Here is a 65,851-nt window from a genome sequence, read left to right as displayed (position 1 = left end):
CATTGCAAGACATTAAGTTGAAATACAATACCATTATCTTGCCGCCTAAAAAAAATCGTATTGCAAATGATCAAAGGACCATCTTTTAAAGGCATTTGATATATATATGTATATATATATATATGGTGAAATTCATGTTGGTTAAATCAAGGTGTTAGAAATTTGGACCATTTATTGGGCTGGGCCATCTGAAGGCCTCGTTGGTGCAACATTTAAGTGGCATGGGTAACATCTAAAGCTTCAAAACGAGTTGAACTGAAATAAAAACGTTTAAATTTGGATTGGGTTTTTACACTACACAATTATATGTCCAACATTTGAAAAATGATAGATATCACATGGTAATTTTTATAATTTTATCACTAATGAGACGTGGCATAATTACCTTTTTTTTTCGGAGTCAAGAGAGAAACCCTTATACACACAAATTTTGTTGTTTGCGAATAAAACCAAAATAGAGAGCAAATATAATATTTTATTAAATTAGGAAAATTGGAGTACAATCCTCTGTAGTATTCTTTACAAAGAATAAAATCCTCTGATTCGATCTCCTTTGTTGGTTGGATTCAAGGGCTGCACAAGCTTAATCTTGAATCACCGTGGAATTTGGATGAAGAACGGCACGATTTGATGTGCTTGTTGTTGATCACCGTGAAATTTGATAAAGAACGGCATGATTTGGTGTGCTTGGTGTTCTTCGCTTTTGGACTGAGTTTTTGTATTTCTCTCTATAATTCTGGATTTCTGGATTAACGTCTGAATTTGTGAGTCTCTGGACTTCTGAATTCTGATTTTGTGTCTAAATTTCTTGACCTTTTAAATTTCTGAATTTGTGTGTCCTGGATTTCTGAGTCTCTGGATTTCTGGACCTCAAAATTCTGAATTTGTCCCCCTTCCTTCTTCCCTCATGCCTCTATTTATAAGCTTCTTGGATTAATAGGATGATGACACGTGTCATCTCCTGATAAGGATAAAATCATAACTGGGCCGGGTCGGTTATATTATGATAATTATCCTTAAATATAATTATTCTAAATATATTTTATTAGGAATAATTATCGTTTTATTTAATCATCTAGACTGGGCTAATTGAATAATTTAAGTGGACCAAGTTTGGGTCAATTAAATAACTTAATTAAACATTAAGCCCATATTTCATGGGTCCATTTGTTAAAACCAAAACTCATTAAAATTTTATTGTCTACAAATTATCCCCACTTCATGTCCCAAGATTGACAGGACTTATCTCCTTTTTCAAGTGGGACTTGAAGTATCCACTTTCTTTCTTTTTTTTCTTGTTCCAAGATTCTTGTTCCAAGATAAGTCCTGTCAATCTTGTTCCATCATGTCCCAAGATTGCAGTTTTTTCATGTTCCAAGATACTTCATGTCCCAAGATTCTTGTTCCATCTGCTCCCAACTGTCAATACCTCTAGCTTTGAGGTTTGTGTACCAATCAAATGCATTCCCATTGAGGGAACGAACGAATTGCTTGACAAGGCGATCTCTATTTGTACCAGCGTTGTCGCAAGTTTCTACAAAGTGTGCGATATGTTGCTTAGGATTGCCTTTTTCGGTCAAATTGTTGAAGCTTTGGAGGTTGATACCCTACCGACATTTTTAAGATGTCAATTCTTTCTGTGTAAGGCTTTGAGTACATGCGATCACTTTGAGGAACGCCACTGTATTGTTCTCTTATGAAATTCATTATCATGTCTTGAAGTTGTTGGACAGAAAGTGAGGTGACGGAGGCAGCTTCAATTGTTGGATTAGCGGACATATCATTTTGATTGTCAATTGGAATAGTCTCTGGCACGGAATTAGAATGAGGAATTCGGCATTTGCTTGACTCAGCATTGTCGTCACACAATTTTAACTTTCTATCAGCGAGGCAATTTTCAGATCTTGCTCCTTGAGAGAGTGTTGTAATCTTTCAATTGCACGGGCCATAGTCGTCAATTGCTCTTCGTACAAGGTAATACTCATCATTATGGTGATGGAGTTAGAAAAAATCTTTAGCCTGGGTGGACCAGCCTTGAACTTGAACTTATGACTGTAGCAACCTTTGAGGTTATAAAAACCTTCCTCCTTGCCCCCAGCGAGGTGGAACTTGAACTTGTGACTGGAGCAACCTTTGAGGTTGTAGAAACCTTTCTCTTTGCCCCCAGCGAGGTGAAGGTGGTATGAGTTTGAGTTGTTACTTTGATAAATTTGGCAGAATTGACTCTCATCGCATCATGCTGTCTTTTGGCAGGAACGGATGATTTGACCATGCTCCACATCATTAAACTTGTAGAGGTGTTTGTACCACTTGACGAAGTTGCAACCTTCTTGCCATCTTTTGTGATGGTATTGATGTTGTCCGTCATGACCGCGATGTCTTTAGTAGTATTCTTGCTCTTCGTCTGAATCTTATTGGAAGTCATAGAATCTAACGATGAATTTGTTGAGGATTTGATGTAGAAGAAAGAGATGAGAGGCAGAGGAGGTCCCACTGGGCGTGCCAGAAATTTATACACACAAATTTTGTTGTCTGCGAATAAAAACAAAACAGGGAACAAATATAATATTTTATTAAATTAGAAAAATTGGAGTACAATCCTCTGTAGTATTCTTTACAAAGAATAAAATCCTCTAATTCGATCTCCTTTGTTGGTTGGATTCAAGGGCTGCACGAGCTTGATCTTAAATCACTGTGAAATTTGGATGAAAAACGACACGATTTGATATACTTGTTGTTGATCACCGTGAAATTTGATAAAGAACGGCACGATTTGATGTGCTTAGTGTTTTTCGCTTTTGGGCAGAGTTTCTGTATTTCTTTCTAGAATTCTGGATTTCTGGATTTGTCTGAATTTCTGAGTCTCTGGATTTCTGGACTTCTGAATTTTGAATTTGTGTCTGAATTTCTGAGCCTCTGGATTTCCAGACTTCTAAATTCTGAATTTGTGTCTGAATTTCTTGACCTTCTAGATTTCTGAATTTGTGTGTCCTGGATTTCTGAGTCTCTGGATTTCTAGACTTCTGGATTCTGAATTTGTCCCCCTTCCTTCTTCCTCCAGGCCTCTATTTATAAGCTTCTTGGATTAATAGGATGATGACACATGTCATCTCCTGATAAGGATAAAATCATAACTGGGCCGGACCGATTATATTATGATAATTATCCTTAAATATAATTATTCCAAATATAATTTATTGGGAATAATTATCTTTTTATTTAATCATCTGGGCTGGGCTAATTGAATAATTTAAGTGGACCAAGTTTGGGCCAATTAAATAACTTAATTAAACATTAAGCCCATATTTCATGGGTCCATTTGTCAAAACCAAAGCTCACTAAAATTTTAGAGTCTACAACCCTCTCTCATATTTTCTTTTGGGAGCTAATTTCCTCTTCTTGAATTATTCTTAGATTTCCTTTTGGAAGTTGTCGTCGGCAACCACATGGTTTAGTTTTAAATTTTTACTTAAACACAATGTGTGTGTGTGTGTGTGTGTGTGTGTTGAACCTATGTATAATTAACCATGGAGAGAAGAATATGTAAAAAATTCTTATGTATTGGTCTGAAACTATAACAGTATAACTCCACAATTTAGAATTATGTTTATATCTCTTCTGCATAGTTAGGGCTTGGGATTATGGATGATTACTCAAAAAAAATTAAGGCATTTATAAATGAAAATTAGTCATGGAATTGTTTGATGCATTGTAGAGGATCAATGTTGACGTATGTGATGACTATGGTAAATGAAGAATATAAATCTTTATATTTTTGGAAAGAGAATATTAAGAGAGTAACTAGCCTAAAAGAAAGTAAATAATGACTTTGGTGGAGAAATATGATATGTATTTACCATTTGTGATACAATCTTGAAAAATGCTAAACTTCATGTATCATTGTATCACGAAAATAACTCCAATTACATGGTTAATGATTTAGCAACTTGCTATTATAGCATCCAAACCTCGTTTAACTTTATAACTTCAATTCAATTATGTCAGTATATATCTTTGTATGGGAAATTCTTTCTATTAAATCTTTAAATAATTAAAACTAGAAAATACAAATTTTTATTATGAATGAGTTCTCTTTCTCGTGAATAAGAACCCTCTTCTATCAAATCGTCATGTAATTAAAACTAAAAGTTACAATTTTTTTACCATAAATGAATGACCTCGAACCCTAATTTACTTAATTCATTTAAAGTTTTTTATAATTGTATTTTGATTTGTTATTTTCTGATTAAGGTTAAATTTGAAAGATTTACCCAACATATATAGAGTAATTGAAAAATATGGAGAGTGCATAAGAGAATATAAATATATATACCTATACATATAATATAAAAAAATATTAGTAGAGAAAAGTAAATTAGAGATAAACAGAGAAACTTAATGTATCGTTCATTCTTTCTTTTTTCTTCAATTGACCATTCGTTTAGTATGTTAAAATAGAAAACACAAATACATAAATGAATAAAGTATAATATGTATTAAAATAAAGGACATTAATGTCTTTTTAGTTATCGTCACATCATATTCTGTTACCCAAGTATTGACTCTAGAGGTGGGTGAATAGAGTCAATGATAAACAATGGACAATTTTCGCAATATAGAAAAGTAATTTCAAGCAAAGTACTGAACACAATTGTGCAATTATAAAGATATGAAATAAGCAATTAAATGGCACAGTTATAATAGAGATAAGGGAAGAGAAATTGCAAACTATAACATGGCGATTTTTACGAAGTTCAGAAATTCCTACTCCTTGACTCAAGACACCTCTTGAGACTTCCCAATCCACTATGGATTTTCTTTACAGGTGGAGAACAAATCTTTACATAAAGCAATTCCTTACTTCACCTTACTAAGAGAACAACCTTCCCTTAGTCTTCCTTTAGGTCATATCAACCCGGTGGGTCAAACCAACCCTTACAATAGATAGTAACAAGAATAATGAAGTATAAGAAATCTCTCAAAGATAGATGTACAAATTTTAGCTCACAACTAGAATATTGATGAATATAAGTAAAGCTCAAACTCTATGAATGATATGAATGAGAAAGGATGATATAAGTGAAGAATTTAAGTTCTTATGAACTCAATAGGATCTCTCAAGTATAGAATAGAGCAAAAGCTCTTTGAATCCTTGATTAAATCTCTCAAGTATAATATATGAATGAATGAGAGAGATGAAGAAAAAAATGTAAGAACAAAAGCTCTCTTTTGATGCATAATGAGGTCTCTCAAGTGTTGGCTCTCTTGTATACCCATAATGTCCAAACATTGTGTATTTATAGCCTCATTGAAGAATAAATCCGTTTGGGGGTAATATAGTAAAGTCCCATAAGGTTCTATGATCAAACTAGCCGTTATTTCAAATTTGACTCAGTGTCGGTTGACTGATGATACACTTTCGGTCAGCTGACAGTGCCTTGTCGGTCGGCTGACAGTCCGTTTCGATCTGCTGAAACGATGACTCTCAGAATTCGAACTCTCTATTTTGTTGTTGGCCACATTTAAGTAAATGTCTTTATAGTATATATATGTCCATTTACATTAAGTTTACAATATAAATAAGGAAGTATCCCCCCATTTGGATTAAATAAAAATCCAACTAAATCAAAATGTAAAAATTCAGTTTTAGTACAAATTTGAATTTCTGACAGTTTTGGTAAAAATGAATCCTTATGTAAACCAATGTAGACTTGGTCATAAATTCTGATAAAATCAGTTTAGGCTATTTGAAGTATAAAGAATAATTATCGGGAAAAATTATTTTGAAATAATCATTATTTCAAAATTTCATTTTTCGCACTTAGCCATTTTTCATACTTGGCCAAAAACACAGTTTTCACAAAGTACATACTGGGGTCCTAACGTCCTTTACCAAGGCAAAGTAACAATGGCTTTATAGATAAATAATTAAATTCTAAGCCTTAACCTTTACTTTCTAGAGACCAAAGTGAATCATGTAATTGATGTGCATGGTCTTAGCATTCTAGCACAAGTGTTGAGTCCTTTCAAAGCTTAAGTAAGCTTGAACTAACTCATTCTTTAGCAATGACTTCATGCGTCAATTATATATATGAATGAAGTGTATAGTCTATTGCTAATGGATATAGGAACATATGAATGATAATGATGATCTGCATGATCCTATAGAGATTAGCTTTAAATGGATTCATAAATATTTTGAAATTGAATCATAAACACTCATCATCCTATCTACCATTTTCTTCATGCTTTGTTCAAGATCGTTTAAGCTTTGAAGTACTCTTGTTTTCTTCCTTTCTTTGAGTTGCTTGCTTGCTCATTGTAATCCAAGCTATCTTTAGATGGATTTTGTATTCTGGTTGCTTGCAACTTCAAGTCTTCTTTGTATCCATTGCTTTACTTGATGTGATCTTGAATAACAGAATACTTGGAATGATCTTTATAGCTTCATTGAGAGGTCATTCTTTGAATATGAATAATCTATAACACTCAATGTAAGTATTAGTCATTAAACACCATTAATAATTTGTTATCATTAAAACATTTGGCTTGTCTTTGGAAGAACCCTTGTGGTTAACAAATTCAGAATCAAATCTCAAATTTTAATTCGAGATGTGTAGCATTGCTCGAGTATGATTTGGTAACTTATGTAAATTTTCTTATTTGTCAACTTATTTGACTGTTTTGTGCATTTTAAAAATACTTTTTTTTTTTTTTTAATATAGAAAAGAGGAAAAATAATAGCACTATCATTATAGAATTCAAACACTACAATTTACAATGAATGAGTGATATATTTCTTGTAAATAAGAACCCTAGTTTACATAATTCACTTAAAGCTTTATATAATTATACTTTGATGTGGTATTTTCTAATTATGGTTTAATTTTAAAGAGATACACAACAAAAATTTACACAAATTGAGAGAGTGAAGAAGAGAATATATATATATATATACACACACACACACTATGATTTGGTATTTTCATATGTTTTTTTTTCAATGGCCACAAATATATAAAAAGAATAAGAACAGTGCTACACATCACGAATTAATATTCAAGATGTGATCCTGAATGTGTTGTAATGATAGTTTAAAAGACATTAATGTTCTCTATTTTAATACATTTTACATTGTATTCTCTTATGCATTTGAATTTCCAATTTTAGCAAACTGAACGAATATATATATATATATATATATATATATATATATATATTCTCTCTTCTACACTCTCTATATTTTTCAGCTACTGGATGTAATCTTGAATCTGTTCTATTTTAATACACTCTCTATATTTTTCAGCTACTGGATGTGATCTTGAATCTGTTCTATTTTAATAGATATTACATTGTATTCTCTTATGGATTTGAATTTCCAATTTTAGCAAACTGAATATATATATATTTATATATTCTCTATATATCTTGTTGTGTATGTCTTTAAAGACATAATTTATTAGAACATATTAAAACACCAAACTTTTCACGGACGTTATTTACAATAATATGGATACCATTTTATCAGCATGTCAATACATTACATTTTTTTTGGGCAGCCTTCCAACTCCCGCATTTGCCACTCGAAATTTTACACTTCCATTCTTGGAATTTATTTTATAAAGATCACACCCTCACCTATTTATACCATCAATGATTTAACAGTTTACTAGAGTGCATCACAATTAATGATTAAGAAGTGTTTAGAACTCCATACATAAATGTCTACCTATTTATAAATTCTACAAAACTCTCTCCTCTTCTATGGCTTCTTCAATCTATCAACTTCTACATGCTCTCCAATGTTCTAAAATCCTTCATTCCTCTATTCAATACTATTTAATCTGTCCACAATTATAGAAAACTCCAAAATTCAACTCTATTTATGCCATGCATACTCACATAAGCTCTATGAGGCATGATACGTAGCAAAAGAAGTGACATACCCAACTCTAAAAAATTCAACTCAAAGTGATCCCTTTAAACGAATGCAATGGTGCTCTCTAAGAAATTAATCATACTCAAAAAAATTTATACGTTTTAGTAGTAGTATTAAATATATATATTAATAGTCATTTTTCTATATAGAAATTAAAATGGCCCCTCCAAATTTTTTGTAAAATCTATTTATGGTACTAAATTATAGTTATTAATGGTAATTTTTCTAAAAATTAAAGTTGGTTCTTCAAATTTTTTGTAAAACCCTATTTATGATACTAAATTATAGTTACTGATGGTCATTTTTATATAAAAATTAAAGCTTGTCTCTCCAATTTTTTTTTTTTTTTTAAAAAAAAAATCTATTTATGGTTTACCTTAAGATTATTGAATGGTTTGTGAATGAAATTACTTATAACCCTTCAAATTCGAATAAACATCTTGCTTCAAAAAAATTCCAAAAAAAAAAAAAAAACATTATTATAGTTACTAATAGTATTTTTTTATATAAAAATTAAATCTTTCCTTTTCCAAATTCTAAAAAACAATTCTATTTATGGTTTTCCTTATGATTATTGAATGTGGTTTGTGAATGAACTTTATTTATTTATTTATTTTTTATAGATATGGTTTGTGTATGAAATTACTTATAACCTTCACATTTGAATAAACCTTTTGCTTTAATAAATTCAAAATATAGTAAATAATAATAATAATAATAATAATAACAACTATTATTCTAATAATCCTTATTGTAATATATTTTATTTATACACACACAGTCACACACATATTATTTGTTATGAATTAGAGAAAAGAAAAAAAATATAGTTAACACTTGAAAATCTTAACTGTTCTTAATTTGCTCTATTTTTCTTTTCATATATTAATAAACACATACTATTAATGTTAAAAATAAACTAAAAAAATTACAAATATTTTATTTTATTTTTGAAATTTAATTTTATATTAATTAATTTAGCCCCACATATATTTTTTCCTGGCTCCGCCCTTGATGCAACCCCATCTTCTTGTACAAATCACTCAATTTGTAATGAAGTGTGCAGTTGTATTTGTTTTGATTCCATTCCATTATTTGTTCCATGTTTAGATGCATGAAGAATTATATATACAAACTTATATAAACATCACGATCTATATAATTTACACGTGTGCATATAATAAATACAAAGATACGTACACACATATATGAATCTGACTATATGAGGATGAAACCAAAATATCAAACATAAACAATTATTACCCACTAGCAATAGAACACCTAGCATTGGACTCCAAATTAATGGAGATTCAAACGATTCGTTACAATATAATATATATATTTCATGCCCACGAAAGAAAGTTTCACCATATCCAACAATTGATCAATGAAGTATTGCATAAGGAGTTCTACATCCACACCATTTAAAGGACGACACACGTATGCAATATTCGAATACAGACATATATGTATTAAATCTAACAACCATATGGAATACTGGATGGAGTTAAGCAACCAAATCATTTAAATATAATTATAGAAGAGTGTTTCCACAATGATCGACATAATATATATATATATATATGAAACGTCATCTTTATTTATATAAATACAGCTGAATACGTTCGAATGTTTACATTTAGGGTCGAACCTAGGAAATTATGTGAAATAAGGGAGATAAAAATAATTTTTTTTATAATTTTAAGGGGGCAATATAAAAAATTTATAAGTATATAATTGAAAAAAGAAAAAAGAATATATATATATATATATATAGGTTAGATTTGACATATAAATGATAAATAGAAATTAGAACAAGTGAATTAAAGTAGGTAATGAATTGGTAAAAAGATGAAGATAGAGAAATTAGTGAGGATGTCCAGAAGGAGAGAGAAAAGATGAAGATAAATTAATTATTCTTTGTCGTATGTGCGTGCTAGACTAGGATCATATATAAAGCATTAATTTGCAATTTACATGTATACAAATCTTCATCTACATTTCATATTATAAAAAATAAAATAAAAAATATAATTGCCTTAGCCTTGGTATTGGTAATTGGACTTGTTACTAATTTTCATATCAAAGTTTATTTTAAACACTAATTAATCATTTTTGTTGGACTTGTTCATAGTTTCTGTTCGCAATTTATATGTTGTATACAAATCTTCATCTACATTTCATATTATAAAAAATATGCCATACCTAATGGTATTTTTGAACCATAGGTTTGCTAGCTATGCCTCCTTTGATTAATAGTTGATGAGACAGGATGATTTATTAAAAAAATAAATGATAAGTATTTCAAGAGTTGGACACATATTATAATAATAATAATTATTATTATTTATGTGAATAGGACTAGTCACATAATTCACAACTCTTTATTAAACAAAAATAACTGCCTTTATTTTGTCATTAGAAGTGGAGGAGTATCATTAGAGGGTCATTGTTACCGACAATCCCTTATTTATGTTTGGTCCCTTGTATGATATTCTCTCTCTCTCTCTCTCTCTCTCACACACACACACACAAAAGAGCAATGATATACATATAAGACTTTAGAGCTAGTTTATAGAAGAAATTCAGTAAAATAAGTAGACAATATATATATATATATATATATATATATATATATATGACAACACACTTTTTTCATACCCCCTAAGCTTATGTTTAGTCCCATTAAACCAACAATCCAATGTACTCATAGGAACTTCTTTCTTCCTCTTCTTCTTCTTTTTATTTTTTTATTTTTTTATCTTATTGTATTGGAAGTTTTTAATCTAAAATTATATAAAAATATATATTTTAAAAAGAAAACTTATCTCTTAGGTCCTAACATTGTAAAATAGAATTGAGTAAAAACCGATTTTCTATTTTAGAAAAAAATATATATTATACAATAGTAAATATTATATGGTATTTAGTGACAATCACTCCACAATTTATCTCAAAGGCAATAATACTAAAAGAAACAGACAAAAACCTTCACTTCTAGTGGTAAAAAGCACGTTTCTATTATCCATGTCCTAGGTGGGCGTTGGTGTACCAGATGGATCGTGTTCACACTCTAAAATACAATACTTTTTTAAAAGTGGCATTTAGTGTTAGTCATGATGTGGTCACTGTTGATGTAATATGATCTACGAAAAATTATTAAATGGTTTTGGATTATTAATGCTTAGTTAATTAGTTAAATTCAGTTTAAAAAAATAATCGTATAAGAGTGTATTAATACATAATGTATTACAAAGAAATCTCAACATTAATATTAATTGAATTAGTTAATCAAGTGTCATATGAACCAGAACCATTTAATAATTTCTCATACCCCACAATGTCATTTCCTTCCACAGCTTCAAAAATTATTAGATGCCGAACTAATCAATCACTAGTGGATTCATAATTAAAAAATTAAATAAAACATAAGAGTGACATATTTGCATGTGTGTGACAGTTAAAGCATAAAAGACTCGATAATCTCGGTCAATTGCAACCTGTCACGTAAGCGCAAAATTTTTTTTTTTAAAAACAAATCTATCATATTTGGGTGCGATGTGATTATTAAGAGCCATATAATACCTGTTCATGTAAAAAAAAAAAATCAACAAGTCATGTAGTTTTTATAACCTTTTATAATCAAATCAGGCAATTAATTTTCCATTATCACTTTCTTGTAAATTTTCTGTGCCAGAAGCTATAACGAGCTGAGAAAATAATTTTTTATGTGCCAAAAACTAAAAAGGCAAAGAACAATGTTTTATATATATATATATATTTACAGTTTTAAGTCACTTTTTTTTTTTTTTGGTTGAATTTTAAGTCACAATTTTCCCTCATGAATGATATACAAGAAGATGGACATATATGATCAAGAAGATGTAATATTTTTGTAAAGAAAATGATAATAATTTGAATTTTCAGACAATCTCTCGTGTGTATCTCTAAATTTGATAATAATTTTAGGTTCTATGGTCAAACTAGCCGTTATTTCAAATTTGTCTCAGTGTCGGCCAGATGATGGTACACTTTTGGTCGGCTAACAGTGCCTTGTCGATCGGCTGACAGTCCGCTTCAATCGGCTGAAATGATGACTCTCAGAATCCGAACTCTCTGTTTTGCTGTCGGCCACATTTAAGTAAATATCTTTACAGTATTTATATGTCCATTTACTTTAAGTTTGCAACGTAAATAAGGAAATATCCCCCCATTTGGATTCAATAAAAAATATAAGAAAATTGAAATCCAACTAAATCAAAATGTAAAAATTCAATTTTAGTACAAATTTGAATTTCCGACAGTTTTGGTAAAAATGAATCCTTATGTAAACCAATGTAGACTTGGTCATAAATTTTGATAAAATCAGTTTATGCTATTTGAAGTATAAAAAGTAATTATCAGGAAAAATTATTTTGAAATAATCATTATTTCAAAAATTCATTTTTCGTACTTAGCCATTTTTCATACTTGGCCAAAAACACAGTTTTTCACAAGGTGCATACTGGGGTCCTAATGTCCTTTACCAAGGCATGGTAACAATGGCTTTATAGATGAATAATTAAATTCTAAGCCTTAACCTTTACTTTTTAGAGACTAAAGTGAATCATGTAATTGATGTGCATGGTCTTAACATTCTAGCACAAGTGTTGAGTCATTTTAAAGCTTAAGCAAGCTTGAACTAACTTATTCTTTAGCAATGACTTCATACTAATGGATATAGTCTATTGCTAATGGATATAGGAACATATGATATGCATAATCCTATAGAGATGAGTTTCAAATGGATTGACAAATATTTTGAAAGTGAATCCTAAACACTCACCATCCTATCTACCATTTTCTTCATGCTTTGTCTAAGATCGTTTAAGCTTTGAGGTACTCTTATTTTCTTCCTTTCTTTGAGTTGCTTGCTTACTCATTGTAATCCAAGCTATCTTTAGATGTATTTTGCATTTTGGTTGCTTGCAACTTCAAGTCCTCCTTGTATCCATTGTTTTACTTGATGTGATCTTGAATAATGGAATACTTGGAATAATCTTTATAACTTCATTGAGGTCATTCTTTGAATGTGAATAATCTATAACACTTAATATAAATATTAATCCTTAAACACCATTAATGATTTGTTATCATCAAAACATCTAAATTGTTTTTGGATGAACCCTTATGGTCAACAGATTCAAAATCAAATCTCAAATTTTAATTCGAGATGTGTAGCATTGCTCTAGTATGATTTGGTAACTTATGTAAATTTTCTTATTTGTCAACTTATTTAACTGTTTTGTGCATTTTAAAAATTATTATTTTTTTAATATAGAAAAGAGGAAAAATAACAGCACTATCATTATAGAATTCAAACACTGCAATTTACAATGAATGAGTGATATATTTCTTGTAAATAAGAACCATAGTTTACATAATTCACTTAAAGCTTTATATAATTATACTTTGATGTGGTATTTTCTAATTATGGTTAAATTTTAAAGAAATCCACAACAAAAATTTACAGAAATTGAGGGAGTGAAGAAGTGAATATATATACACACACACGCACACAATGATTTGGTATTTTCATATGTTTTTTTTCAATGGTCACAATATATAAAAAGAATAAGAACACTGCTACACATCACGAATTAATATTCAAGATGTGATCCTGAATGTGTTGTAATGATAGTTTAAAAGACATTAATGTCCTCTATTTTAATACATATTACATTGTAATTCTCTTATGCATTTGAATTTCCAATTTTAGCAAACCGAACGAATATATATATATATATATATATATATATATATATATATATATTCTCTCTTCTACACTCTCTATATTTTTGAAGTACTAGATGGGATCTTGAATCTGTTCTATTTACATTGTATCGCATTTGAATTTCCAATTTTAGGAAACTGAATATGTATATATATATATAGTTGGGTATGTCTTTAAAATTAATTGTAAGCAGAAAATACAAGTAAAAATTTATAATTTGTTTTATAATTTTTAGTATTCTTTTAAAAACTACACAATCAAGAAATAGGCATATTATTAACCAAAAACTCAACTTAGATTTAATCGATGTGGGACATAACTTAATCGATGTGGGAGTGGATATGTGGATTAAAATTCCGAACTTACTAAACATGTCAATAATATGGATACCATTTTATCAACATGTCAATACATTAGATTTCTTTGGGCAGCCTTCCAACTCCAGCTTTTGCCACTCGGAATTTTACACTTTCATTCTTTGGAATTTATTTTATAAAGATCACACCCTCACCTATTTATACCATCAAGGATTTAACAGTTTACTGAAGTGCATCACAATTAATGATTAAGAAGTGTTTAGAACTCTATACATAAATGTCTACCTATTTATAAATTCTACAAAACTCTCTCCTCTTCTATGGCTTCTTCAATCTATCAACCTCTACATGCTCTCCAATGTTCTAAAATCCTTCATTCCTCTATTCAATACTCTTTAATCTGTTCTATTTATGCATGCATACTCACATAGGCTCTATGAGGCATGATAAATAGCAAAAGAAGTGACATACCCAACTCTAAATAATTCAACTCAAAGTGATCCCTTTACACGAATGCAATCGTGATCTCTAAAAAACTTAATCGTACTCAAAAAAAATTTAAACCTAAAACCTAATGCGAGGGGGGAGTGGGGCCAGGGGAGTCGATGGCCCCCAAAATTTTAGTAGTAGTATTAAATATATATTAATAGTCATTTTTCTATATAGAAATTAAATTGGCCCCTCCAATTTTTTTGTAAAATCTATTTATGGTGCTAAATTATAGTTATTAATGGTAATTTTTCTAAAAATTAAAGTTGGTTCTTCAAAATTTTTGTAAAACCATAAATATTTATGGTACTAAATTATAGTTACTAATGGTCATTTTTATATAAAAATTAAAGCTTGTCTCTCCAAATTTTAAAAAAAAATCTATTTATGGTTTATCTTTTGATTATTGAATGGTTTGTGCCTTATGATTATTGAATGGTTTGTGAATGAAATTACTTATAACCCTTCAAATTTGAATAAACATCTTGCTTCAAAAAATTCAAAAAAAAAAAAAAATACATTATTATAGTTACTAATAGTGATTTTTTATATAAAAATTAAATCTTGCCCTTTCCAAATTCTAAAAAAATTTCTATTTATGGCTTACCTTATGATTATTGAATGTGGTTTATGAATGAACTTTATTTATTTATTTATTTATTGATAGATATGGTTTGTGAATGAAATTACTTATCACATTTGAATAAACCTATTGCTTTAATAAATTCAAAATATAGTAAAATAATAACAATAATAATAATCATTATTGTGATACTCCTTGTTGTAACATACTTTATTTATACACACATAGTCTCTCTCTCTCACACACACACACACATATATATTATTTGTTATGAATTAGAGAAAAGAAAAAAAAAAAACGATTGACACTTGAAAATCTCAACTATTCTTAATTTGCTCTATTATATATATATATATATATAAACACATACTATTAACGTTAAAAGTAAACTAAAAAAGTTACAATTAATTTGCCCTTGACGCAACCCTATCTTCTTGTACAAATCACTCAATTTGTAATGAAGTGTGTAGTTGTGTTTGTTTTGATTCCATTTCATTATTTGTTTCATGTTTAGATGCATGAAGAATAATATATACAAACTTATATAAACATCACCATCTATATAACTTACACGCGTGCATATAATAAATACAAAGATACGTACACACATATATGAATATGACTATATGAGGATGAAACCAAAATATCAAACATAAACAATTATTACCCACCAGCAATAGAACACCTAGCATTGGACTCCAAATTAATGGAGATTCAAACGATTCGTTACAATATAATATATATATTTCATGCCAACGAAACAAAGTTTCACCATATCCAACAATTGATCAATGAAGTATTGCATAAGGAGTTCTACATCTACACCATTTAAAGGACCACTTTGACACACGTATGCAATATTCGAAGACAGAGCTAACACCATATGGAATACTGGATGGAGTTAAGCAACCAAATCATTTAAATAGAATTATAGAAGAGTGTTTCCACAATGGTCGACATAATATATATATATATATATATATAGATATGAAACGCCATCTTTATTTATATAAATACAGTTGAATACGTCTCTGATTTTGGAATGTTCACATTCAAGGTCGAACCTAAGAAGTTGTGTGAAATGAGGTAGACAAAAACAATTTTTTTTATAATTTTAAGGGGGCAATATAAAAAATTTATAACTATATAATTGAAAAAAGAAAAAAGAAAAATATATATGTATAGGTTAGATTTGACATATAAATGATAAATAGAGATTAGAACAAGTGAATTAAAGTAGGTAATGAATTGGTAAAAAGAGAACAGAAGAAAGAGAAATTAGTGAGGATGTCCAGAAGGAGAGAGAAAAGATGAAGATAAATTAATTATTCTTTGTACGTTGTATGTGCGTGTTAGACTAGGATTATATATAAAGCATTAATTTGCAATTTACATGTATACAAATCTTCATCCACATTTCATATTGTAAAAAATAATAAAAAAATTAATTGCCTTAGACTTGGTAATGGTAATTGGACTTGTTACAATTTTCATATCAAGGTTTATTTTAAACACTAATTAATCATTTTTGTTGGACTTGTTCATAGTTTCTTTTTGCAATTTATATGTTGTATACAAATCTTCATCTACATTTCATATTATAAAAAATAAAAAAATAAAAAAATTAATTGCCTTAGACTTGGTAATGGTAATTGGACTTGTTACTAATTTTCATATCAAACTTTATTTTAAAGACTAATTAATCATTTTTGTTGGACTTGTTCATAATTTCTGTTTTCCAAGTAAGAGACCTTGCATATTTTTCAATATGGATCAACAAATTTAATTTGACTGAATTATTCTATATTGAGCTAAGCTGGAATTCTCTAATATTGACAAAAATTATATACATTACATAGGAAAAAAATTGGGTTGATTTTTTCTATTTCTAGGGTTACTATAAAATTAATTCCAAACCTTGTAACTATATTGCCATACCTAATGGTATTTTTGAACCATAGGTTTGCTAGCTATGCCTCCTTTGATTAATAGTTGATGAAAGGTGATTTATTAAAAAAATAAATGATAAGTATTTCAAGAGTTGGACACATATTATAATAATAATAATTATTATTATTTATGTGAATAGGACTAGTCACATAATTCACAACTCTTTATTAAACAAAAATAACTGCCTTTATTTTGTCATTATAAGTGGAGGAGTATCATTAGAGGGTCATTGTTACCGACCATCCCTTATTTATGTTTGGTACCTTGTATGATATTCTCTCTCTCTCTCTCTCTCTCACACACACGCACACACGCACAAAAGAGCAATGATATACATATAAGACTTTAGAGCTAGTTTATAGAAGAAATTCAGTAAAATAAGTAGACAATATATATATATATGACAACACACTTTTTTCAAATTTATATATATATATGACAACACACTTTTTTCATACCCCCTAAGCTTATGTTTAGTCCCATTAAACCAACAATCCGATGTACTCATAGGAACTTCTTTCTTCCTCTTCTTCTTCTTTTTATTTTTTTATTTTTTTATCTTATTGTATTGGAAGTTTTTAATCTAAAATTATATAAAAATATATATTTTAAAAAGAAAACTTATCTCTTCGGTCCTAACATTGTAAAATAGAATTGAATAAAAACTGATTTTCTATTTTAGAAAAATATATATATTATACAATAGTAAATATTATATGGTATTTAGTGACAATCACTCCACAATTTATCTCAAAGGCAATAATACTAAAAGAAACAGACAAAAACCATCACTTCTAGTGGTAAAAAGCACGTTTCTATTATCCATTTCGTAGGTGGGCGTTGGTGTACCAGATGGATCGTGTTCACACTCTAAAATACAATACTTTTTTAAAAGTGGCATTTAGTGTTAGTCATGATGTGGTCACTGTTGATGTAATATGATGTACAAAAAATTATTAGATGGTTTTGGATTATTAATGCTTAGTTAATTAGTTAAATTCAATTTAAAAAAATAATCGTATAAGAGTGTATTAATACGGAGTGTATTACAAAAAAATCTCAACATTAATATTAATTGAATTAGTTAATCAAGTGTCATATGAGTCAGAACCATTTAATAATTTCTCATACCCCATAGTGTCATTTCCTTCCACAGCTTCAAAAATTATTAGATGCCGAACTAATCAATCACTAGTGGATTCGTAATTAAAAAATTAAATAAAACATAAGAGTGACATATTTGCATGTGTGTGACAGTTAAAGCATAAAAGACTCTATAATCTGGGTCAATCTCAACCTGTCACATAAGCGCAAAATTTTTTTTATTTAAAACAAATCTATCATATTTGGGTGCGATGTGATTATTAAGAGCCATATAATACCGGTTCATGTAAAAAAAAAAAAAAAATCAACAAGTCATGTAGTTTTTATAACCTTTTATAATCAAATCAGGCAATTAATTTTCCATTATCACTTTCTTGTAAATTTTCTGTGCCAGAACCTATAAAGAGCTGAGAAAATAATTTTTTATGTGCCAAAAACTAAAAAGGCAAAGAACAATGTTTTATATATATATATATATATATATATATATATATATATATATATATATACAGTTTTAAGTCACTTTTTTTTTTTTTGGTTGAATTTTAAGTCACAATTTTCCCTCATGAATGATATACAAGAAGATGGACATAGATGATCAAGAAGATGTAATATTTTTGTAAAGAAAATGATAATAATTTGAATTTTCAGACAATCTCTCATGTGTATCTCTAAATTTGATAATAATTTTAGGGAGAGGAAAAATTTGTGTTTAAAGAATTAAACGTTTTATCAGCTAGACTACTAAATAATGTCCTTTAATTTCTTAACTTGAGGTAGGAAGATAACAATAAAATAATTTATCACATTATCACAATACACTAAGTAGACAAAATCTTAGTCAAGTCAGTCAATCACAAATGTTTGTCAAGTCTACTTAATTTAATTTAATCTTAGTTAAACATGAACTTAATTTAATTATTAAGTTTGGTGGACTTTAATAATTAAAAATAGTATCTCTTTCCACCCATGATATTTTAGAAGAATTCATTCACATCTCTTTGGCCTAGCTCATGTTTAAGGTGTTGGGATACGGTGCAATAGAGCACAAATGTTATATTGTTACAAATGTTGTATTGTATTAAATGGCTCGTAACTCACACGCGTGAAAATTGTGAGTTATTTGAACTATGAACAGGGTCCAATATAATACTGTACATGAGCTCTATCTTACAGGATCCGGGCTCATGTTTAAAATATATACATATAATTATATATTGAGATGGAAAATAAGGAAGAATATTATAGCAGAACCACTTATTTTGAAAAGTGGTGTGAATGTCTACTTTGTTAACTATATGTTCCAACCCTTGCAGTTTGTTAATATTATTATTTTAATTCAATATTTTCAGATCCAGTTAATGTTTAGTCTGTTATTATTTTTAAGGTTTATAATTATAGATAATTTTTTTTTGAAGAAATAAAAGGAAAAAAATTATCGTGTCTAGCTAGCTGTATGGAACTATAACTCAACTTTTACTATGTTATAAAATACTGAACATACTTATAAGTATAAAAGTTTTTTGGTTTTTATTTATAAAAAAATAAAAACAATTTTATACATTTTCGTCTAAAAACTGCAAAATATAAAGAAAATAGATTAATTGGTTCTCTAAAAAGTTTGATAAAAATCCAAATGCTACAACTTTTCTTCTTTACCAAGGGTCACTATCTGTCCCTTGTCAACCATTCATATTTGATGTTTCTGTCAAAAAAACATAAAAATTATACATTTTTGTATGCACTCGAAGTGTGTGCGTCTGACTTTTGAGGATATACAACGACCAAGTCAATGCCCCTTCTATATATATATTATCAATACGATGGCTTCTTGTGATCATCAACATTAGTTGTTTTTTTTTTTTTTCTTTTTTTTTTACTTGTTGTGTTGGATGGTAGTGTCAGTCTAAGTCACGTAAAACAGGAGGGAGTAGGAATAAGAGTAAATTCAAAAGCGAGAGAGTGAGAACGACGTAATTAAATTATAAGTAATGAAAATTTAAACAAGAGCGTGTGCGAAGGGCGAGAGTTGAAACATGTTCGAAACGTGAAAGTAACACCTGTTAAGAAAAATTGTGTGATTTATCGGTCTTTTAAAATATCTCAAAATTTATTACTGAATACATACTTAGTCCGACTCACATACATTGGACAAACTAATGTATTGGAAGAGTATAGTTTATTAATTAATTTATAAAGACAATTAAATTAGGAAGACATATGATAACTCTTAACCAATACATGCCAACTTATTTAAGGATAATAAAAACATAAAAGAATTTTAAATCAATCTATGAATCCTTTTAAATTTAAAATCAAAATTGTTAAATTTGATTTTAACTAACATTTCTTCTGTAATTCAACATAAATCGATTCATTTAACATTTCTCCACCTACAAAAAAAAAATTAAAAAAATTAAAAAAAGTCCATTAATGAAAAATGGACTCTATTAATATCGAGCAACTATGCTTAAAATAAATAAATAAATAATAATATCGAGCAACCGAGTACTTGGCTCGAAATTTACGATTCTACTTTATTTATTTATTTTATTTTATTACTATATGGCCAATGGATGACTTGGCACTAAAAAGAAAGAATAACGTGAATGAAAGAAAGAATAGTGTGAATCATGTGATTTGAAAATGAGTGGATGAAAAAGCTTAATTGGAACATTATACTTGGCTCTATTAAAGTGGATAGTCCCTTCCTTTATTGTCTTTTCATATGTTTTATGATTTTCAAATAATTGATTATCCTATATACAGTATGTTTTTATGATTTTCATCTTAATGAGCAATGATCAAAACTAATTGGATAAAAATAATCAATGCGATTATGGAAGACAATCAATTGAAATAGCAACTCTGATTAATTTTCGCTTTTGTTATTTTAGTTAAATAATAAATAATAGACTACAAATGAGTCGTACTATTAATTATTTATATTAAGTAAAAATTGGAAGTTAATAAAAAAAGACATTATTATGGCAAGTCGTACTATTAATTATTTATATTAAGTAAAAATTGAAAGTTAATAAAAAAAGACATTATTATGGCAAGCTAATTTACATGATTTGTGAATATAATCATAAATGATTTTGTTAAAAAAAAAAAAAAAACTATAGATAATAACTTTATATTGCATCGTGTATCTCGTGATTGTTACTATAATTTATGATTTGAAATCTCTTTTTAACTGGTGATATATTTTTTTTGACGTCAAATACCTTTTCTGCCACCAGTGGAGGTGGCGCGGCCAAGTGGCTAGAGGAGAAGGGGGCGGAATAAATATCTTCTCTCTTCCAGGAGGAGAAAGAATGGAGGATAAAAAGATGGCGCGAGTGAGATTTTTGGAGCAACCCGAAGGTGTGACAGAAAGTGCAGGTGGATTTGCAAGTTGCCATAAAGAATATGGAAGATGGGTCCGAGGCTGTAGGCCCTGTATATATTGTCATCAAAAAGTACAGTTGCCTTGAGGAATATAAACTACATTGTACTAGTGTAACAATTCGTCGGATCGGATAAAAAAAATAAATGTGATATATATTGGTTAGATGTTAGTCGCGCCCGATAAGTTAAATTTTTTAAATCGGATTGTAAAGAACTCACATATTTACAGTTAGTATCATAATCAGATTCAGTTTTTGATCCGGTGTCATGCCAAACGCCCGATTCGAAGATGTCTGGGTGAGCCGCAACGAGGGCATTGCTAATTTGGGTCGGAGAGAATATAATAAGGGGAGTTTGTTCCCACCTAATAGCTTTAAGCTTTTGAATTGGATTGTGAAATATCTACCCATTGTAACTAGTCATTTTATAAAGTATTGGTTAAAGTTAAGTCACATAATTCTTCTACTCTTTTTTATGTTTCCATTTTCAATCCAATTCCGTGTAACTTAAGTTAGAAGGGTAGAGTGAGGGTGCATTGGGTGGTTAAGACTTGCTATTTAATGATATCTCTTAGTGAATGGTAAAAGATTCAACCATATAATCACTCCAGGAATATTTTGGGATTTCTTGGCCAAGATTTTTATTAAAAAAAAAATAAAAAAAAACCTCAATCTAAAACTTAATTATCAATCTATGATTACTTCATTTTATTCATGGATAAATATTAGTAATGCCTAATGAAACATAAATAAATTATTACTCCTAGTTAACCATTTATTAACATATATACCTTAAGGGCATAATGGTCCACTGATAAATGGCATTCTTAATATTTTACTAAATAAGACTATTAACGTTTTTTTCACACAACAGAAGATCAATTCGTGCATCATATATATATATATATATATATATATGACCAATCTAACAGCACTTGAGACGAAGGATATATAGTTGAGCATACTCATTAAACCTCATAAGTTTACTTAGTGTTAAAGTCATTCTTGATATTTTCTCACTTCTTATATCAAAATAGGGTATTATCATCATCATTTTTGCTTTTACCTATTATCATTATCATTCTTGCATTTATCTTGTATGAATGAATTCAGAAGCATGAATTCTCTTTTCTCATTCTTTTCTACTGTAAATTTTGCAAGTTATTTTTAATTACTTCATCCAATGTAGACTCTCGTCGGTCTATTTGTCACTCACGACTCACTTTTTAAATAAACAACTCTTCCCCTTTCAATAAGTGCATTATGAAATCTATATTTGATATAGTCATACCATCTAAGTATATTTTTCTAAGTTTATCATTTATATGTACTATACCTAATATTCTCCTTACATGTTCATTATTTTATTTTATCTCTTCTAGTGATTCCTATTATCTTACATAACATCTTCATTTTTGGTACATAAATGTATTATGTTTGTGTCTTTTTCAATTCCATACAATATTACTAGCCTAATAATCGTTATACTGTATAATTTATTTTAAAGATAAATTATTTGATATTAGTTTATTACAAAAGATACTACTAACTTGGCTCCAATTTCAATTTTCCACGTCGATGTCACCATCTACTCATCTTTTTGTAATATTCATCATGGGTAACAGAAACAACTCTTAGTAAACTCTTGGTCTTAAAGTAATATTTAATTATTTATTTTGTTATCATTTTTTACTTTATCAAATTTACATGCCATACATGCCATACATGCCATACAAGTACCTATTGAGATTTAAGACATACCGTACATGCCTTACAAGTACCTATCATGAAACGTTTTCTTCACGAAAGAAACTCTTCCCATTTAAGTGGAGGATATAAAGGTACATTCGATATAATAAAAATATGATCACACCAAAAAATAAATAAATAAATAAATTTTCTTCTACTTCAATTTTCAATTTACTGTGATAAGTGCCCCCACCCTATGACCTATCCCATCTCCTTTCCGTCTATTTACCCAATGCCCAAAAAAAAAAAAATTTATTTTGGGCCTGTTTGGTATTAATTTTTTTTTTAACTAAAACAAATATAGTGTTTTGGAAAAAAAATTTCAAAGCATGTTTGATAACGATATTTTGCTGTGAAAATGTCATAAACAGAAACATACATAGTTATGATTTTGAGTCATGAACAATTATCAAAACAATAAAAAAAATATATTTTCGGTATTTTGGTTTTAGGTCACTGTTCACGAAGTGTTTTAACACTTTGTAAAATAAAATAAGGCCCCACTAAACATACTTTTGTTGCCAAAATTGACACTATAACAGTTCAAAAACAAAAACAACAGAAACAAAACGCATACCAAACGGGTATAGTGTGATAACACTTCTCTATCTTATTGGGTTTACATGCCACTACAGTATCTAGAATCTAAAAACACTACCCATTTGACATACAATAATATGACAACTGTTTTATGTAGAGGTATTTTGGATAGAAATCTAAACCATATTTCGTAATGAAAATTTATTTTGAAAAATTAAAAAATTTGATTTACTTCATCCACTACAATATAAAAGTACCCAATATTACTAATTGAGTGATAAGCGTTTGTGTCCAAAAATACCTATTATGTTATGAATTATTTCAAATCAATATCATCCGTTCAAGACATGATACGAGATCAATTTTTAAAAAAAAAAATAGTATCTTTCATACATTCCAAAAAGACGCTTAACATTAATGATTACCCAATTTCCATTCAACAGCCTGTAATTCACGCGGCAAACGAACTTCCCAAATCCAAATCGGAAACGAAGTAAAATAACAAACAAAAATTACAAAAAAATTTGCCAATTCTTTAATTTATTTTTATACTAATAATAATAATTAAATTAAAAAATTATAAAAATTATAATAGGGAAATTATTACATAACCGGACTCTTGCCAATCACTATTTGACTCTTAAATAAATAAATAAACTGAATATAATTTACACATTTAGGTGTTAAATAATTATTAATCTAACTAATCACTATTTGACACCTAGATGAAAAATTGAATAAAATTTATATACATATGATAAATTTATTTAGATGTATATTGGTTGGACCAATGATCTGAAATTTATATAATAATTTTTTTTATAATACAAGCCTTAGCAATTTCTATTGTTTTATGGTGAGTTATTATTACCTCATGCTTAAATAGTCTTTTTTTTTAGACTTTCGAACTTGGATAATTTTTTACTGTAATTCACAAATCGGTTTATATATAAATATATATATATATATTTTCCGGAAACTTATATATTTTCGTTTTTTCCATCCAAATGAAAGATAAACGGGCGATCTTCTAAAACCCGTTTCCGTTTCCGTTTCCGTTTCCCAACCCCCTTCTCTCTCTCTCTCCATCTTCTTCGAAAGTTTGTTTTGACCATCACCACCACCGTCCTCCTCTCTTTCGTCCCTTCTTCCTTTTCCCTGTAATGTCATTGCATTTCTCTCTCCTCTCTATCTCTTCATATGATCACTGGTAACCCAAAACCTTTGAGAAGCTCAACATAAGATGGGTATTTGCTTCTCGAGAACCAGAGTCGGTGGCTCAAACAGCAACAACAACGTCAAACACAACCGCAAAGACAACACCAAACCAGCAACAACAACTACATCAAAGAAACGAGACAGAAAATCGCGTCAGAAATCGAAAAATACCCAAGAGACCAATAAAAATCATCAACAGAAACAGAGGAATCCTCAGCAGGTTAGGCCGAGAGAAAAGGGGAATTCGAGGCTGCGAAGTGGGGTCATACCCTGTGGAAAGCGAACCGATTTTGGGTTCGCCAAAGATTTCGATAGAAAGTACTCGATTGGGAAACTATTGGGTCATGGCCAATTTGGGTATACCTATGTTGCCATCGACAAGTCTAATGGAGATCGTGTTGCAGTCAAGAGAATCGAGAAGAATAAGGTAATTTTTGTAATTTTTATCAATAATTTTATATTGGGTTTTGCATTTTTGCTATGTTTTTTGAAAATTTTCCTGCTTTATATGGCAATTCAAATGTGTGAAATTGGGTTCATTATAATTTTTGATTTTCCATATTTGTGGGGAGTTAATTTGGATTTGAAATATAGCTTTGTGGGTGTTTGGTCAAACCAGGAATATGTTATTTTGATTGGTTGGTGGTATTGATGATAAAGTATCCAACCTTTCCAAAAATGGGTAATTGATCCAGAGATTCTTTGTTTTCTGGATTTTCAATGAATATTTAGCAACTTTCTGATTGAGATTGTATATACACCTTGTTTGATGGAGTATGTGTTCGTTGGGTCACATCATTCATAGTTTTCTCTATTTTCTGATGAGTTCTTTGAGTGGGTCTTGAAAATTAGTTCTCATGAGAGCAATCTAGCATAGATGGGGGAGGATCTCGTTGGCACTAATATTTTTGCCACTTTTATTAGATTAAGCGAAATTGAGCTATTTCTTCAATTCGCAACTTCATTCTGCCTTCGTGTCTGCGTCACTAAAGAACAGATCTTTGTCCAATTTGAGTATAGTGGGGATCAATAGAGAATTTACTTTCTATCTTATCATTGACAGTGATGGTTAAATATTGCCTTTGTGTCTGCGCGACTCTGCGCTAACAAAAGAACGGAGCTTTGTCTAATTAGAGTACACTAGTGGGGATTAATGGAGAATTTACTTTCTATATTATCATGATTGTTAAATATAATCTCTAACATCAACAAACATTATTTTTCTCAAGATAATTAAAGTTCCTGTTTTCAGGATTTTTCTTTTTTTTTTTTTTTTTAATTTTTTTTTACTAAATGTGGAGCTGCCCCCTTTTGTTTTTCCTTTTTTGGTTGGTCCTTCCCGCATTCCACAAAATAAACTGTGGTTGATCTTTCTGCTACAACATTACAAGGGATACAATAATATATATTCTGCTGAAACTAAACTGTAGTTGACCGGCTTTAAGAAGGAGCTCCTGTCTGGAGCATTAGCATTACTGATGTGGCTTGGACTGTCTATTGTATTCCATCCACAACCTTGCAAATCAGGATGTATATTGATGCATACCATGTTCCAAATTCCAAGTATGTCTCTGTTAGCTTGCTTCTACAACTGTTTCTTCCTTTAATGTTGCTTTAGAAAGAGAACAATGTGGTTATTTGCTGGCTTATTTTGTTGGGTACTAGTTCTTGTGGTTAATATGACTGTTGGGATCATAGACACAATCAAAATGGAGAGTGCAGTTGAATGCGTAAGAGGCTTGAAACTTTTGAGAAAAAATTACCATTTTGATGTGTTGGTTGTTTGCTAAAGTTTATTTGGTTTTTATTGTTGTAATTCATTTGAATAAATTCTTGCCTTTGGTGACAGATGGTTCTTCCTGTTGCCGTTGAGGATGTTAAGAGAGAGGTCAAGATACTGCATGCCTTAGCTGGCCATGAAAACGTGGTTCATTTTTACAATGCATTTGAGGACGATTCTTATGTGTATATAGTCATGGAGTAAGTTTTGTTATTTGTACAATCTCTTTGATTTTGCCATTCATATTCTACATGTCCTTTTTTTTTTTAAGCTCTTTGGATTTCATATTTTCACCTTTTTATTTCTGTAGTGCATCAAAGTCCATGTCCTACAGAGAGCCCAAATATGTCACGTGCTCTATTATTTAGTTACTTTTTCCCAAAAAAAGAACAGTCATCTCAATTCACTGTGATTTAATTAGGTGGTTTCTTCACTTCTCTTATTAGGTTATGTGAGGGTGGTGAATTGCTGGATAGGATTTTGGGCAAGTAAGAATCTCAACTTTTTAATATGATGTAGCATCTATGGTCTGAAGTGTTTGCTGTTTGATATATGCTTCTGGTCTAAAAGCATGATTTACTTACTTTTGATGTTCTCTGATCAGAAAGGACAGCCGTTATACTGAGAAAGATGCCGCAATAGTTGTGCGGCAGATGCTCAAGGTTGCAGCTGAGTGCCATTTACATGGTTTGGTGCATCGTGACATGAAACCAGAGGTATTGTCAAAGTTAACTAGCAAACATGATATTTAGATTATGTTTCCTGGAGTCATGGTGCTTGATGGTGCTTCACTTATATTTTCTCTCTTTCTTGTAGAATTTTCTTTTCAAGTCACCAAAAGTGGATTCACCTTTAAAGGCTACAGATTTTGGTCTATCAGACTTCATAAGACCAGGTGAGTATAAGTTCTGGTACACTGAGGATTTCATTTGTCCTGACAAGGCATCATTTCGTTTTACATTTCTTATTATAATGATATGTCCTTGCTGTCCGATTCTTGTCAATTCTGTTATTCAACAATTATACTATACAATCTTTTTAAATTTCTTATATTTTTTCCTCTTATGTTCAGAGATTTCCATGGCTTTTGCCAAAAATATTTTGAGATAAGTCTTGGCTGTTTTAGTTATAGACCTCTGAAACCTTGCTTGCATGATTTTATAACTGATGCAGGGAAGAAGTTTCGAGATATTGTTGGCAGTGCCTACTATGTTGCTCCTGAAGTATTGAAACGTAAATCAGGGCCCGAATCAGATGTTTGGAGTATTGGTGTAATCACTTACATTTTGCTCTGTGGCAGGCGTCCTTTTTGGGATAAAACCGAGGATGGTATATTCAAGGAGGTGCAATACATTCTTAGCTTGGAAGTTAACATTTTCTTCCTGCTTTTAGTGGGATGAATTGTTTTTGCTTTAATTTTCTTTGGATTCAGTATAAGTATCATTATCACTGTTGTCCTTGCTTTAATCCCATATAAATAGATAGGGTCAGCTACTTGAATTATCTTTGCGCTTTCTTTTCAATTACAAGCCATTTCTCCAATTCTCCAATTATATTTAACTTTTAAAAATATTTCATCCCATAATCATGTTAGTTTCAGTTGGCCTTTCCATCTCTTACCTTCTATGCAAACTAAAGTTCCTCGTCATACTGGTGCATCTATATAATATAGGTCTTTGTTATATATGCTCATACAATCTAAGTCTACTTTGTCTTATTTTGTCACTACTAGGCTTCAAACATTTCTAATATTTCATTCGGGTTAGTCTTGGCTGGCCTCTTTGTTTCTTACCTTCTATGAAAACTAAACGTCCTCGTCATACTGGTGCATATGTAGTATCATATAGGTCTTTGCTATATATTTTCATACCATCTAAGTCTACTTTATAATGTTTTGTCATCAATAGGCTTCACTATTAAGAACTCCTTTACCCATATCTTTTCTAGTCACTCATACCATTTGTATTATTTCTGTTCAATTAATAGTGTGCTTTGCATGTCATTTAGTGACCTTATTTCCATTTCATGTTTATCCTTGAATTTTTATCAGTGAATTTTTCCCCCTAAATAACTTGATTACTTTTTACAGAGGAGGAAATTTGAACATTCTTCTTGTTTTGCTTCTGTAATTAGTATCCATATTAAGTTTTCAAATATTTCAGGTATTAAGGAACAAGCCTGATTTTCGTCGCAAACCATGGCCAAACATAAGCAGCAGCGCCAAAGATTTTGTAACAAAGTTACTGGTGAAGGATCCTCGTGCAAGACTTACTGCTGCTCAGGCCTTATGTATGTTTCTGATTGTTTTCTGAAAGAAGCAAATATTGTTTTAATGGTGTAGCATAAATTTGGATTTTAAAGAATTATCGATTCTTAACTGCTATTTGGACCGTGCTTTATTGATCGCATAGTGATTTATCAAAGTTTTAAATTATTATAGCTACCTCTCAGTGTGACATCAACCCTCTATGGATTGATGCCAAGGCCTGGGTTGCTGGGAGGAGATAGGCCTGCCATGAATCTTAGCAATACCAGTTGGCAGGTAGGGAAAGCTGCACAATAGGTGATGCAGTTTTAAACCCATGTAGCCAATGGAAAAAGCCAAACAAAGAGGTAGAAGGCCCTGTTTGGTACAAAGACCTAGATTTGTCTCTTAAGCATTTAACCATTAATAGAATCAAATGTGATTTCTATGACAATGTAGAATATTTTATATTAAGGATTTTTCTAGTGACTGGCACTTAAAATGTTTTGCCATTGCCGATATTATCTTACATTTGTCTTTTGTTGATAGTCAAACCATGTCTGTTGTACACTTTCTTACCCGTATACGATTGTAGTGTTCTAACATGCTCCAACTTTTCCAGCACACGCATGGGTTAGAGAAGGGGGAAATGCCTCAGAAATTCCTCTAGATATTTCAGTCCTATCCAATATGCGGCAATTTGTGAAGTACAGTCGTCTGAAACAGTTTGCTCTGCGGGTAAGAATTTTTTTTCCTTTGGTTGGCAAGTTCCATGGTACATCTTCAACAATGCTTTCCCTTTGTCATATTTATTTCAAGGACAATCTATTATCTTGCAGGCATTGGCTACCACACTTGATGACGAGGAGCTGGCTGATCTTCATGATCAGTTTGATGCAATTGATGTGGATAAAAGTGGCACTATTAGTCTTGAAGAAATGAGACAGGTATGCTTTCTTCACATTTTAATCGTGGAAGATCTCGAGTCGAAGAATTTACTTTCTTTGTTATTTCTAAATGTTGGGCATAATTAATCTAATCATGGAGTTTTACACTTTGATATTTGACACTTCATAAAGTTTATGAATTTGTCATAACATGTCTGGTTTTAATGTAGGCCCTTGCTAAAGATCTTCCTTGGAAGTTGAAAGACTCGCGTGTTTTAGAGATTCTTCAAGCTGTAAGTCAAAGAAGTGTCCAAATTTCAGCTCTTATTCGACACTATCTTTTTCCCATTGCAAACCCTTACGGTTCTAGACTTCTAGTCCCCCTACCCACAAAAATAAAATAAAATAAAATAAAATAATAAATAAGTACATTTTTCATTGCAGAATGACCACCCATTTTTATGTAGAAAGTCTAGATGTTCGATCATTGCAGTTCATGATTTTTTTTAAATTTTTTTCAATTGGCAAGAAACTCACACACCCGTTTGCCCCTACTGGGGACTTGAACCCTCACCATCCACTTTGGGAGGTAGAGGAGGTACCCTACGCTACAAGGCCCTTGGTATTGCAGTTCATGATTGTTCCTACCTATTATTTCCCTCTAGAAGTCCCAAAACAGCACTAATTCTTGACAGCATGATGTCTTATCTTCTTGTGAATGGTGTTTCTTTCTACAAATGGGATCCTGATGGGCTTTATTTGTTTGCTTGAGACAGATCGACAGTAATACTGATGGTCTTGTGGATTTCCCAGAGTTTGTTGCAGCGACCCTACATGTTAATCAATTAGAGGAGCATGACACAGAGAAGTGGCTGCAGAGGTCACAGGCTGCTTTTGAGAAATTTGATGTGGATAGAGATGGATATATAACCCCAGAAGAACTTAGAATGGTGAGGACTTAGTCTTGGCATTTCTGCACACATAACCAATGTTTTCATTTCATTTTCTTGCCTCACTAAACACAAATGAGGTTGGGATTTGGGTTGGCAGTAATACTGCAAGCCAAATCTATTATTTTAGGAACCTAGAAATATATATATATATATATATATATATATATATATCTATATATATATATTGCGGTCCTTCAACTCTAGTTTAATGTTTCTTTCTTGCCAATTGAAATTATATAGCATGAGGTCTTGTATAGATTTGATACATTGCATCTGGCAGCTAAGCCATAAAATTTGAAGGTTGGAACATCTAGCAGCTAAGCCATAAAATTTGAAGATTGTAATTGTTTAACCTGGGACACTGGTTTTAGGTCAAATCTTTCTTTGGGTCTAAATAGATTAATAGCAAATCTATTAATAAAACCTCATTGTATTCCATTTATTACAGTCTGAATCACATCCTTTTCCAGTTCAAAAATGCATGGGAACAACTCTAGCCTCGTAAATCATAATGTTTGTCCTCTTAACATTTTGCTATTGCCTTGCAGCATACCGGATTAAAAGGCTCATTAGACCCACTTCTAGAGGAGGCTGATATCGACAGAGATGGGAAGATAAGCTTACCAGAATTCCGGAGACTTTTAAGAACTGCGAGCTTGAATTCTCCACGAAAGGTGCCTAGCCCACATGCCCACCAAGCTTTCAGGTGAGGCAGAAAAGGTGTTCCAGAATTTTGTGACGGAAATGAGAGTAGGGTAAGAGAGGTGGAGTTCCTTTTAAAAAATCTGGTACTTGAAGATCATCAAGCTTACAGATGATGAATTCTCATCTGCTTCAGTCTCTTCTGCCATCTTGCGGGCGCGTCTTAAAAAAAAAAAGAAAAAAGAAAAAAAAAAGGGCAATCAGTGCCAGAAATCCGCAACGGCTCAAGAGGTGCTTGGGCTAAGAAGGGTTTAATGTAGAGTTGCCTGGGCTAAGAGGTGTTTAATGTAAAGAGTTGCTCTGGCTGTGTGTGGAAAATGGCTACATGTAGCATGGTCATATTAGTGTACATGATTCGTAGTGTTGGGGTTTCCTTGCAAAGTATAGCACGTGTTTATGATGTGTTACATGAGTAAATTATTAATGAAAATTGTTTGCTCTAGAATTCATTTATGTTATTTATTCTTTATACTATAGAAAAAGATAAATATGTTCATACTTGTAAAAGCCAGCAGTGTGAAAACTGTTCGAGACATTCTCACTATCTCATACCATTCAAGACAGTTGAATATGGCACTTGCTCAACTGTCATTATCTTTTCTCTATAAAGATGACACCTTTTGTCTGTCTAGATGATCATTTTTTATTTTCATGTCATGTTCAATCACATTAACCCATGATTTTGAAAATTATTTCTTTTATGTCGAAGTCAAAACCGAGTCACCAAAGACATTGTAGTCCAGCAGTATCTCGTCTACCTCCCAAAGTGAAAGAAAAAGGTTAGACTTAAGTCCTCGTAGGAAGAAATGAGTGTCTGATTGCTAAGGGGGTAAAAAAAAAAAAAATATTCACCCCAATCCGTGTCCACAGTGACTGTTCAATGAAGTCATGCAATTCATAGGTACAGAGGTGCACAGAGCTACAAGCGATTTACAGGAAGATAGATTTCACCCAAAACTATTCTATTCCAACTTGCAACTGTTATTCCAACTTGCAACTGTTACAACTTCGATTTCAAAGTTGCACTTTCATGTTTTAAACTTAAAATTATCATAGATTATCTAGACAGAATTGAATGGTAGAGTCCAACCAGCCTCTGCCTGGCCCTCCAGGAGGCTGCGGCAGCAATCAATACTTCTCCTCGACCTTCATCAGCACAGCTGCACAAGGACGACCATTGTTTTCATTCTTCCCCTCAAGTCGACTTTGGAGAGACCATAGCTTTGGTGAGCCGAAGCTCAAAGTTAGTACTGTATCATAGCAAACAGATGCTACCATAGAGACGTTAGCATATGGAGGCAGTCAGATATCACGAGCAACCAGAAGCTTCTCATTTATTGAACTTCAATGTGTTATCCACACTGTTGGATGCGCGATCCTGAAAACCTTGAGAGGATGAATACCTGCTCGAAGAGCTGCCATCTGTAATATTTTTCTCTTTCCTATGTGGTTGCTTGCCCTTCTTTTCTCCTGGTGACGAGTCCTGCAAAAACCTATAAACAGTTATGATTCCATCGTTAATCTGGTCAACATTTTTGTAAAGGTTCCTTCTCTAAATCAATCTTAAACCAACCTGCTGTGCTCTAGATCCTGGTGTTTTGAGTTCCAGCTGTGTCGCCACATTGTTAATATCATCACTTATTTCATCGTTACTGTCCCTACTACAACCCAATGACTTGATTTTCGAATCTTGTTTGCTTGTAACGTGAGAAGTGGGTGCATATTGTCTAGATGGCTGTTCCGTGTGGGGATTAGCAGAAGTCGGATATGGGATGAAAGTTGTACAGGGGTTAGGAATGGCACCAGGATTCTGATTTCCAAAGAAAGGGAATGGCTGCAGAGATGGGTGCATAGGAACTGGACCTGGAGGAACAGAGAGAGGGACTGGATACGAATAAGACGGTGCCATGACAACTGAAGGATCAATACCACCCCACGGAAACATAACCCTGTGTCTTTGCTGATATTGTACATTGAGATTGTTGATATCAGATTTTAGAGCTGTCTTCTCCTCTCTAAGCTCGTTCTTCTCCTGTGTCAGCTGTTTAAAAAACAAAATCAACTAATGCGATAAGCAATCAAAAGGGGCCCGAAACCTTTAAGAACTACCATGAAAGGACCATCACCTCACGCGATTCCTCAGAAAGTGCTTTACACTCAGTTTTCAGTCTGTTGACTTCAGCAGTCAGATCCTTCAGCAATTGGACTGTATCAGTAAGGATGGTTGCCTTGTCATTCTTGGGTCTATCTGGGTCTGCACGTCGAATGAACGATGTAGTCTTCGAAAAATATCAACCGCTTTTAATATAGCAGTGAAATAAGAGCTATATACATAAGACTAAAAGCAACAATCATATAAATGTTCATTTTCCATGTTAATATTAGGGGCAGCGGAACAAGTTTTAAAGAGAACCAATCAAAAGATTAGCCCATGCAAGAGGTCAGCCATAGAAATCCAAGTTGTCTACCTAGTCTAAGAATTATTGAAATCTTAATTAAAAATCTTAAATCAATTTGCAATATAGTGAATTGAATTTGGAACTGCAGAAGCAGTTATATTCCAAGATGTAACGCAACAATAAATTAAAAGAGTGATAATACAAACCAGTAGACAAACCTAAGACCTCAAATGGTTGACATCTGAACTGAAACAAAGATGGCAAACACTAGTCTTTTGTTGGCCGCAGAGGGAGGGGGGTTAAGTTTGATCAAATATAAATATTAAAAATGTTAATTCCCAAAGGAGAAAATCAGGAGTTAGAGTAATAATAGGAGCATGGATAGAAAGCTCAGGAAAAAAACGACAAGAACAACAACAACAGGGCCTGATCCAATTTCAGAGGAGAGATAAGTAGGTTCTTCCTACAGATCTACTGGCAATAATGTTTGTTTATATCCACTCATCTTCATGTATTCACATTTTCAATATGACAAGCTACAATGCTACAATTGGGAAGCACCCAAACATGTTTCGTGACAATGACAAAATTTAGCATTATACACCAATTTAAAGAAGTGTAAGTGAAACATTTGATATTCTCTTCACAATCTATATGTTTTGCAGTGATTTTAATAATATAGAACACTGTCAAAGGCTAAGGACGAGTATATTCAACTTCATTTCCAACCACTCAAAGGAAGTATAATGTGGTTCTAAGATTGCTTCCGTAATTTGTCCACTTAAATCACATTTATTTTTATTTTTAATACCGTTGCCTAAAAAGGATTCTATTAAGCCTAGCATTGGCTTTGGTCTTATTCATTATGAAGGTTAAACCAACCAAACACTACTAGGTGTCCAGGTTCATTAGTTACTGTTGAGGCATTGAAAGGCATAATATCGAGGCAGGGAAAGATTAGGGTTTAAGTGTTTACAACCTTTCTGAAAACTGCCTTCCCATAAACATCAATTGATACAGGCATTGGATAGATTGATCAATCCCAGTCCACTAAGATTCAATTGATCCTTCGATCGATCAAACTCCACTGTCATTGTTCAACCGGTATTTTGTTTCTAAAACAGTTTAATCCATTTCAAAACATTATAAGATCAAATCATGCAAATTGAAACCCCAATTATACTTTAACCATTTGAATGCACGTACATGAACAATAATACGGTGAGTGCAAAATTTTGAGAGTTGAATTTACCTTTTTCTGCCCTTTTTCGCAGTGCCTAATACACCTTCCTCGTAGATAATTTAGATTCATGTTTTATGGAACTCAAATGTGTAACTTCATTATTCCATCTATAAGGGCAACTAGCAATTTCTACATTCGTGATACAAAATTTTCTCTGCAGTTACGTAATGTATCTGATCTACGATGAGGGTATATCATAATCACATGCTAGTACTGGCATACTCTAGCATTTCTCCTATTTGGCATACCATTGAAAAACAAGAGAATAGTAACAAGTATTAGCTAAATGAGAAGCTAAATATAAGAGTTTTTATTGGGAAAAAAAAATGGTATTCAAAGGTTGCAATACATTACCAAGTGCTTTTCCCAATTCTAGAAAGTGTTCATTTAGCTTATCCCTCCTCAATTTTTCTCGGTCTGCCTTTTGAACTCTTCTTGCAGCAGTTGAATCTTTTACTTCCACTTCGGGCCTTTGCCTAGAGAGAAAGGAATGGAAATTAAATACATTTAAAGCTAAAATGAACTAAATTTCTTCCAATTCCAAATCTAAGACGCAGATTCAGTGTTTCCAAACCCAACATTAATAGCAAGCAACTAAAGAATTCCTTCAATATATTTCTAAAAAAATTCATGTCCAAGTAAAAGATCTGTTCATCCGAAGGATTGAGGTCAGGTCTCTGGCATGACCTCATAGATACTTTAACAACCAATTAACATCTTCAAAGCTAATCAACACCTATTACATCCAAGTTCAACTACAAACAATTTTTTTTTTTTCTTTCTTTCTTGCGGTTTTTACATAACAATTTAATATTACACTTGCAATTGAGTTAATTCTGCAGAAATTGACATCACCAAGTAATATATATCTATATATATGTGTGTGTGTGTGTGAATACTACAAAGAACTATGAGTATGGAGGAAAAGGAAAAAAATCAGCAAATTAACCTTGGTTCGAGATGATGCGAATTGGGGAATCGATTGATAGTGTTGTTTGTGGGGATTGAATTGGGATTTAGGGTTCGAGAGAAATCATCTGTTTTCCATTGATCCATTGCTTGGCAATGGAGATTCTGCGAAAATATGCAAAGCCAATGCTCAAACTCTAGAGAGAGGGAGAGAGAGAGAGATAGAGTACAGTAAAAATAAGCTTGTGCTTTCCACGAGCCACGAGGATATAGCACCAACGACATGTGCACTGGCCGATCTGTCTCCACGTGGGGTCCATTGTGAGTCAACTGATTTAATTTGGGGAATCATCTCTAATATTCCTTCATAGTCTCCTCCTAATAATATGCTTAACCGAATTTTCCTCCAATTTTTAATATTTTTTTTATTCTTTTATACACCATATATTTTATTCTTCTATACTTGAGTGGTTGTCCAATGTCCACTTCTCTTTTTTATTTATTGTCTATGAATATTTCAGTTAACAAGTCTTTTTCAATGTCGGCATTTGCAAGGAATCTTAAAACAATACTAAATAGAATAACATAAGTTTATTTCTAATCTTTTTTATTTATTTTGTGTGTGTGTGATACTTATATCTTTGTCACATTAGAAGGCAACAATTGCTGATCCAAGTTTGAGTAATGCTACTAAGACATCTATCTTACGAGACTTTTCATGAGTTTTTTTTTTTTTTTTTTTTTGTAAGATTATGTGCAAATATTGAAGTACGAATTCAACTACTTGAAAGAGAATTAAACGATGATTATATAGTTAAAATTTTGTTTAAAATTCATTAACAGTAAATCACGCGGATCGATCAAAATTTTACACTCTTTTTTTTTTTTGTTTAAATTACATCATTAACTTTGACCGATTAGTGTAATTTATTGTCAATGAAATTTTGAACGAAATTTTAATTATATAATTGAAAAAAGAGAGTTCATGAGAGACCTCATGGTAGCATTACTCTCCAAGTTCAAAAATATGATCAAGTTGTGTATTCTTTAAATTAGTTAAAGAGTTTTAATGAGTGGCAGCGATATTCGCACTCATGTTTCTCTTATTGCACTTTACAATACTTTCTTCAATTTTTTTTTTTAATAAGAAATGACAAGAAAACCTGTGAACTCTTTAATGAATAGTTCCTTATATTATAATATCATAATTACCCATTAAACAATTTTTACTTTTTTTTACCTCCTTTATTTTTACTAGTATTTTTTCCCGCGCTGGTCCTATCAAAAAAATAATTTATTCAATAAGGATAAATTTATTTTTGATAGTAAAAAAATATAATTTATTCAACAGTGACTTTTTTTGGTCCAATCAAAACATATAATTTATTCAACAAAATTAATTTTTCTCAGTCTCGTAAAAAGTGGTAACTTTTTTTTTTTTTGGGATAATTTTGTATGGGTCTTGTAAAAAAAAAAGATAATTTATTCAATAAAAATAATTGGTTTTTTTTTTTTTTTTTTTTTTTTTTTTTTTTTTTTTTTGCGGTCTTATAAAAAGAAATAATTTTTTTAATAGAGATAATTTATTTATTTATTTTATCTTGACAAAAGAGATAATTTCTTAAATAAAGATATTTTTTTGAAACTTTTTTTTTCCTATCAAAAGAGATAATATTTTTTAATGAATCAACAGAAATAATATTTTTTTTAATATTTTTTTTTGGTCGTGTAAAAAAAAATTTGTACAACATAGTCACTCATCGTCATATTTTGGCCAAACAAATAAGTGGTCGACAAAAGAAAAATAAAAAAAGGGTAAAGTGCAATAAACCCCCTTATACTTTACTCTCTTTCCCAAAAAACCTCCCCAAACTATTTTTTTAACAGAAAACTCCCTATACTATCCAAATTTTTCCAAAAACAACCAGATGACACTATTCCGTTAGTTTTTTACCGTAAAGTAGTCACCTGACCTATGCTATAAATTGAAAATGACAAACCTACCCTTTCTAATTGGCCCAAATCGAACCATCAACCCCCAACTCCACTCTCTCTCCATGCTCTGCAAATTGCAATCTCTTTCTATGCTCTGCAACTTTTCAACAATCACAGACGAAACTCACCACTCTCTCTCTCTCTCTCTACTCACTTTCCTTATATTTAATCAACTTAATTTCCAAATAGTACCTCATAAGCCAAACATCAAAATATCAAAGCCAAATAAGTATTTGAATCTCTGTTTCTGCTACTGATTTTTAGATAGAGTAAGTAATCCCGAAACCCAGGTAAGCTATGAATATATCTAGAAGAGATTATATACAGTATGCAAAATACATGAATTTCAATTACATTTGTATTTGATTTGGTTTTGGGTTCTTAGGGACCAAGGTAAATAATCCATACAGTGCTGGTTGGTGGTCGGCGGTGATGGGGGTGGTGGCGACGCCACCGCCTGCTGTGGTTGTCTGTGTATGGATCACCATAGGAGATGGGTTTGCAGCTGGTTATCGGTGGGTGGTGGTGGTCGTCGGCTGGTGGGTGGTGGTGGGTCGGTATACGTATGTGGATAGGCTTGCATGAATGTTATTGATAAGGATGAAGATGGGGATGTTGGTGATTAACAATATAGTAACCTTTGTAAAAAACATTGGTGACAATTTGGCAGATAATAGATGTTCAGCCAATGCAAAAAGGCAAGTGCAGGAGTGTCCTTGTATCCTGCGCCTTTCATTTTCAGTCCAAGTCCTCTAAGATATTAAGATCAGACGGAATAAATAACACCCAACCATTTTTGGTGATTGATTTGGGCTAACAGCCGTTGCCAGAAAAAATGACTTCAAATGTTAGTGTGCCAAGAACTCTGTTTTTCTAATTTCATCCAAACACATACATTTGTTCCTTTTAATAAAATGAAGATAAGCACTATATTTATATATATATTTACAAAGATAATAGATAGATACCGAAGATTCCGATTCCAATTAAGCAGACAAATAAATTTATCAACGCATCTCTCTCTTGATCACATGTGAGATAAAATATGAGATAAAATATGAGATAAAATATTGCAATATTGCAAAAGGGTCCAATAATGGTGAGATAAAATATGATTAAGATGTGGTAAGTTGAAAAATAAGATAATAAATATGTTTTAATTTTGGTTTTTCTTATCATCAATATGGATGAACTCAATGGCTGAAGGAGCTGTGGTTTCTTGGATAGATTTCTAGTTAATTGGGTAGTGGTCTGGTTGGTATTTGGCACTAAAATAAAATGTGGACCGTAAGGTGGTGTTTGGCCCTAAAATAATAAGGGCAATTTTGTAATCTAATATTTCCGACGAGCTCCGGTGCCCATGAATTTGAATTTTGTCCTTAAATTGTATTTTTTAAATAGTTTAGGGGGTACTAATTAGTTCAGGGGGGTTTCTTGATATAGAGAGAGTAGTATAGGGGTGTTTATTGCTATTTACCCTAAAAAAAATACAAACATAAATTGATGATCAAACAAAAACGACACCAGACCTAGGCGGTTGCTTCGGTGTCGCTGTATGTGCTCTCATTCAGCGATCGGAGACTGACTACACAATCTTCTGCAAATGTGAAATGCGTTCAGATATATACACCCAGAGAGAGAAGAAGAAAGACCCATATATATATATATATATGAATGAAGATTGTAACGTATAACATCAACGGCCTCAATTCTCGCATCTCGCAGTTCGGTTCCCTCCTCAAATTACTCGACTCACTAGATGCCGACATCATATGCTTTCAGGTAAATATTTTTTTATTTATTTATTTTTTTTTCTCTCCTCCGCCCACCCACCAAAACACACACATATATACACATGTAGATGGTACTTTTCCATTTGGGTGCTTTAGATTCGCGTTGATAAATCGTTTGTTGTTCATACAGGAGACAAAATTGACGAGGCAGCAGCTAACGGCTGATTTGGTGATCGCCGACGGCTACGAATGCTTCTTTTCTTGCACGCGAACATCGAATAAAGGACGCGTAGGATACTCCGGTAAGGTGTTTGAGTAAATGCCTCACCCACAAGTAATGGGCTTACTTAGAAGTAATGGGGTATGTAATTTGGTCCTTGTGATTAAATTAGGTGCCAGGCTTTCTATATAGTTGCATTTGATATATGTGTGTGTATATATATTTGGTCAGATAAATACTCGTACACAGCCTTTCCCGCATGTGGAGAGGTGAGGCTGCGTCTGTCTAACCCTTCCCAAATCCCCCAATGACGGACACTGGGTTTTAAAGAAGAAAAAAAATACTCGCACACATCCACAAGTGCCCACTATGGGGCTTTGAACCCGTCCCCTATCGTTTTGAGGAAGGAGAGGATATAGTAGCTGGGCTAATGGTATAGTGGTTAGTTGCATTTGATTTCATTTGCAAGAGTTTGTGCATTGATATATTGAGCGTACCTGAAATAGTATAAGATGAGAAATGAATGCATTATTCAGAAGACTAAAGATAACGTCTTTCCATGGATAGATAGACTTAGCTGATGAAGGTAACACCAATTAAGGACGATAGCAACAGATGAATTATGAATATGTAATTGAGAAGATTAAATTCATATCAATTGTGGCCTTGATGAAGAGAGAGTGAACAATTAACATGGTTTGATTATTTGCAATTACTGCATTATATTTTATTTTTACCTATTTTTCCTTTTGGTCAAGTCATAGAAGTAGATAACTGAAATTCCTTAACCCTATGCACTGAGATTTGAAGCTCTTTTAACCTTTGAAGCGATGCTTGTCTTTACCCACCTCCTATTATTGAATTAATAGGTTCTTGTTGGAACTGCTCCCTATTGAGGGTAATACTAGGGGAAGAGGAAGACCAAAGTTAACGTGGGCAGAGTTGTACAGAAGGATATGATAGCATGTGGATTGATTGAGGCTATGGCCTTAAATAGAGTGGAATGGAAATATAGGATTCTTGTAGCCGACCCCAAGTAGTTGGGAAAAAGGCTTGGTTGTTGGTGGTGCTGGAACTGTTTGTGTTTCATTCTATACTAATTGTACGTTTTAAGCGAAAAGTTATTTTATTTTATTTTTTGGTGAGGTTGTTAATGACTATATTGGTTGATGATCATAAACTGGGGATTGTCAATGTGGGTCTTTACAGAATTGGAGATGTGAACTTGGTCTCCTTTTTAATTAAAACATAAAAAGTTGGTGACTTTGGTACAGGTGTTGCAACATTTTGTCGTGTAAAGTCAGCATTTTCAAGCAATGAAGTACCTTTGCCACTTGCAGCTGAAGAAGGCTTTACTGGTGTTCTTGAAACTTTGCAAGGATCAAGAGCTAGAAAAGATAGAATGCCTGCAAAAGTGGAGGGCCTTGAGGAGTTTCCGAAGGATGAGCTTCTGAAGATTGACAGTGAGGGTCGTTGTATCGTCACAGACCACAGCCATTTTGGTGAGTTAACATTTTGATAAGCATCAATTTGGACAGACTGTACGTAGAAGATGTGTATTCTATTTTCTGGGGTTTACTTCCCCTCATGTAATTTCAATTCCATTTCTACCATCAGACTCAGAGGTTCACTAGTATCAGCCATGATGTGATATGTATGGTATTCCATTCCCATTTTCATTTTGTTTCATTCAGTGGCCTTGTGCAGTTGCTTCAAAATTTTCTTTCTGGTAAATTGTCATATAATTCTGCAATAGAACTAATGTGAGGATTTGAACAGTGCTTTTCAATATATATGGGCCTCGAGCACATGATGATGCAGAAAGGGTCCAGTTTAAGCTCACATTTTTCAAGATTCTACAGGTACTCTTTTTTTTCTTTTTTTTTGGTGTTCCTTATTGATTGACCAAGTGCATTTTTAGCAGAGAGTTTTGGTGTGACGAAATATTTTATTTTTGTGGTTTCTGAATTATGACTTCATTTGTTGCATTTATGCCTCAAGAAATATGTTACATTACATGTGTTGCAAATTTTCCTTTTGGCTAACTTTGGAGAAATGATATGAAAGGTGGATTGGGGCATAATTTTATTTATTTATTTTTTAAGGTTGCACGTTACATTATTTCGCTCTGAAAAGATCTGAATTTTCTAGAAATGAAAATCATATTAGTGGATGTGAAATACAAAGAAGCATGCTAATTCTTCACCCAGAGAAAGGTGGGGAAGGCCAGTTTTTTATTTCCAATGCATTTTTGTTGATTACTACCCATCCTGATGGGATTGGTGCCTGAGAATTAATCTTGTCTTTTTTTGAAGTAGTAGTTGCCTTTTATTTTCAATTTCCACTCATATTGACAGTATTGACAGCAAGAGAAGTTTCTAATGCTGCAAAACTAAAGATTGTGATCCAACTCACTTGTTTATATAAACCTTTGCGTAAATGGTGTTTGGCTCTAGAAGTCTGTTTCTTTTATTTTGAGCATGTATCTCCTAGTTTCTTTTGCAGCCTCAGAGAGCGAAGCTATTATTTAGATTCACTAAGCGTTTAATAATCTTCATGCTGTTTGGTTGATATCAGTAATCTTTGTTGTAGAAAAGATGGGAGTGTCTCCTGCGTCAAGGAAGAAATATAATTGTTGTTGGTGATCTCAACATTGCTCCTGCTGCTATAGATAGCTGTAATCCAGGGCCTGATTTTGAGAAGAATGAGTGAGCTGCTAGCAAATTTATAAAGTGCTTGTTTGATACACCTGCATATTTATGTGTGCTGCATTTTGTTTCTTTAGTTTTAATTTCTAATGTTACTAGAATTCCTTTCATATCTAATTTATCAAAATAAATTGTCTTGTAGGTTCAGGGCATGGTTCAGATCTCTACTAGTGGATAATGGCGGTCCTTTCTTTGATGTTTTTAGAGCAAAACATCCTGACAGGTTTTATACCTTACTTGATTTATGATTTATGTTAATTGATGAAAGACATGTTGTGAGCATTGTGCAGTTTTCATTTTGTATATTTCTTTGAGTTATATTCCACCTTGTACAATGATAATGAGCGCCTGCATTTATGTTACTTTTGAATTTACCTTATTGTTGATCACCAGAATTTCCTGTCACATTTAATAATATTTACTTAATGACATCAGTGAATAAAGCTGTTGCTTCAACTCAATTCATGATCTTGTTGCACTGTTTGTTCATTTATTTATTTGTAAATATTTATTATCCTTTGTTTATTTTTATTCTCCAGAAGAGAAGCATATACACATTGGCGACAGGACACAGGAGCTGAAGAATTCAATTATGGGACTAGGATTGATCATATTCTCAGTGCTGGATCATGTTTACACGAAGAGCATGACCAGCAATGCCACAGCTTTGTAAAATGCCATGTTAAGGAGTGTGACATGTTGATGCAGTTTAAGCGAAGGAGGCCTGAAAATTCACCTAGGTAGAAGTTAGAACTATGTAGTTTTATGAAGTCCTAATGCATCACAATAATTGAAATGTTGCAGATAACCAGTATTTGTAATAATTATGCTGTGTGTGTGTGTGTGTGTGTGTGTGTAGGTATATGTATGTCCATAAGCCCCTAACTTTGCATGCTTGAAGGTGCAGATAGGCACGTATATACTTCTTTTTCCTTTTTTTTTTACCTCAACTCTTTCTTGATATTGCTCAATATATGGTTATATTATTGTTTTAGAAGAAAGATGTGTGAGGCACTGAGCTCCTATATGTTTTAAATTGAAATTAATTAATAGCAAAAACAGTTGAAGATAAAGGTTTCATTTAAGCTCCATGCATGTAGATGCAAGTTTGTGTTTGTGCTTGTGCGTGCATGCCTGCACGTGCACGTGCACTAATCTTTTACTATGTTAAGGACAAAACTGGTGTCTCTCTCATTTTTAAGCTAAGATATACGCAAGGGAAGGCTGCGTACATCTAACCCTCCCCGGACCCTGCATTGGCGGGAACCTCACGCACTGGGTTTGCCCTTTAAAATGGATCCTGTTTTACCTGTATTTCAGACTGATTAGAACTTTTTCCCCCTTCATCTTCAGAGTTGTTTAGGGTTCTCCAGTTGATTGAATTATATGGTTTGGGTGATTGATATACATTGTACCTGTTTGATGGGCACTTGGATTGTGATAATCATGCGCTAAATGCATATCACTAACCCAGATAGTACAAGGGTAATTTTATGGTAATTATAAAGTAAAGGATCTGCATGCATTTTAATGTACATAGATTCACAAATCTGCTCATTTTTACTTGTGCATGTGAAGGAGAAAATGTAATTTTTCTTTCTTTGCCTCATCCACAGGTGGAAGGACGGGAGAAGCATCAAACTGGAAGGTTCAGATCACATTCCTGTTTACATGAGTTTGGTGGAAATCCCAGATATTCTGCAGCATAGCACTCCCTCTTTATCAGCTAGATATGCTCCTGAGGTTCGTGGGATCCAACAAACTATTGGTGCGAGAACCTAACTCATTCTTTGAATTATCTGCACTTATATAGCATTTTTGGTGTCTATTATGTTATGATGTCTTTGTTTAAATCCAACAGCTCTTTTATTCGGACGGTATTGGATTTGGATACGTTACACTGAATATCTTGCATTTTTTAATTTCCTGATTGATTGGAAGTTTGTTATGTTTGACTTATGGGAACAAGTTTTCTGTAGACGATTTTGTATATATGTAACTGGAACTTTGAGCCCATTGTTGTTCTTTAGTGGATATAAAGCTAGAAATTTGCTATAGAAGTCGGTGGCAATTCGTGTTCGCGGGTCGTAATCATGTCGTGTCGATGTAAGGGTATTCTACTCCCGAACACGACTCGTTTAATAATCGTGTCAGTAACTCTCAATACTAACCCGACCTGTTTATTAAACGGGTTACACGTCTAACCCGTTTAACGACCTGTTTAATTAAATTAAATATTTTATTATTTAAATTATTAATAATACTCGATAAAACATTAAATACTAGAAAAATATAATTATCAATCCAACCAAATTACTAAATAATCTCTAATCTACAAAAGAATAAATTATAAGATACAAGTTTAGATAGTTATTTTAGAACTTAAATAGAAATTTGCTTATGACACGTATAGTTAAACGAGTATAAACGGGTTATGCAGGTTGAACTCTTCAACCCAAACACGACACGATTAATTAAACGGGTTAATCGTATCGACCCGTTTACGACCCGAACCCGTTTAAGGTCAACACAAACCCGTTTAACTCGTATCGTGTTCGAGGGTCATGTCAAACTTTGTCACCCCTATATAGAACTTATAAATTTGTATCATTATGGTTCAATATTTTGACATATATTTTCTTAGAGCTTACATGTAGAAAAATCATTATAATGAAGAATTTCATCAAGATTATTAGTTGAGCGAATGTTGGTGGTTAAAATAATGAATTTGTGGGTTATTTCATAAAGTGGCAAATTAATTGGTGCAAAGAATCATTGACGAATGCAATTCCTATAGTCTGAGGATGTAGCCACATGCACAATGCATCTTTATCTAATGGGTTAATTTCACAGACACCTCCTCAGGTTTGGCTAAATATCACATAGAAGCATCTTTTGAAAATTACTATCACTTAGGTCCAATTTTACTTTTTCATCACTGGCACTGTTAAAATTGAGTGAGAAGACTATTTTACCCCTAATTTTTTAATACTTTTTATTTTAAAATATCAACAGTCTAAAATGTCAATTTTGCCCTCATTAGTTACCCTCACTATACCCACTTCTCTCTCTCTCTCTCGTATCTGGATCTTCCAATTTGAAGACTTACAAAATTCTCAAGTCGGTTCACTGATTTTTTTTTTTTTTTTTCCTTCTTCTTCTTCTTCTTAATTTTGTGTATGTTTTTTTTTTTTTTGAAAATTTGGAGGAACCAAAGTGGATTTTAAGCATAGATTCTTGACCGATCCAGAGGTACTTTCTTGAAAGCTGACATGCTTATACATACATATATATATATATATATATATATTCTCCTAATTATTCTTGGTGTGACCAATTAGTTGTAATCTTGAAATGCATGAATCAGGAGTGATTCTGGAGAAATTGATATTTATATTCCAAATCTAAGCATCCCACTCCAAACATCTTTAAAAAATGAACAAAAATCACATGCGTGTCCATGTGTTCGTTCATATATGTATCTATGAATATATATATATATGTATATGTGTATGTGTATGTATGGTTGCAGAGGTGATGCAAAAGCTATATTAGGGTTAGTGTATTGAAAACAAGAATATTTCTAATTTGGGAACTTGGTTTCTTTAATTTTAGAGAAAGAAGACAATAATCAAACTATTGGGTCAGTTTGATTAAAAAAAAAAAATTATTGGGTGAGTCAAAATTTGCTCTATCAACTGCTCATGCCTTAATTGGCCTTATTTATGTGCTTGAGTCCATTGAGCTCGCGAAGTGCCTTGTTGATTTTGAAATAATGAATAAAAAAATGCTTGATTGATTGATGCTACATGCTCTCTATGAACCCTATAGTGGCCATTCATCCGAAAGAGATGAAGAAAAATATGTTTGGGTGCAACAATCCTCTTTGCTAGATTTAAGCAATCCAGATAGTAAATGTCACAGGCTCTTTGGAGCAATTGAGAGGGATGAAGAAAAATTCTTTGTTAAGACACAATTTGAGCAATGTTACAGGCTCTTTGCAGCATATAAGGCACGGTTGGTGTTAACTGTGGTTGTAAATTGGGGCTAGATGGTGGTGGATCGCTAATATGGGTCTCTAGGTCGCTGGCGGAACTAGTGGTGGCAAGTGAGAGGAGAGGGATATATATATATATATATATATATATATATATTATTGTAAATTTATAAAATATTTAGGGATATTTTGGTCTTTTATCTAATTCTTTATGGTTAGTGAGTTCTTTTGACAAAGTCAAAGGGTATTTATGTCATTTTACATGGTGTCATAGCTCAGACGTCATGTGTAGATAACGGTTGGGGGTGTGAGTGAAAGATGGAACAAACGATTGTAGCTTAACTGATATTAATTTTCGAAAGATATTTCAATGTGATATTTGGCCAAACTTGAAGGGGTGCCAATGAAATTAACCCTTATTTAATTGGAGGGGTGAAGTCAATAGCCACAGTTGCAGGTTGCCACAAGCTGCTAGAGTCTGATATAACATCCCTGAAAGTTGACACGCCACATGGCTACATCTTTGTGACTATCCAAAAATGTAAGAAGATTAGAAAGGTCATCAACTAGCATTGATCCTACCTACCTGGGGTATTTGGAGGGTTCAACTGGAGAAAGAACTAACATTTGACATTGTTTTTCATCAAGTGGCTGCACAAAGTGGTGGCATTTATAAATATTTTGTTTTCTAATTTTACTTGACGTCTTGGACTTCCATTTTATTGAATGTTTGTGTTTTGTTAGTTTATATATATTTTCTTTATTACTTTTATTCTTTTCAGTTGTCTTTGTTAGCATTGGTCCTGCCTACCTGGGGTATTTGGAGGGTTGAACTGGAGAAAGAACTAACATTTGACATTGTTTTTCATCAAGTGGCTGCACAAAGTGGTGACATTTATAAATATTTTTTTTTCTAATTTTACTTGACGTCTTGGACTTGCATTCTATTGAATGTTTGTGTTTTGGTAGTTTATGTATATTTTCTTTATTACTTATATTCTTTTCAGTTGTCTTTGTCTACAACAGAGATGAAATCTTTCCATTAAGTTGTCCTTGTAATTGTCTTGCCATATCTTGTTGGAAATTTACCAACCCAATAACCTTTTACAGTCTCAATGTTGATCAAAAGACAAGTAGCTGAGCAAGTTGAGACCTGTGGAGTGTCAAGTTCCTTTCCAGAAGAAAATAGTACTGGAGGGAGTTGCAGTGAGAATCTGAAAAGGTCATCTGATGGTTGCATTGGTTTGGGCATATCCTCAGAAGCAATATCTTATTCTTCGAACCTTGAATCTGAAGTTGCCAGTCCAAGAACAGATGAATACTCTGGAGTTTCCTCTAATGGCACTCATAAGAATTTGATTAAAGTGGGATCTGACCGCGATATTTCAAAACCTGGCACAAAAATTAGGAAAAAACCAAGACAAGGTGATTGTTCACAACTCACACTGAAATCCTTTTTCCAGAAAAGTTCAAGATTTAGCGATGGTGCCGACAACTCTGGCACTGACCTCTCACTTAGTCAGACAGGTGTTTCAAGTTCTAATCAGTCACCCATTGGAACCTTTCTGGGTGATCATGCAAGCAGTAGTCCCAAACAATGTGAATTGAATGATTGTGCATCTACTCAAGATCAGGGCGAGCTAAATTCCTGTTGCAATTCAGAAAAAGAGAAGACTAATGTTGCTATATTAGAGTGGCAAAGGATTCAACAACTCATGCAGAACAGCATTCCTCTTTGCAAGGGCCATGGTGAAGCCTGTGTTGTTCGGGTTGTGAAGAAACCAGGTCCTACTTTTGGACACAGATTTTTTGTCTGTGCTCGTTCTGAGGTACAATGTACTCAAGAGTTACATTCATTTTTGTTTTTGCAGATTGTATGCCCACAATTACTTATTATATAATCATATTAATCATTTGCAGCTGCTACTTCTTTGGAGGTGAGTCCATGGTTTTTAAAAAGTGAAAAAGAAAAACTAGTAGCTCTAGGATCTGTGAAGCTAGATATATAGTATTAAGATGTGTACAATTTTTACTTGATGGGCATGGCATTAAAATTAAATACAAAGAACAAAAGGTCATGCTATTCCCCATATAGTCCTTTTTTCGTAAATTCTGAGTTTGTAGTTTAAATAGTTGTTTTTCTTGTTACTTTAGCATGATCGGGCTTGGTTATTTCATAAATGTGAGACCAGAGTAAACAGGGGTGGACCCAATAACTTCAAAATGTGAGGTTTCAAAAGTTAGGGGGACAGCTTTTAAATATTCTAAAACTTGCTATTCTCGAGTACCTATTTGCTAGAAAATTTTAATAAAATTCTGGGGGGTGTTTATGGATTTATTATACGTCCTTTGGCCTGCTTTAGTTACTCTTGTTTTTTTATTTTTTTTATGGTCACGGCCTTTGTTTAAGTTACATTGGTGTTTCTTAGTTCCCACCCTTCCAGGTCTTTTCACATATTAGCTCTTAGCATGTGTAAAGTGGCAATTGGGAAAGGTGGAGCATGTACAAACTAACCAGAACCATTTTCTTCTTTGAACTTCTTATAGGGGCCTGCTTCTAATCCTGAAACAAATTGTGGTTACTTCAAGTGGGCTACTACGAAACCTAAGCGCAAAGGGTGACAGGCTGAAGTTTTCTTATAAGATGTGAAGCCATCCATCCATTGCCAGCCTTGTAATATCTTCTATCTTATGGTGCAGATAATTAAATTTCTTCAAAATCTACGACTCTAATCGTTTTCATACCTTTTTTTTTTTTTTTTTCCTAGTTTATACCTCTTATTAATTTATTTTCCTTTCATGTATTGACTTTTGAGCAGTTGCCCTGCATGGGTCGCGGAAACCAGCCATTTTTGCTAGCGCGCCTTCTGGTCATCCTTTGAGGAGCATCAATGTAATATATATTTAATACTATTTGGCTAAATTACAGTAAGTCCTATTTTGTTTTCCTCAAGAGGAGCAGGGGAAGGTTTGTTGGGTAGGGTTTCGCACGACCTTGGCACTGGCTTCTCCATGGCAACTCGTAACCTATTTTGTATCATGTATAACTTGGAGTAGAGATGGTATTCTATCAATACAAATGTTGGTGTTTCCATTGTTGGGAGGCACGTACATGGTTTCAATAGTGACTTTTTTTTTTTCTGGGTCAGAATCAATCTTCTGCCTTGCTATGCTATTTGCTTTATTATTATTCACAGCAGCCCCCACTGATTGAAAGATTGATTCTGTGCTTGGTGGGCATCATTGTTGCCCCTGATACCGAACTTCTCATCCGTTTGAAGAATGGCTGCAACTTCTTTCGACCATCAAAGTCTCTCTTTTACCGGGTCCGCGAGTGCCTTCTGTTCAACGGCAAGAAATGGTATGTGCTCATTGTCATGCTCGTCGTCGCTCGTCAGTGATGGGTTGAATGTCAATTGCAACATTTGGAGGGCTGTGAATGACCGGTGACCAATTCAGGTGTTTTTGACAAACGTTGTTGGACAGAAAAACTAGGATCTATGTGACTCAGGAAGCCAACTGTAATCATTTGTGGTTCTTCCTTTGGAGCAAATCTTTGCCCTTGAACATTATTGCATCAAGGTGAAGAAGAACAAGAACAAGATGAGGAACAAAGGCTAAACACAGAGAAAGGTAAAAGTCCTATCCTGTGTCCTTTTCTGTCCAGTGTGGGAAAATATCCAATACTTTTTTGTAAAGTACATCCCAAATTGGACCGAGCATGATGCATCCTGTTCTACGGAAACGATCCGAGTTGGATTTTTACATGCTTAGTTATGCTGGGTTTTTATTCATCTGTTATGATTAATATTTCTTCCTAAAATTGAGGTTAGTAGGTTCCTTGTGTGGGATAAGGATCCTCTCCAACGCACGAGAGGTCTTGTGCAAAATTCAGTGGTTGAGATTGAATTATCACTGGTGAATCCTATTTATTAATTCAATTTCAATCACTGAATTATGTGCAAGACCTTTCCTGCACTAGAGAGAATCCCTCGTGTGAGTTTTCCCCTAATCTCATTTCCCAGTCTTCTCGAAGGAAAAAAATAAAAATATGAGCAACTAACACCTCTAGATCATGATAGGTGCTCTAATATGCTTTAAAATGATGCAAGTTGAAACTAGGACATTTATATTACATTTTCACATAAACAATGAGTGGTAATCATACCAACTTGAAAATTTTATTCAAATTGAATACATTTTCTCTCATAAAAACTTGATGACATGGATACCCTCCTGTCATATATATCTATATGTGTACACATATATAATAGTATCATTGTATTTAGTTAAGGATTTATTCAGAGTGCTGTCGTGACTTACCATGACACAACTCTTTAGACTTCGAATCAAATTCGTTTTATGGTGTTGCTGAATTTCACCACTACACAAATTTTGTTGCAGATGAACTTGGTATTTGTAATAAAGCAGATGGGACATCATATATCAACGTAATAAAGATTTTGTAATGTCGTGTTGTGCGTGTATCCGTTTATATGTGTGTGTCTATATATATATATATATATATATATATATATATATATATATCACTGCGATTTGTGAATCACGAGTGCCACTCCAATATGGAGGGAATGTATTATATCAGGAAAAAGCTAAACAAAATTACAAGCACGCTCTGATGTCGCGTTGTACACCTAATATATATATATATTTATCACTGCGATTTGTGAATCACGAGTGCCACTCCAATATGGAGGGAATGTATTACATCAGGAAAAAGCTAAACAAAATTACAAGCACGCTCTGATGTCGCGTTGTACACCTAATTCCTCACTATTTCATGTTCTTAGATCAAGTTATGGTATAAAAAATAAATAATAATAAAAATAATAAACTTGCTTCATAAATTTTTTTTTTTTTTTTTTTTTTTTTTTTTTCCTAGTTGGCTAATATGTGCGTACATCTCTTTTGAGACATAAAGTCCTACTCTCTCTTTGAAAGGTGAGGGGCTGATATTGCTAGGCTACTGGCCCCTTGGTGATTCATAATTCTTCCAAAATGATATAAGTTTTATATGAGAGTGAGACAACTATTAGAAATGTTTTAATAAAAAGATAATAAATATTATTTTTAATGAAGCTTCTATGATAGAATTATTTACCTCATACATGGGAGTCGGTAGCCTGTAATTGTAAAACTTATATATATACTCTAATCTAATATTTTTAATTTTTTTTTATCGTGTATGAATGAAATAAATATTACTTTATAAGGTCAAAATTAATTGAAAACTCCATCATTTTCTTATATACATATTACTAATTATTATTTTTAATTATTTTACCATTTCTATAAAATAAGAACAATTTAGATATCTAAACTATAACATGATATTTTCTTGGATAAATTTTCATCTTAACTAAATACATATTAGAAAATTACTTTTCTTTTCATTCACTTCACTTTTCTTTTCATTTCCTTTCCTTTCTTACTATTTTCATCCAAACGGAGCCTTAGAATAATTCTTACAACACTTCAGTCATGGCCCATTAACCGCTCAGCCGGTGCAAACGCCCCCACTACCCAAAAAAAAATAAAAAATAATATTTTTAAAATTACTTGAATTTTTTTAAAATATACTTATATTTTTGTAAAAATCTTTAAAATACTCCCACTCAATTTCAATTGACATTTCACTATATATTATTGTTATTTAAAATCGTCTCTTCTTATACAATTCTATGAGCTTATAATACTTTTTACGGTTGATTTTCCTTAAAAAGTTTTTTTTTTTTTTTTCCTCAATGAAGCAATGATGATACAAAATGCCGACAGTTGGGTGTGTGGCACAATCAATGCATCAAACTAAACCTCCAAAATAGGCTTCATAGGGTACATTGTAATAAGGAATTCATCAAATTGTGTCTAGGAGTAAATATTCGTTGATATGTCGGTGCACTAGACACAAGAAACATTTATTAATAGTTGTCATTAAAGTTTATAATTTTTGTCCACTGATTCCATTGGGTGGGTCTAATTGGCAAGTCTTATTCAACCAATTGAATCTAGTCATCCAATCTACATTCATTTGTAAGCCTTTTATTTTATTTTATTCTTATCTTCAAAATTCAATGAAAACTCCATTCCAATTAGAAAGCCCTTGCCTCTTATCCATTCCATGCACAATTGTGGTCCAAATGCCAAATTTAATTTATCCTTCTTTTGACTTTACGATGTGTCGTAATAGAATAACATTATCGTCAAATACAGCTCGTTATTAGTACTTCACTTAGATTTTGATTTTTCTAATGTCCGCCACATTTTCTTCCTATCTCATTTTTGGAATACTCAGGTATGTTTGGTTCGATTTTTTGAGAATAATTTTATGTACAAAAACATGCTTATTAATCAGATTTTGAAAATTATTTTTGAGAGTCCATGTGAAGGTGAAAATGACCGGCCAATAAAATTAAAGCTTCAATTATGGTGATGAAGATTGTAGATCCTTTCAGTGAGTAAATACATTAACTTCGGATATAATCCAGCGATTTACTCACTGAACTTTGGAATTTAGTAAACGTAAGGTTTGGGATTCGAGTTTCGCTGAGTATTCTTTGTAACTAGCCTTCACTATCTCTGCAATAACTTACTTGACCCGCGTGGGAAGGTGCCCTTCCCGAATACCTCAGGAATTAGTCGGATTGTTGAGAGGCCTTAACGATTCATGCCATCCCGAATACCCCATATTAACTAAAAAAAGTAATAAATAAAAATCATGCAGAAAAACAACCACATGAATTCATCTGAGCAAGAAGATAATAATATTAATAATAATAAAAATTATCCCACTCCTGGTCTAGGGGAAAATTATATAACACATTGACACACACACACATATATGATCAAGTCAGTTTATGTCGGGGATAAAAGTTTATAATAATGGGAAGATAATACTAGTTAGGATTAAAATTAAAAAATACTTAGAAGCTAAATGGTGATTGTGAAATGTTTTGGAAGTATATCGTTCGAATCATATAACATTAATCAAATAACAATCACAAATTTGACAACGTGGAAAGTGATATATATGCATAGTCGAATAGATTATTATTTTCGTTTCAAATTAAATGCCTTATTTAGAGAATTGTGATTTACAAAAACAAAGAACCAATTATAAATCACGATTCCCTAAGTATGATATCTTGTTTTTTTGAACAGAGAGTAATCTGTGACTATGTGTTGAACAAATGACAGCCACTCGATTCCAATTTTCTATCAAATGACGACATATATATATATATATATATATATATATGCCATGAACACATACATTATGAACCTTAATTTTATATTATACTAGTATTGACGATGTTTGTGGAAACCAACACACCGTGGAAAAGTCTTATCATGTGTCGCTTTGCCTCGTCAATTCATTGTACTATCTTGGTGCTAGTATTTATAATTTTCTATACATGAAGAGTGTTTGAGTTTGACATATATTTATATATATATATATTAAATAACTAAATTAAACCTGCATTTTCGAGTTTTTACTGTTTAAAAATTTTACTAGTGTATCGACCAATAATTCGTTTAGATTAACGTTATCTTTTAAGTCTACCGGTGAAATAGGGTTTTTGTGTCGTGATTATATTACGAAAATTATATAATAAAAATTTTGTATCAAAATTCATTAACAATGGATTACACAAACTGTCACTTTTTTATATTCTATTTCTTTTGACTTCATTTGAATAAATTAAAATATCATCTTTGATCGTTCTATATAATTTAATTTTATGATAATTTGAGTTTTATTTATTTATTTATTAGATCACTTTAATATTAATTATGTGATGATATAATTTTTATAGTAACTATTTAGTGCAAAAAATATATTTATTAATTTTAGAAAGACTTCATAACAACTGTGACTCAATTCATGTCTGCATTACTCCTCGATTTATTTGGTTTTAGTTAGTTGTTTTTTAGTTTGAAGATGAATATGGTAATTGTTAAATATATATATGGTGTTCCGATATATATATATATATGTGTGTGTGTGTGTGTGTGTGTGTGGTGTCTGAAGTTGCAACATCAACTTGCCATTTGTCATATCATGTTTTTTTGACTTTTAATCCTCTCAAGACTGACATGCCTGATGATGACACAACAGTGATAGTTACTTAGCTCGTTGGGTTTTTTTTTTTTTTAATGATATTTTGAGGTTTTATTTTTTATTTTTTATTTTTTAGGGTAAAGTACACGAACACCCTGAGGTTTGGGGAAAGGCCATACAGGTGAAAGTTCGTCAATTTTTGAACAATGACATCCCTTCAAGTTTAAAAAATGGACATGGTGAATTGACCTTATTACCCTTTGATATAAAATTTACATTTTAATTACCTTAAATACCCTTGGATTAAACCCAAACCCAAACCCATCTCAAATCCTAACCCAAACCCGACTGTGAAGAGAACCTCTCCCCTTTTCTCTCTGTATGTGTGTGTGTATGTATAGACACACACACTACATCTTCATCACCCCTCAGCCGCCGCCGCCGCCGCCTCCGCATCATCATCATTCTCAATTTCATTAACACTTGCACAGGCGAGGTCTACAATTAGCTACCCTTTGTATTAATTGTGAATTTGTGAGTATGCAGTGGATGATGTTGGTTCTCTTCTACTGCAACTTTGCTTTTGCTGTTTGGTACTTGTTCATTCAACTTCTTAATTGGTCATGGCATTTCTCAGATCTCAGTTGCAAGCTTGCTGATGTAACTGGTCATGCCTTACTTTGGTCAAAAACTTTACCAATTCACAGTCTCTTTGCTGATGTAAATATGCATCGTTTTCGGTATACGACCTTATCCATGGCTTCCTCAATCCAAACCCATTTCACACACTACAATATCATCAATTTACCAACCACCCAAATTCAATTTTCCAACAAATTTTTGACCTTTTTTTCATCAGCAACAATGCCACCAAAAACATAGAAGAACACAAAATACATATACACACACAGTTGTAAACACACACGCATAGATACATGTAGAGAGAGAAAGTACTCGAAGTAGAAGAACTAACTTCTCTGTTTTAGAGAGAGAAGCAAAACCCATCAGACATAGCTCTAGCAGGGGCACCTTTAAGAAGTGGCTGGCGAGAATCAGATTTTCGCTCTTGAACTGCTTTATGGCCCATGTCTTTGCTGCCTTAACCAGGCACCAGTTTTAAATCAAAATTGCAGGCTTTGAGCCAAAGAGTATTCAATCTAAGGTTTAGCAGCATCAATATCCTCAGTAAGAACGAAAAGATAAAGTATACATCTTAATTCTTTGAATTTTAGATATTTTCAACTGTAACAAAGCACCAAGAGGAGAGAAGAAAAACCCAGAATCAATATATATATATATATATATATATATATACACACACGATTCAGAAAAGGGAAGAACTCGAGCTTTGGAGAGAGAAGCTCCAAATAGAAGTCAAACGCCGAACGGTGAGATCTCTGGTAGCGAAGCTGAGCTCAGCATCGGAATAAACTCGAACCGAAGCTTTCTGCGACCTTAGTCTCATCTCCAAACACGATCCGGAAAAGTCGATCTCTGATCGCTGACGAGGGCACAATACCCTACATCGCCGAAACCCTCTACTCTCTCTCTCCAATCTCCCAAGAAAATGCCACCACCACCCTCTTCAACCTCTCCATCTCCAGCGCCGAAGCCCTAATGTCCACCCGCGGTGCTTGTGTTGTTATATAATATATATATAAAAAGATGAAAAAGGGTAATTTGGTTATTTAATTATTTTGATATTTTATAATTAAATTAATAAAATAGTGAGGGGTAAAATTGATTTTTCACATGTTTTAAGGCTCTGTTTGGCTTGCAAATTTTATAAGGGGGTGTCGTTGTTTCAAAATTGGGTAACTTTCATCTGGGTGTCCTTTAAGCAAACCTCATGAGGTGTATGTGTACTTTACCCTATTTTTTATTAGATCACTTTAATATTAATTATGTGATGATTTGATTTTTATAGTAACTTTTTAGTACAAAAAATATATTTAATAATTTTAGAAAGACTTCATAACAACTGTGGCAAAATTTATGTCTGCATTACTCCTCGATGTATTTGGTTTTAGTTAGTTGTTTTTTAGTTTGAAGATGAATATGGTAATTGTTATATATATATATATATATATATATATATATATATATGGTGTTCCAACATATATATATATATGTTGCGGTGTCTGAAGTTGCAACATCAACTTGCCAATTGTCAAATCATGTTTTTTTGACTTTTAATCACAACACTGATAGTTACTTAGCCCGTTGGGTTTTTTTTTTTTTTTTTTTTTTTAAAAAAATAAAAATTCATGTATTGTTGTTTCATCATGAAAATAAATAAATAAAGAGAGACCAATAATTATATAAATTAAACAAAATTTTTTGTATAAAATATTTATTCAGAAAGATAAGGTAGTGATATTTTTGTAATTATAAAATGGATTAATAAATTGTTTTATTTTGGAGTGATAGGAAACGAATAGGTTACATCACTTTGCACCAAAAATTTTGTAAAAAATTTATGTCTAGCATTACTTTTTGAAAAAATTAAAAATAAAAATAAATAAAGAAAGGCCAACCTATAAGTTATTCATTGCATAAAAATACTCGTGTTTGAGAGTATAAATCCGTGCTCTAAATTTAAAATTAATTAAATTTTAAATTCAAACTATTGATCCGATATATTTAAACATAACATCAAATTTATGATATAAATTTTAAATATTCACAATCACACACGACTAGAGCCCAATGTAGTACAAATAAATCGAGGCTAAGAATTGGATTGATAGGGAATATTATTTACAGAGATGGAAACATACATCACACACATGCATATATATATATATATATAAAGAAATTGGCCAATAGATGCCTTAGTTGTGCATTCACATTCTTGGCTATATCCGGATACAATTATACGCTTGCTGGGATATTATTAAAATGAGAGAGAGAGAGAGAGAGCGACTACTGACTGATTTAGAAAACAAAAAAATAAAAACAAAAAAAATACGCCATTGACAGCAACTACAAGAATTATGTACATATGTGTGTGCCTATCTGCATATGTGTGTGTGTATACATATATATATATATATATATATATGAAGTGAAGTGGCTACATAAATAAATTACACTTATAAAGTTTCAGGCTTTGATTCTCATGAATTTGACGAATTGGAAATGACTTTGAATCTCATGCTTCATAAAGCATTAAGTTTTACAATCGATTTTTTTATATGTGCAAATAATTTCTTAGAGACTATATTCGCGAGCATAGTTCGAGTTTTATCTGATTCCTTTACATAAGTATTGTAAATTAGTCGAAACAAAGGCTCCAAACACCCCGGTTATAAAAAAAAATTTACATTCAAACTCTATTTGTTTGGACATAAAATATTTTAAAATATTTCTTGGTGTTTGGTTGTCAAAAAAATTAATTAAAATATTTTATTAAAACATAAAAAAAAAAAATAATTTATCCATCAATTTTTAGAAGTTATTTTAGGACACCCAACTCCGTGGACTTAACCTTAATTACTTTAAAAAAAAGTATAGATATTTTAAAAAAGATATTTTACGTCAAAACAAGCATGCCTCTCACTCACTGTAAACGTAGATAAACTTGTTTTTTAATTATAAAGTAATAAACTATATTATGTGCAAGAGAGTTTAAGAGCAATTACGTGATGTAATACAGTAATAAACACCATAATCTAATTATTTTTTATGACCATCTTGTTAAATTAGAATTTTAACTAACTGAGACGCTCAATCAATTTAGAGATAATCCAAAAGGAATAAGCTGATCTTCTAAAATTAAAAAAGAGAAAATTGTGAAGTCACATTTTTTGAATAAAATAAAATGAAATACTCTTTTTATTTTATTTTTATGTAGGGAAAAAATAATAATTGAATTATCATATCGGGAGAACTTATTAAAAAATTGATAAGATTCCAAATTGGTATGGTGTGAAAAGGTTCAAGATATTTTAAAAAGCACTCTAGGGTGAGTTGATATTTTAGAGGGTAGTTTGGTCATTTTAGGTGAATTAATATTTTGATGAAAGTATAATATTTTATTTCAGAACATATTAGATATTTTATATCACTTAAGACTGTGTTTGGATCTTATATATGAAAATAGGGTGTCTTTAACCAATATCACACGAGAGGCAATTTACCCTAACTTCATTTATTTCCAAAATTCATATTTTGCAAGTAATTTTATTTTTATCTTTATCAAAATGGTAATATATATTTTTGCTGCACAATATAACCGGTAATCATGTGAAAATAATCGAATTTCAATAATAAACTAAAATTAAAAGTATCCTTCTTAATTTGATATCCCTAACACATTATTCATAAATTTGAAATTATGAATATTTTATTTTCAATTCACACTCCATCTGTTTTTTAAACAAATAGTCATGAACTCATGTATTAGTACAACACACCTACATCATAGTGTAACACAACTATAGCACGAAATACAATAACTTTAAAGTGAATATTTTAAGTGCTGAATTTTTAAGTGGGAGTTAAAAAATAAAAAAATAATAAAAATTGTTTTCAAGGACCTGCCTTATTAAATTTTCTAAAAATAATATTTATTTTTTATTTTTGAAAATTATTTTTCAAGTGACAAATCAATTTCTCTTTACTCAAACAAACACCTAACTAAACAATTTTCTTTGAATATATATATATATATATGAATCAACTAATAAAGGAGGAGTCCCTGTGAAGGTGAAAATGGCTAAATGACCAGCTTATGAAGCACGGACACTCTTCCCAGAGGTTCTATTTCAGTGTCGGACACTTTTCGGATACGGAGACGCATGTTCGAGGCTCGGACACGTATCTAACACTTCTGTGAAGTGTCCATAAATTATTTTTTATTGGACACAGGGTGGACACGGCTCAGATAGGCAGGGGACACTGCTCGGACACGGCGAGGACACGGCGGGTATATTTTGTAATTTTTTTTAAAGATAAATAGGGTACCTAATGTAATTTTAGAAGTTTAAAAGTAAAATTTTGAAAAAAATAAAATAACAACTACAGAATACAGAGTACTACACAGTAAATTTATTTTCTCACTTCCTCTCTTAGTCTCTCATCTTCTTTAATTATCTCTGTACATGAACAAAACATTTTTTTTTTTTTTTTTTAAGTTGCATGAACAAGAATTTGTGAAAGACTGAAAGTATATATGTTTATTCATATACATATTTGGCCTATTATAACTATGTCTCTTCTGCACATCTTCGTTTGAAATTTGGATCAATTTTATTTTTCATTTATTTTCTGTTTTGTCTTGTCTATATTTTTCTTATAACAAAAATGAAATTATTGAAATTGGTCATGTTATTTGTTGTCGTTTTATTTGCAATTTTGTATTTATTTATGACCTAACAGTACAAGGCCCATACTTCTCAAAGAGAGGTCAGAGGTTCGAATCTTAGTGGAGGTAGTGTGTGTGAATACTAACTACGAAAAAAAAATTTGTATTTATATATACCTGTTTGTTATTAGGAAAATAAATGTGCAAAGTTCTAATAATTATATTTTGAATATATAATTATATATATATAATTTTATAGGCGTATTCCCGCCGTGTCCGTATCTTATTTTTTTAAAATTTGTCGTGTCGTCGTATTTATGTAATGTCGTATTCGTATCCCATATTGATATCCGTGCTTTATAGTACCCAGCCAACAAAATTAAAGCTTCAATCTAGATCCTTTCAAAAAATTAATTGATATCAAGTACTACTACGTGTACAGCAAAACAAAAAATAATAAATACAAATAAATTCAAAAAATAAATAAAAATCATGCAGAAAAACGACCACATGAATTCATCTAATCAAGAAGATAATAATATTAATAATAATAAAAATTATCCCACTCCCTGGTCTAGACGGAAATTATATAACACATTGACACACACACATATATATATATATATGATCGAGTCGGTTTTATGTCGGAGATAAAAAATTATAATAATGGGAAGATAATAGTCAGGATTGAAATTAAAAAATATTTAGAAGCTAAATGGTGATTGTGAAATGTTTTGGAAGCATATCTTTCCAACTAATCATATAACAATCACAAGTTTGATACTGTGGAAAGAGATATATGCAAGACATGCATAGTCGAATGAACTAGCATGTGAGTATGAGTTGAACAAATTACAGACACTCGATTCCAATTTTCTATCAAATGACGACACACACACAGTCACACACATATATATATGAGGCCATGAACACATACATTTTGAACCATAATTTTATATTATATTGACGATGTTGTGGAAACCAACACACCTTGGAAAAGTCTTATCATGTGTCGCTTTGCCTCGTCCAAATTGTCCATTCATTGTGCCATCTTGCTGTTAGTATTTCTCTGTATGAAGAGTGTTTGAGTTTGACATATATATATATATATATATATATATATATATATAATTTTTTGTATATTAACTAACTAAATTAAACCTGCATTTATGAGTTTTTACTGATTAAAAATTTTACTAGTGTGCCGACCAATGATTAGTTTAGAGCAATGTTATCATTAATCTGATGATATAGAGTTCTGTGTTCTTCTGTTGTGATTATGTATAAATATAAAAATGCAAATTCTTCGGTAAGAAAGATGATTGTACAAAAATTATATATATAAAATTTTGTATCAAAATTCATTTAACAATACATCGCACAAATTTTCAAATTTTTATATTTTATTTCTTTTGACTTCATTTGAACAAATTAAACTATCCTCTTTGACAGTCTTATATAATTTTATTTTATGGAAATGATTTTTTTTACGATGAGATCACTTTTTATTTTTTATTTTTTTGGCTAGTACCGGAACTCACCTGGGCAGGGTCCCTTCGGGACCCACTCCAGACTACAAACCGGAAATACTGTCAACGGCCTCACACCTTAACAACAATTTCAGTCGAGAGTTATAATGGCGACGGACGAGTTCAAACTTAAGACATAAGCGTTTCCAGGTCACGATGAGATTACTTTAATATTAATTGCTTGATGATATAATTTGTACAATAATTTTTTTAGCCCAAAAAAAGTACTCACTTACTAATTTTAAAAAGAGTTCATAACAAATGTGATGAGATCCACTTCATGATTGCATTTATCCTCAATTTATTTGGTTTTAGTTTGTTGGTTTTTAGTTTGAAGATGAATATGGTAATTGTGTGTGTGTGTGTGTGTACATACAGTGTCTGAAGTTGCATCATCCACTTGCCGTTTGTCCACAGCATGTTTTTTGACTTTTAATCCTCTCAAAGACTGACATGCATGGTGACACAATAGTGATAGTTACTTAGCTAGTTGTTTGTGTGTTATATTTATTTATTTATTTTTTATTGTTATTAAATTTTCATGTACTGTAAAATAAATAAATAAATAAATAAAGAGAGACCAATAATTATATAAATTAAACCAAAATTATCGTGTCAATTATACCAAATATTTGTATAAAATATTTAATCAGAATAAGGTAGCGATATTTTACAAAATGGATTAATAATTGTTTTATTTTGGAGTGATAGGAAACGAATTGGTCAGATCACTTTGCACCAAAAGTCTTGTAAAAAATTTTATATGCCTATAGAATTACTCTTTTAAAAATTTAAAATAAAGAGAGGTCAGTCTAAAAGTTATTCATAGGATAAAAATGCTTATTATGTTCCTTTGAGAGTATCAAATGGATGTTTTGAATTTAGAATTATTATTTTTTAATTAAATTTTAAAGACTACTGATTCGATACTTTTAAATATAACATCAAATTTGTTCAATTAAACAAACAAATGAGTTCTCACCAAACATTTTGTACCATGTTTCAATGAAATGCTCTCAAATGTTCTCAAGTGAAGTGTGATCGTTGAAAAATTAAGTGTTTGATTTGTAAGTTTAAAAACAGTTTTCAAGTACTCAAAAAAAAAATTATTAATCAAATAGAATTTTTGTACAATTTCTTATTTTCAATTATATAAAAAAAAAATTATTTTTAGAATTACAAATTTTTATGACTCGCGAATACAAAGTAAATCTTAAATATTCGTAATTTTTTTATACTTTATTTTTTTAAAAAAAATATTCGTAATCATGAATATAGCTTAGTGAGACCTTGACTAGAGGCGGCCAATGTAGCACAAATAAAGCTAGCTAGGGTAAGAGTTGGATTGATAGGGAATATTAAATACAGAGATGCATACATCACATACATACATATATATATAGAAAGAAATTGGCCAAGTTGTGGATTCACACATTTTTGGCTGTAAAGAATATTAGTAAAACGAGAGAGAGAGAGTATACTAATTTAGAAAACTAGGAAATAAAAACAAAAGAAATACGCCATTGACAGCAACTACAAGAGATATATATATATATATATAGATTCACACATTTTTGGCTGTAAAGAATATTATTAAAACGAGAGAGAGAGTATACTAATTTAGAAAACTAGGAAATAAAAACAAAAGAAATACGCCATTGACAGCAACTACAAGATATATATATATATATATATGAGATGCAATGGCTACATAAATAAATTACACCTCCAAAGTTTCATATGCTACATATGGTACTCGGTGTGTTTCAATCGTTGGATCATTCCCACAATATTTAAAGCCGAAAAGATTTGAGGGTACAAAATCTCAAAATATTTTAAAATTTTATCAAATTCTCGCGAATATTCTAAAATTTTCTCAGGAGTCTATTCTTCATTCGATCAATGTAGATAAACATGTTTTTATTTTATTTTATTTATTTATTTATTTTTTATTTTATATAGTAGTAAACTAAATTATGTGCAAGAGAGTTTAAGACCAATTACGTGATGTAATAGGCACCATAATTTAATAATTTAGTTTTATCTCTAAATTATTATTTTTAGAAAATTTAATAAGGCAGGTTGTTGAAAATAATATTCTTTTTTTTTAAAAAAAAAAAACTGAGTTTTTAAAAATAATTTTCAAAAACTGATTAATAAGCATGTTTTTGTACATAAAATTATTTTAAAAAAATCGAACCAAACATATCTAAGTAAACGGGAAAATAAGATAAAAGATAAAGTGGTTAACATTAGGAAAATCAAAATCTAAGTCTTGATTGTATCATCAATAAATATTCATTGTGTCCAATGTACCGGACATATCATAATGGTTCATGTATATGTGTTCGGTGCACTAGACACATCGTATATTTACTCTTAGGCCAAGGGATGATTCAATTTTGGATGACCATTTGATGAGTTCTTTATTGGTACAATGTACCCTATGAAAACATTCGGTGCTTTGAACTTTAAATGATCTTGTGTTGTGCCACACACTCAACCGTTGGCATTTGTATAATTTGTTTTTTGAAAATGAATTTTTTTTAAAGAAAATCACCCGCAAAAATGGACCAATGTTTTTTTGCAGTGAGATGCAATATAGAAGGAGTCGTGTGCTCAGTTAAAGTAACTTTCGATTAGTGATAAACTCAGAGAATTGTATAAGCGGGGACGACATTTGAATAACAATAATATATAGTGAAATATTATTAGAAATTTAGTGAGGGTATTTTAAAGATTTTTAGAAAGAAAAAAAAAATAAGTACATTTTTTTTTTTTGAAATTTACAAGTAATCTTATAAAGAGTAATTTTGTTTTGTTTTGTTTTGTTTTGTTTTAGTGGGGGCATTTGCACCCACTTAGCGCTTAATGGGAACCATGCCTGAAGTGTTGCAAGAACTATGTAAGGCTTCGTTTGGTTAGATGGAAATAGTACGAAAAAAAAAAAGGAATGAAAAGAAAAGTGGAGTGAATGAAAATAAATTTGATTTTCTAGTATGTATTTGGTTAAGATGAAAATTTATCAAAAAAAAAATTATAGGAAAATATTATGTTATAGTTTAGATATCTAAATTGACCTTATTTAATAAAAATGGTAAAATAATAAAAAATAAATTAGTAGTATGTATATAAAATACGACGTCAGAGAGTGCTTGTAATTTTGTGTAGCTTTTTCCTGATATAATAGGTTCCTACTCATTTTGTTAAGTTAGAAGTTGAACTAAGTGAGATGCTAAATCAATTTAGAGATAAAACTAAAAGCAATAAGCTGATCTTTTTGAAAAGAAAAAAAAAAAATGTGAAGTCACAATTTTTGAATAAAAATAAAATGAAATTCTCTTTTTATTTTATTTTTACGTAGGGGCAAAAAAATAATAATAATAATTGAATTATCATATCGGGAGAACTTATTAAAAATATGATAAGATTCCGTAATCGTATTAATGGTTCCATTCATACTGATACTTTCACATTACAATTTGAAACTATTAATAGAAATTGCACTGAAATTCAATAGTTATCCAAAACAGGCCTAAATTGCTCAATCATATACCTAGATTCATATATGATGTAGAATGTTTCATGCATCTTAGAAATAAGGTCTCTCATACATTGTAACCTAATTTTGTTTCCTTTCTTTTTAAAAAAGAAATATGGTGAAAAGGTTCAAGATATTTTAAAAAGCACTTTAGAGTTCATCATTTCTGAAAAATAATAACAACAATAATTAGGTGAGTTGATATTTTAGAGGGTAGTTTGGTTATTTTTGGTGAGTAGATATTTTAATGAAAATATAATATTTATCGCAAGGTATATTAGACATTTCATATTACTTAAGGTTCCATTTAGCATGCGTGTTGTTTCTGTTATTTTTGTGTTTGGGTTACTACAGGGCGGATTTTAACAATAAAAGCATGTTTGGTGCGGCCTTATTTTGTTTTACACAATGCTAAAACACTTCATGAATAGTGTCCTTAAACCAAAACACCAAAAAGTTACTTTTTTCTTATTTTGAAAACTGTTTATGAGTCAAAATCATATTTTGCATGTTTTTATTTCTGACATTTCCTATAAAACGTCGTTCCCAAATGTGGTTCCGATTTTTT

General features: G+C 31.5%; 3 protein-coding genes across 8 annotated transcripts; 2 read left to right on the top strand and 1 right to left on the bottom strand.

Moving 5' to 3' along the window:
• Positions 1-24,843: 24,843 nt before the first annotated feature.
• On the top strand, positions 24,844-32,128 carry LOC132266595 (calcium-dependent protein kinase 28-like). Of its 2 annotated transcripts, XM_059767515.1 has the most exons (14): positions 24,844-25,481; positions 26,485-26,617; positions 26,720-26,784; positions 26,904-27,034; positions 27,281-27,322; positions 27,439-27,550; positions 27,651-27,729; positions 28,008-28,177; positions 28,997-29,123; positions 29,702-29,817; positions 29,919-30,026; positions 30,197-30,259; positions 30,743-30,916; positions 31,468-32,128. In XM_059767515.1, the coding sequence occupies exons 1-14, from the start codon at positions 25,080-25,082 to the stop codon at positions 31,627-31,629; spliced, it is 1,884 nt and encodes a 627-aa protein (XP_059623498.1). In that variant the 5' UTR covers positions 24,844-25,079; the 3' UTR covers positions 31,630-32,128. The 2 variants fall into 2 exon arrangements, with proteins under 2 accessions (XP_059623498.1, XP_059623499.1); XM_059767516.1 differs by lacking the exons at positions 26,485-26,617; positions 26,720-26,784.
• A 292-nt stretch (positions 32,129-32,420) lies between these two features.
• LOC132266596 (transcription factor bHLH121) lies at positions 32,421-36,472 on the bottom strand. 2 transcript variants are annotated; one of them, XM_059767518.1, is made up of 5 exons: positions 36,213-36,472; positions 35,618-35,739; positions 33,748-33,875; positions 33,195-33,662; positions 32,421-33,114 (listed from the first exon to the last, which is right to left on the bottom strand). In XM_059767518.1, exons 1-5 carry the CDS (start codon positions 36,455-36,457, stop codon positions 33,064-33,066), a joined length of 1,014 nt encoding a protein of 337 aa, XP_059623501.1. In that variant the 5' UTR covers positions 36,458-36,472; the 3' UTR covers positions 32,421-33,063. The 2 variants fall into 2 exon arrangements, with proteins under 2 accessions (XP_059623501.1, XP_059623500.1); XM_059767517.1 differs by having other exon boundaries at positions 32,421-33,104.
• Positions 36,473-39,652: 3,180 nt separating this feature from the next.
• On the top strand, positions 39,653-49,932 carry LOC132266594 (DNA-(apurinic or apyrimidinic site) endonuclease 2). 4 transcript variants are annotated; one of them, XM_059767513.1, is made up of 12 exons: positions 39,653-39,949; positions 40,091-40,202; positions 41,395-41,622; positions 41,900-41,982; positions 42,713-42,828; positions 42,971-43,051; positions 43,368-43,568; positions 44,445-44,596; positions 47,936-48,250; positions 48,353-48,654; positions 49,373-49,499; positions 49,645-49,932. In XM_059767513.1, exons 1-11 carry the CDS (start codon positions 39,842-39,844, stop codon positions 49,445-49,447), a joined length of 1,773 nt encoding a protein of 590 aa, XP_059623496.1. In that variant the 5' UTR covers positions 39,653-39,841; the 3' UTR covers positions 49,448-49,499; positions 49,645-49,932. The 4 variants fall into 4 exon arrangements, with proteins under 4 accessions (XP_059623496.1, XP_059623493.1, XP_059623494.1 ...); XM_059767510.1 differs by having other exon boundaries at positions 47,936-48,654; XM_059767511.1 differs by having other exon boundaries at positions 47,936-48,654; positions 49,373-49,519.
• Positions 49,933-65,851: the final 15,919 nt, after the last annotated feature.

The sequence above is a fragment of the Cornus florida genome, unplaced genomic scaffold, assembly GCF_030987335.1.
Source record: "Cornus florida cultivar Cherokee Brave unplaced genomic scaffold, ASM3098733v1 CherokeeBrave_3.0.0_Hap2_Chr07, whole genome shotgun sequence".
Lineage (NCBI taxonomy): Eukaryota > Viridiplantae > Streptophyta > Magnoliopsida > Cornales > Cornaceae > Cornus > Cornus florida.
The sequence above is the reverse complement of the archived record's forward strand: the minus strand, read 5'-3'. Positions and strand labels throughout refer to the sequence as shown.

Coding starts and splice junctions, on each gene's coding strand:
- LOC132266596 (XM_059767517.1), bottom strand. CDS start 36,457: ATGTCGTTGGTGCTATATCCTCGTGGCTCGTGGAAAGCACAAGCTTAT. Junction 35,740..36,212: donor TCGCATCATCTCGAACCAAG/GTTAATTTGCTG, acceptor CTTTCTCTCTAG/GCAAAGGCCCGAAGTGGAAG. Junction 33,876..35,617: donor AGAATTGGGAAAAGCACTTG/GTAATGTATTGC, acceptor TTCGACGTGCAG/ACCCAGATAGACCCAAGAAT.
- LOC132266595 (XM_059767515.1), top strand. CDS start 25,080: ATGGGTATTTGCTTCTCGAGAACCAGAGTCGGTGGCTCAAACAGCAAC. Junction 25,482..26,484: donor AGAGAATCGAGAAGAATAAG/GTAATTTTTGTA, acceptor ACTAAACTGTAG/TTGACCGGCTTTAAGAAGGA. Junction 30,917..31,467: donor CCCCAGAAGAACTTAGAATG/GTGAGGACTTAG, acceptor ATTGCCTTGCAG/CATACCGGATTAAAAGGCTC.
- LOC132266594 (XM_059767510.1), top strand. CDS start 39,842: ATGAAGATTGTAACGTATAACATCAACGGCCTCAATTCTCGCATCTCG. Junction 42,829..42,970: donor CCTGATTTTGAGAAGAATGA/GTGAGCTGCTAG, acceptor ATTGTCTTGTAG/GTTCAGGGCATGGTTCAGAT. Junction 48,655..49,372: donor TTGTCTGTGCTCGTTCTGAG/GTACAATGTACT, acceptor AACTTCTTATAG/GGGCCTGCTTCTAATCCTGA.